This window comes from Bubalus kerabau, chromosome 5 (genome assembly GCF_029407905.1).
Source record: "Bubalus kerabau isolate K-KA32 ecotype Philippines breed swamp buffalo chromosome 5, PCC_UOA_SB_1v2, whole genome shotgun sequence".
NCBI lineage: Eukaryota > Metazoa > Chordata > Mammalia > Artiodactyla > Bovidae > Bubalus > Bubalus kerabau.
In genome coordinates, this window is record NC_073628.1 from 6,539,035 (window position 1) to 6,608,253 (window position 69,219).

Here is a 69,219-nt window from a genome sequence, read left to right on the forward strand (position 1 = left end):
TGAGGCAAAAGCATGGGGTGCTTAGCTACTTCTCTTAGCAGCCTGTGGATTGGTCCCCTCAACCCTCAAGTAGATGAGTCCTGTGTGCCTCCCACTAGCCACACTTGCTTTGCTTCAAGTAATTTTTCATAAATGTTTCCTAATCAAGTCAGTGATCCACAGAGTAGTGGAATGGGGTGCCATTGCCTTCTCCGGAAAAACCATAGCTTTGACTATACAGACTTTTGTTGGCAAAGTGATGTCTCTGCTTTTTAATATGCTATCTAAGTTTGTCATATCTTTTCTTTCAAGGAGCAAACGTCTTTTAATTTCATGGCTACAGTCATGATCTTAGTTCCAGTTTTTAGGTTCTTCTTTAAAATAGAAGAAAAGTCATGAGGGAGGATGGCAAAAATCATGTTATGTTCACCCATGTGACTCTCTGCATATCCAGATTTAGAGGTGATGGCAAAATCCTGTTGCAGATGGGAGCCTAAAAATGACCCTCCTTCCCCCTCCCTAGGACTTGATCCCACCACCCTGCTGGGAGCAAATGAGACATGAGGCCAAAGCCAGGAAGAACCACACAAATTGCGAAGATGGTGGTGGTTTCCAATATTTATTTTTCTGGTTATAAAAGTAATACATGAAGAGCACTGGATTGGGAGAGGTTTTGAATCCTGCACAGGTCACTTTCTCACAACTTGTATTTCCTCATCTGGGAATCCGGACAAGGAGCCTTGCCCACCCTGCAGAAGGCAGTGTAGATCAAATGAGATAACACAAGGGAACCACTGATAAGCTGGAAAGTGCTGACAAATGGAAGGGCTTAGTGTCACCAGCCCTGGCTGAGGTAGCACCGAGGTCCAGGCTCCTGCCCCTCTCCTGGGCCCACAGAAAGGGGGCCACTTACAGCCTTGGTTTGATCGAGTCGGGGAAGGGCCTCACAGGTGCCTTAAGCCTGGCCGGATGGGGCTTCACTGGGGCCCCTTCCAGCACTGGGCATCAGCTGTGGCCAGCTGGGTGAGGATCTTCTCCAACTCGGGCCCATCCTCTAGGAAGCGCTCAGAGAAGGATCGGATGAGGCCTGCAGCCGAGGCCTCGTACTCAAGAAGTTGTACTTCTGAGCCTGGGGAGGAGATGGAGAAAAAACAGCAGCAGGAAAAGGTTTTAATAGGGAAACAGAATCATTATCATAATCATAGAAGCAGCTAGTTGTCTTCCTGAGTTTTTACCATGTGCCAAAAATTGTGCTCAATATTTCATTATCTAACTGACTCCATAATCCTATGAGATAGGAAGCATTAAAGGGGGAGTATTCAATGAATTGCTGCATTCATTCATTCACTTAATAGAGATTTACAACAGTGCCATGTTAGGTGAAACAGACACAGTCCTTGGCTTCCAGGAGGAACTGCTTCATCTCCATCTACTGTGGGGCCCTGGTCAAGTTTCTTAACCTAAGCCCTAGTTTCCTCATCTGGAAAGTGGGGGCAAGCACAGTACATCTCTCAAGAAGCTGCGATGATTAAATATAATATAATGGGTGGAGGGCACACTCACCAAGTGCCAGCTATCATAAGCATCGCAATCTCTGAACCTACTTCCTCATCTGTCAACTGAGGCTGTTCCAAGGACACCCATCTAGCCTATGTGGTGTTCCTGAAAAATCATGGGAAGCACTTCCTTCTAACATCCCTCCACTTCTCTACCTGCTCACAGTGCCTCATTGTACTCTGTGGCTTTATGGGATGTATGCAGCTAAGAGCACAGGCTCTGAGCTCGGATGGCCCAAGTTCAAATCCTGGTCCTGCCAGCCACTCCCTGTGTGACTTCAAATATACAGCCCCTCTGTGTCTCAGTTTCCAGTGAAAAAGGGGAAACTTCCTCATTTGAGTCGTTGGGAGTTGATCCGTGGAGTTTTTACCCAGACTCTGGCACATGGAAGTCCTCAAAAGTGAGGTATTAATACAATCACCACCACCTTTGAAAATTCAACCTGTTCTTTGGGCCTCAAAGTTTACCCCCTACTTCCTCCCCAGACCCACCTTTCCGCAATTCTCTCAAAGGTAGATATGATCTTCCCTTCTCTAAGTGTTCAGACCACTGTTTGTGTCTTTTGGGCACCCATGAACACTTCCCTTGTAAGACCATTTCTCTCTCTGTCTTATTTCTAATGGGCTGAGAACAACTTGAGGTGAGGAGTCCATCCCCAACACCTGCCCAGAGCTGGACAGTCAAAGCAATGATGATCTTGTCCATGTAATGAGCACTTGCTGGGAGCCTGGTATAATCCACTCACTCACTCACTGACAGGCACTGAGCGGCTCCCGGCCCTGTGCTAGGTGCTGGGGACATGCTGTTCCTGTTGCCATGGAGAGGAGCAGACAGGAAAACGGCAGAGTGACAGCTGCCATGAAGAAGAGGAAGCTGGGTGATAGCTCAGAGGGTGTGCCTGCAGGGTGGTGAGCCAGGGGAGAGGGCTGGCAAACCCATGACACCTCTGGAGCACAGAGTGGAGTTTATATTGTTTTTTAACTAAAGTGTTTTTTATTTTAATGATTCTTATTTTTTTGGCTGCACCATGCAGCTTGCATGGGGGATTGAAACCAAGCCTCGGCAGTGGAAGCGCTAAATCCCAACCACTGGGCCACCAGGGAATTCCCTAGAATTTGGAATAAACATTTTACATGCTTTTTCCTCACCAGGAGGAGGTAATTATTTCATTTAACCCTCACAGCTTCCCATGACTAGCATAGTGAGGAGCAAATGCTCTTGATCTGACTCTTGGTTCCTCTAGTAAAAAGCTGTAAGCCTTGAGTAACTGACTCTCTGTGCCTCAGTTTCCTTACCTGTAATAATACCTATACCTTACTGGGTATTATTTAGTATTTAAAGGGTTAATCCCTGGAATACACTTAGAACTTGAAGGAAGTACTCAGGTTCTCTAGTGTCAGCGCACAATCCACACGGGCTTTATGAATGAAGACACCCAAGCTCAGAAAGGTTAAGTGAATAGGCCAAGGTTGCAGCGCAGTTCTGAAGCTCATGTTTTAACCACAGCCTGGCACCACCTCGTCTCAAGTGCCTCACATGCCAATGTCGGGAAACGTGAGGCAAGGGATGAGAAGAGAGTGAATGCAGCAGGGTGCTGGCACCCCCAGGATTGAACACAGGCCCCGGGAATGAAAGCGCTGAGTCTTAACCGCTGGGATGCCAGGGAATTCCCGAGTAGAGTTTAGGCTAAACCTCTGAAATGCTCTCTCCTCACTAGGAGGAGGTAATTATTGCATTTAACTCTCACACTTATCCATGGAGGCACAAACGCTCTTAGTACAAAATTACAAGTGCGTGGCTTTTGGAAACAGCAGCATCACTTGAGGAGGGGAGAGGGACCATGGGGCTGCTGACCTCTGCTCTGACTTGACTGCTCTCAGCCCGCTGGGTGCCTCCTCTCTGCCTCACCTGACCTCACTCCTGGGCCCCACCAGGCCTGACTCTCCAGCATGATGCCCGGCCTCCTCTGAGGCCCGGGGTGTGTCTGTTTCACTAGCCCCTGCTCTGCTGGCCGCCCTCAACCTTCTGTTGCCATCTCACAAGCAGCCTGACCCTGTGTGTGGGGGGCGGGGGGCGGGGGGGGTGGTGGCCTGTGGTGGTGGTGGATGCGAAGGTGTGGGCCTGAGGTTTGGCATGGGGAGGACTGGGCCGGGAGGGAGGGGGGAGACAGGAGCCACCTCAAGTAGCCTTTCCTGAGCTCCGGGGTCAGTTCCAGGCCTCCTTTGTGCTCCCGGAGGGCCCTCTATCACAGGGGGCCCAGGAGTCCATTACCTTCGAGGCGAGTGTTGGGTTGAACGATGAGCTTCCGGGCTTCCTTGCGGAGCAGCACCGTGTCCCTGAGGGAGAGGAAGCACTCGGGGGGCGCATCGGTGACCGCCGCATACCCCTCATACAGGGCCCGGCCTCCGGCCACGTCCCCCGTGGACTTCAGCACCTGTGGGAAGGCAGGAGTTAGTGCCTTTGGATGGACGCCCTCCGTGCATTCACGGGGCTTTGCCAAGAGCCATGGCCAGTGGCGCCCTGCCCCGGACCGCGTCTGCTGTCTCGCGGGCATGCAGATCACGTGTTAGCACTGAGCAGGGTCCATATTAAAGTGAAGCTAATGGTTCCCTTTGATTGTCTCACTTGAACTGTACACAAGGAGGATAGTAACATTATCTTCTTTTCAAAAACATTTTTTCTTAAATTTTTACCGTGACAAATGTTCAGACAATATATTCTTGAGTGACATTCGCTCAGTTGTGTCCAACTCTTTGCAACTCTGTGGACTATGGCCCGCCAGACTCCTTTGTCCATGGAATTTTCCAGGTAAGAATATTGGAGTGGGTAGCCAGTCCTTTCTCCAGGGAATCTTCCCGACCCAGGGATCGAACCCAGGTCTCCTGCACTGCCAGCAGATTCTTTACCACCTGAGCCACCAGGGAAGCCCAATATATTCTTAGTGTTCAATAAATACTTTTTCTTGGTTGCTTGGTATGTGAGATTTTATTTCCGGGACCAGAAACTGAACTCTCACTCCCTGCAGTAGGAGCTCAGAGTCAACCAGAGAAGTCCCCACCCTCTTTTTAAAATAAAACATTTCATGTAAAAAACATTTCCTTTCAAATAAAAAACATACAGTACCTACCTTATAAAGAATGACACCCACACCACCACCACCCAGCTTAACAGTTATTCACATCATCCCTCCCTGACTGCACCTCGTGGCCTCCTCCGCCTGAGGAATCAGCACTTGACTTTGTGCTTATTAGCTTCTTGTTTTCCCTGAGTTTTACGCTCAATTCATGTTACATTTTTGCCCACATCCTGTGATTTGCTTTTTATGCTTGAACTACGTCTGAGATCCACGTGTGTTTGTGAGTGCAGTATATAGTCCCGTGGCTATACTTACAAACTTACGCTTACAAACAAGCCACAGTCCTGTCTCTTCCACTGTTGCTGTATAACCTGTGATTTTTGCCCTCCGAGGCTGTTCTGGACATATTGTACGTCTCCTGGTGATCAGGGGCAGGTTTTCCCAGGAGAATCGAGGTCTGGATAATAATCCTTAAAGGATGATGCCCCCATTGTTTTCCAGACTTGTTGCACCTGTTTTCACTCCCAGAGGCAGGGGGGTGGCGGTCCATCCAGCTCGGCTCACCAGGGTGATGTTGACAGTTTTTCACGTTGCCGAGCTGGTGGGTGGAAATCTCATGTGGGTTGTGTTTTCCTGATGACTAATGAGATGGAACAACATCCCACAAGTTGGTGGGTGATTTATTTTCCTCTTCGGTTCATGAGTTTTGCCTATTTTTTTGTTAGGCTGTTTTTTCTTCACTTTTTTTGGCAAGTTCTTTATATATTTAGCTGCTAACCTTTTGTTAACTCATATGTGATAAATACCCTATCCCAGTTTAAGATGCATCTTCTCACCTTCTTTATGGTAAGTTTTGATGAAAAGTTATCATTATCAGTATTACTTATCCACATGGTGCAGCTTGTGAAATCTTAGTTCCCTGACCAGGGATTGAAACCGTGCCCCTGAGGTGGAAGTGCAGAGTCCTATCCACTGGGCCACCAGGGAATTTCTATTCTATGATATTTCTAGACACATGTTTTGCTTGTCATTCTTGGAATTTCTTGAACTTCTTTGGATTTCTGAGTTGGGTCTTTCATCAGTTCTATGAAGTGCTCAGTCATTATCTCTTCTAAAATTCCTTCTTTTCTCTCTTTCTTCTTGGATCTTCAGTTCATGTACAGTAGATCTTTTCACACTGTCCTCTGTGTCTTTTTTTTTTTTTAATGTTTATTTATTTCATGCACTGGGTCTTAGTTGTGATCTTTTATCTTTCTTGTGGCATTTTGGATCTTTATTTGTGGCATGTGAGATCTAGTTCCCCGACCAGGGATTAAACCCAGGCCCCCAGTACTGGGAGTGCAGAGTCTTAGCCACTGGACCACCAGGGAAGTCTCCCTCCTCCGTGTCTCTTAATTTCTTCTAAATTTTCTATCTTTGTGTCTCTGTGCTATATACTCTGGGCATCCCTGGTGGCTCAGATGGTAAAGAATCCACCTGAACGCAGGAGACCTACGTTCAATTCCTGGGTCGGGAAGATCCCCTAGAGAAGGGCTTGTCTACCTACTCCAGTATACTTGCCTGGAGAATCCCATGGACAGAGGAGCCTGGCAGGCTCCAGTCCATGGGGTCGCACAGAGCTGGACACGACTGAAGTGACTTAGCACACATGATGCACTCTCTGTAACTTCTCTTATCTTCAGCTGGATCTAAAATCTGTTTAAGCTGCCTATTTTTAGTTTCAGTGATTATAAAGATTAGGACTAAGAGATCTAGTTGGCTCTCTTCCAAATAACTGACATCTGTGGCTCTGATCCTTACTTATTCTGCCAATTTGCCACTGGCAAAGTAGGACTCCGACTAGGGCACCCTCTGGGTAAGCCTCCTCCTCTTAGGCCCAGGGGTAGAATGATTTTCCCTAGCTCTGCAGGAATTAAAACTGACTGGGAACTCCTGGGGGAAGGTTAGAGAGACTGTCTCACCTTTCTCCTTTTGCATAATACTTAACACCCAGCATGTGAACATAGATTCATGAAGTGGACATGTTAGCCACCAGGAGCTTCAACCAGAGAGCTGGTGACAGGGGTGTCCACGGGAGCCAGGTGGTATCATGAGTGAGTGACTAAGGCAGGTACAGGAAACAGGAAGCGGACGTGGCAGGCTGGAGACTGGAGCACGTGTAGATAGCCAAACACAGTGGCCACGGCTCAGTTCCAGGGAATTAAGTCTATCGATGGCAGGCCCTCCAAGAAGCCAGAAATACAGATTCATATCTCACCTCATCAGTTTTTACAATATGGGTGAGCCAAAGCTATGACTATTTGTAATCCCGTGGCTGAAGGCTTTCCCTGTGAAAAGCCTCCATCTTCCCTGCTGGCTAGCTCTTTGCTGTGCTCTTGGGTTTTCCTAGGGGGCTAATGAAATAAACAGCTGCACCAAAAAATGCCTCCATGTTCTGTATCTCCTGTTCTATGTTCCGTATGTTCTGTAAAGCCACCACTGTGGACACTGTCCATTCTGCTGAATGAATGATCCTGGACTAAGATCCACCTGCTTCAGTCTCTAAGACGGAATGCCCTGTGTTCAGTCACTACTAAGTCACAGTTCAATACTGGCCTAGGGTTTGGTGGATTTGATTCCTTTATCTAGTGACTTATTATTATTAATAAACTGTTTTGGAATAATTTTAGATTTACAGAAAAGCCACAAAGATAGCCCAGACAGTTCCCATGGGCTCCTGGCCCAGTTTCACCTGTTGTCAACATTGGGCAAAATGTGTACATTACTCTTAACTAAACTCTAGACTTTATTGAGAGTTCACTCATTTTCCCATGAATGTCTGTTTTCTATTCCAGAATCTAATCTGGGACATGGCACTGCCTTGGGCATCTAATATTTTTTCATTTCTAATTTTATTTTTCTTTCATGGCCAAACACGTATCTTTTAAGGAAAAATGCCTTAAATCCCTTCTGGAAATAGGTGGGAGTATAATCGTAGAGAGATATTTGCTGAATTGAAGGCTGGGCCTTTTTCAGGTTGGCAAAGCCAGCAGGACCCTGTTCTGATGGAAGGCACTGCCCAGTAAGGAGTGGGTCACCATCAGGGGTTCTCCAGCCTTGCTGAGTGTCAGGATCACCTGGAAGGTTAGTAAACATGCAGGTTTTGGGGCCTCGCACTCAGAGTTTCTGCATCAGGGGGTCTGGGGTGGGGCCTGAGAATCTGCATGTTCTGGGTGCTGCTGCTGCTGCTGCTGGTCCCTGGACCACACTTGGTGTCACACCGGGTTGGAAAACATGATTTTTATTGCTTTGCTGCTGCTGCTGCTAAGTCACTTCAGTCGTGTCCAACTCTATGTGACCCCATAGACGGCAGCCCACCAGGCTCCCCCGTCCCTGGGATTCTCCAGGCAAGAGTACTGGAGTGGGTTGCCATTTCCTTCTCCAATTCATGAAAATGAAAAGTGAAAGTGAAGTCGCTCAGTCGTGTCAGACTCTTAGCGACCCCATGGACTGCAGCCTACCAGGCTCCTCCATCCATGGGATTTTCCAGGCAAGAGTACTGGAGTAGGGTGCCATCGCCTTCTCCATTTTATTGCTCAGTTCCGTATATATGTTGCTTCATTGAATTCCTGCCAGTGAGGCAGGTGATGTATTTAACAGATGAGAAAAGTGGAGGCCAGCAAGGCAATTACACAGCTGGTTAGTCCTGGCACCAGGATCCCAAAAGGTCTCCTGACTCTAAACGTCCCAACTCGGGAGAGAAACCAGGACTGCAGTGAACACCGTCCTTCCCTCCTTCTCTCACCAAGCTCCAGGCTTCCTCCTTCTTGTCCCTCAACCCACTAAGCTCCTTCCAGTCCCAAGACCAGCCTTTATGTTCTGTTTCTTCTGCACTCAGATTTTTTCACAGTTGCCTCCTCCTTGGCACTCCCATTTCCGGCTTAAACACAACCTACTCCAAGAAGCCTTCCCTGTTACAGAGTGCGCAGACAGGCTGAGTTGGAGGGGGCCTCCGAGGCAAGAGGCCCCTGTTTACCTGGAGTCTCCGCAGGAACCTCTCCAGGGCAGGTTTGCCCACCGTCCGGATCTTGTCGCGGTCAAGGCGGACCCGGGCATCGGGGCGCCCATCGGAGCCTGTGGTGGGAGTGACAGTAACCAGTCCCTCGCCAGCCTCCAGCAAGACCCTCAGGATCACAAACCGGGCCTGCATGTGGGCCTGCCGGGGCCGAAGAGAAAGGAGTCATTTGTAGGCCCAAGGTAAGAAGTATTGAGTTGGCCAAAAAGCTCGTTGAGGTTTCTCCTTAAGATGTTACGGGAATGATCTTTTTAGCCAACCCAGTATCAAGAGTTCATTCCAAAGCCTGATGTATCATATGTGCTTGCTAACTGTCAATTTTTATTGTTGTTTTATTCTCCCCCACCCTGTGGGTCCTTTGGTGTTTAATTCCTCTCCCCTCAAATGCTTCCCTTCTCCTCTCACAAGGAAGGGCAGGCTGCCCTGGGCACGAGGAGGCCATTTCCAGGCAGGACCCAGAGCCTTGCGCCCCCTCGTCACCCACCCTGCCCTCTTCTGCTCCACACCCCGCCCTGTTGACAGCAGTTACCCCAGAGGGCCCCTTGCCACCCCGAGCCACTTTCTCCTCCACAATCCTGTTTGCAGTCAGTTTTGTGGGATCAAGAGGGCATCATAATCCCCAGTTTACAGATGACAAGACAGAGGCCCAGAGAGGTGAAGTGCTCAGGGTCACACAGCTGGTAAGAGAGAACAAGGACTAACCCAAGTCGTGTGTTCTTTCGATGACCCAATATCGCCTCCTCAAAACAGACTTAGGTGACTTTTTAAAAGATTTCTATTGCTTACCCTGTTTCTTTCTTTTTTCTTTTTTTTTAATTTTTGCTTTGAATTTCTTTTTTAAAAAAATTAATTAATCAATTACTTTGGCTGCCCCAGGTCTTCATTGAGGCATGCAGAATCTTTAGTCATGGCATGTGGGATCTAGTGCCCCAACCAGGTATTGAACCCAGGCCCTCTGAAGTGGAAGTGCAGAGTCTTAGCCACTGGAACACCAGGGAAGTCCCTGCCTACCCTGTTTCCAAAGTACATCTCATAGCCAAACAGCGTAGCCTAATGGCTCTGGAGCCAGTTAGCTTGGATTCAAATTCTGACTCTGTTACTTGCCAGCAAGTTACTTAATCTCTTTGTGCCTCTATTTCCTCATCTCTAAAATGAAGGTAATAACAGTACCTACCACCTAGGTTGACACTGGGGACAAATGGGTCAGTTCATATAAACTGGTTAGAACTAAGTGGCACAGAGTGAGTCCTATGTATCATCTATTAGTGGTCATAGTAACATCATCTCATCTGATTCTCCCTTAAATGTGGGCAAAAAGACGATTACTCCCATTTTACAGGCAGGAACACTGAGGCTTACAACAGTGATGTGACTTGCCCTCACATGTGGTAGAGTTTGGGATCAACCCAGTTCATGTGCCTCGTAGGTACAGTTGTCCCATCCCTACACCCAGAATCCTGGTCTTGGTCCCCAGGACAGACCCTTCCCTCTGAGGGGTCCCCAGCCCCTACCTGTCTCCAGCTGGAGGCCTCAGGGGTGTAGAACTCCAGAGCAAGCAGCCCAGCCCGAACCATGTTGAGCCAGTTTACGTAGACCACATCTTCTGCATCAGCCCCCTCAAAGCCAAAGATCCTGGGGGAGGGAGGGAAGAGGTGGGGGAGCAGGGTCAGAGGCTGCCTGGGCCCTGCCCTCCCTGCCAGCACCCCCCATCCACAGAGGAGCACCCCCCACCCCCCACCCCGGGTCTGTGGCTCGTACTCCAGCACTCGGGGATGGAGGCAGAGATAGAGGCCCACGCTCTCCGCTCGGCACTCTTCATAGCTGGAGGCGATGGTGCTGAACTTGCTGTCCCAGGTTTCCCCGCTCCGGTACCAGCTCTGGATCTGGGAGGGGGAGCCCAGGAAGCAGGCTTTAGGGGAGGCTGCCACTTTACCTAGGCCCCCCTCCCTGTACCCTGGAGCTCTACCCAGGCCACCCTCACCTGCTCCCCCGTCTCCGGGTTGATCACGGTCTCCTGGTCAAAATTGAATGCTCCTTTCTCATCCTGCAGGAGAAGGGTCACAAACGTAGGGCGGGTGAGGGTGGGGTACCCCGGGGCCCAGGTTAGGCCTTCAGCCTGGGATCCAAGGGGCTCAGAAAGGCAGCCGGGAAGCAGCGAGCAGACGGCAGGAGCAGCAGGTCCCTGACACGTGGTGGCCTCCACACCTGCTTTGTGACACCTCTCAGAGCCCCCAGAGGTAGAAGAACCTGAGAAACCTACCCCGCTGCACAGAGAGCGACACTATGAGCCGGGGATCGGGGAGAGGGACGTGCAGAAAGTCACGTGAAGACCCAGACCCAGTATCTCCAGACCCCAGCTGGAGATGTCCCAGTGGGTGGGCCATGAGGCCTGGCGGCTCCTCACCTTTGTGGCCCCTCTGCTGCAGAGAAGCCACAGCACGTGATTCTCATCGTCACCATCCTCTCCAGGTGCCAAGTGTCATTCGTGCACCAGCCTTTTAACCCTTTAAGTCATCTTCCTAGGAAGGTTCTATTATTATCCCACTTCACAAAGGAGGAACCTAAGGCTCGGAGACTAAGAACCCCAGAGCAGAATTAGAGCAAACAATATCTGTGCACAATGTCTCTTAACAACAACACCCATTTCCAGAGGGCCTTATGGATGCCAGGAAAATCCCAGGGCTTCACCTTTATTCCTCACAAGAGCCATACGGTAGGGGTCAGAAAACCCATTTTACAGATGGGCCAACTGAAGCTCAGGGAGGGGACCTGACTGAAGAAGACCACAGAGGGGCTATGTTTGTTGCTGCTTCCCTGGGACTTTGAAGCCAAGACAAAGCCTGATGCTCCCCCCATCAGCTGCCCTCTGGATCTTTCTGACTTCCAAGCCCAAATGATCCCCATTCAGGGAGGCAGCAGTGCCCCCAAGAGGAGCAGACCCCACCCCACCTGCCTCCAGTCCTCTCATCTGCACAGTCCACAGTGGGCTCCGCCTGGCCTGCTAACAAGGCTGTTTCTCATATTCCCTGAGTAGGTGTCGAGGGGCCTCCAGCCACTCTGGCTGGCCCACAGGAAGGGGCAGCTCCCTACTATACCTGGAAAAGTACAGGCTCCAGGGAACAGCAATGCAAAGACAGTGCTGCAGCCTCAGGACTGGGGTCGTCCAGACACCACCCCTGCCCGGCTTTTCTGCCCCTGGAGCTGCCTGGGTCATACCCTCAGGGCAGGCTTCCTGGGCCTGAGCCAAGCAAGTCCTTCTGTGTGGGAGACTCTGGGTGGCGGCCTCCGCTGGCCTGTCCTATGGATCTCACTCAATCCTGGGACATCTTGCGGGAGGGTGAGACACTGAGAGCCAAGACTGGAGCAGCTTCCCCGCCCTGGGGGGCTGATTATGGGGAAGGGGAGCCATAGGCCTAGAACTGGGGAGGGTCCCACTGGTACCAGCACTAGCCCCTTATTCTTTTTTTTTTAATTTATTTATTTGGCTGTGCTGGGTCTTAGTTTTGGCATGCAGGATCATTTAGTTGTGGGATCCTTAGCAGTAAGAAGGAGCTTTAGTTGTGGCATGTAAACTCAGTTTTGGCACATGGATCTAGTTCCCTGACCAGGGATTGAACTCGGGCCCCTGCATTGGGAGCGTGGAGTCTTAGCCACTGGACTGCTGTGGAAGCCCCTGGTCTCAAGTTCTTACCTGCATGAAGAGCTTGCCGCTGCCATGGCCCAGCAGCTCGTGCAGCCCCACCTGCACATCAAAGGAGGGTCCCTTCCAGCGGATGTACAGGTCCTGCCAAGACAAGCAGAGACCCACGCTGCCCACTGCCCCACCACGGTCACACAGCCTGCCCACAGCCCGCATGCCAGCCCGAGGGCCCATTGTGAGGCACACATCTGCTAAAAGTCTACCACCTGCCAGCCCTACTCTGGGCACTGCAGAGCCCATCTCATCCTGGCAACAACCCATGAGGAAGGGGCTTCCTCCACCACCGGCTGGGGAAACAGGCTCCAAGGACCCGAGGTCACACCGTGGGGAAGCAGCAGAGCCGGGCCTGAAGCCCCGTCCTTTTCCCTGCTCTGGCCTGTTCCGCCCTCCTGTGTCAGCTGAGGTCAGGCCAGGCCCTGCGCCGGTGCCCACCTTGTCCTCCTCCTCCAGGAAGGTGAGTTTCTCCCGCTGCGTGGCGTAGGCCACGGCCAGCACGTTCCCCAGGGACACGTTCTTAAAGCCTTCTGTCTGCCTCAGGTCATCATCTGGAGAAGGTGGGAAGGGGACCAGGGAGAAAAGGGCAAGGGCAAAGGTCAAGGGTCACAGGCAAGGAGTCTAACCAGAGGGACAGGCTGGGAATGTAAGCGGAGCAGGGTGCTGTGTGGCCAGGGCGAGTGTGTGGAGGGGGAGGGGGTGACTCTCAGTGGCGTCTCCTAGGGGGTTTGGGGAGCCCCTGTCTTGTTCAGGCGGGGATAGGGGGCAGGAAGGACCCTCCAGGCAAGCTCACAGTTGGGGATGTTGATGCCGGCAGGAATGCCGGAGCCAGCGAAGGTGAGAACGTCCAGGGAGGTGAAGTCGGGGGTGAGGAACTTGTCCTTCTCGAAGGCTGGGGGCCAGGGCAGCTCCTTCAGCAGCTGCTCCGCACTTGCCACCAGCCACTCAAACTTGGCACTCATGGCCTTGTTCACCATGGCCACGAAGCCTGTGGGGGAGAGAGTGGGCTGTGAGCAGGCAGGGTTGGGGGATCCCACACCCTCTTCCTCTCCTCTAATAGCCCTCCAGCCATTATGCAGGCATTGACTGCCTGCTGGGCGCAGTGAGCCTGTGCTGGCCACTCCGGAGAACCCGGGCCTGCGCTTTGCCTTCATGGAGACCCCTGTCTTGGGGAGAGTAGGGTACAGAGAAAAGGCTTCGCTGAGTAACACCTGAGATGGATCTTTTTAAACTTCTTAAAATTTTTTTTGGCAATGCCAGGTGGCTTGTGGGATCTTAGTTCCCTGATCAGGGGCCACAGCAGGGAAAGCATGGAGTCCTAACCCACTGGATTGCCAGGGAGTGCCCTGAGATGGATATTAAAGGGGTATATGGGGAGTACCTAGTGGGTGATGGGGAAAGGATCAAGGATCAGATGCCCAGTGGAAGGGACTATGTGAGCGAAAAAAGATGCTCTTCTTTTTGGGGGACTGTGAGCTGTTCTGCATGGCTAGAGCGCCTGGCTTGCGTGGTGGTGAGTGAGGCTGCTGCACTGGAGGGCTGGGGCTGATCCTTTCAGATTTAATACAGTTAAGAGTTCCTGGCTCAAAGCAGTATTTTCAAGATTGCACTCTACAGAACACATTTTCTATGAGAGCCTTCAAAAAGAAAGACCTCCCTGGTCAAAGAAGTTTGGGCAACACTATATACTCTATCTCCAACTTCTTAAAGGCTCTCAATGCACATTTGCATATTAAAGGTACTGAGGAGTCCTGCAAGCAGAGACTCTTTGCTGCTCCATACTGAATCTTTCTTCTTCTTTTTTTTTGGCTGTAGCATGCAGGATCTTAGCTCCCTGAATCTTTCTTCTTCTTTATGTTTTTTGGCTGTAGTATGCAGGACCTTAATTCCCTAACTAGGGATCAAACCCATGTCCCCGACAATGGAAGCATAGAGTCTGAACTACTGGACCGCCAGGGAAGTCCCTGAATAATTCCTGCTAACTCTGCATAGACTACACCCTGGAAAAGCCTGACCTAGACTAAGGAAGGGGACAACCTTGGCTAAGGGATGGGCTTGGCAAAGGCTCCCTATCTGGATTCACTCTGTCTGATGAAACCACCACACCAGGGCAAGAAGAAAGGATGATTAAAATAGCAAAGCACAAAAAGCAACCTAAATGCCCAACAACTGGGGATTATTAAAAAATCAGGGGACAGCTATGTGATGGCACGCCCTGCAGTTGGCAGACATGGAGTACAATATCAAATGTTATGGGAAATTATTTATGATATATTATGAACACTGTACACCCATTTACAGGAATGTGGTAGGTCTATATATACTGATAGGAAAAGATATCCGAGATGCACGACTAAGTGAAAAAAGCAAGTGACAGAATATACAGAATATAATCTCATTTACCTAGATGACTTAAAAGGAACATGTGTGTGTGTGTGAATACTTAGATAAAGGTCTAGAAGGACCTGTACTCAACTGTGAACTCTGGTGACCTTTGGAGGGGAGCGATATAGGAGAGGTAGTGAAAGAAGGATTTCACATTTTACCCTACACACGACGGTACTTTTCCAATTACTTACAAGTGTGGATTTTTAAATTATACACATACATTTCTAAGCATCGCTCTCTATAAAAACAAAAGACAAAAAGTACATTCCAAACTTTAATCTTGGGGTGGGTGCAGTCACAGTTGACTGTTTTTGGTGTGTGTTTTCATAATTTTTGACCATGAACATGGCTTACTTTTCTACTAGTCATGATGAGTTATGTACAAAGGGGAAACCTCCGAGACTGAGGCTGCTGCGACTTGGGCTTGGGCACAGGGGCCGAGGCAGCCTGCCACCTGCCCTGGGATGAAAGCAGCCAAGTTCACAGTCACAGTGTTAATCTGCTCTCATCGACCCAGCACCACTGACATGCCTGGCACTGTGCTGAGCTGTGTGCATGTAATACCTCACTTTCCATGACACCTGAAAAGGAGCGATGGAGGCTCAGAGGTGGGGTTAAGTGACAAAGCTGGAGCCTGGGCCTGGACCAGACACAGGGGGCAGCACGGCAAAGTGACTCAGAGCCGAGGTGCCTGGGGTGGGTCACCCCCCCAACTCTGCCTCAGTTCCCACATCTGTGAAGTGAGGAGGGAAATTCTCACAGGACGATGGTTACCAAAATGAGTGAAGATAGGTAGGTGTCCAGTCCATGGCAAATCATCGATGGCTGTTTTTATGAGTCTCTACTATGGGAGAGTCATCAGGGGGAAGGGGGAAGGCTTTCATCTTGACCTCCCACCTCCCAGAAGTTACCTTCAAACTCTCCACGGGAACCAAAGGGGTCTCGGTAGCTCTCGATGAACCCGATGTAACTGGGGGAGAGAAGGGCTGAGATGGAGGAGGGGCGGGCAGGGAGGCAGGGCGGGGTGGAACAGAGGCTGGCGCCTCACCTCTCCACGATGGGGCCTTTGTCCTGGATCCAGAAGCGAGAGCCCTTCTTGTGGGCCTCAATGGAGCCCTGGGTGAAGCTTTCTATGTACTGGGCCAGCATCTGTTCCTGGTGGCTGTTGGCTGCATACGCCTGGGGGTGAGCAGGGGCTGGTCAGCCTCAGGCCGCCCCCCTATCCTGGTACCCGCCTTTGCTGCCCAGAGGGGCAGGGAGTGGCACACCTCAGCCCCGAGCGCCCCCTACCTTGGCTTTCTCCAGGTGCTCCACCACCTTCTGGAGGATGGGGGCATAGTCCCCGCGGGTCACCCGAAAATGGCTTCCCTGGAAATCGTAGCTCTTCAGCTTGGAAGTAATTTCGGAGTCCAGGTTAGGCTCTGAGGGAAGAAGGATCATCGCTCAGGGGAAAGGTGAGTGTGAGACATCCCAGCAGGCTTCTCACTGTGACATTCGTTTACTCTAACATCCTCGATGGCTCCCCACTGCTCACAGAAAATATAAACTTTTATCTTCAAAAATATATATATTTGGGGGACTTCCCTGATGGTCCAGTGGCTAACACTCTGCACTCCCAACACAGGGGGCCAGGGTTCTATTCCTGGTCAGGGAACTAGATCCCATGTGCCGCAACTAAGGGTTCGCATGCTACAACTAAAGATCTTACATGCTCAACGAAGATGAAAGATCCTGAGTGCCACAAATAAGACCTCACGCAATCAAATAAATATTTTAAATATATATATATTCTGTAACATGAAATATTTTAAGTGATTTATATGTGTTAACTCAATGAAATCTCACATCAACTCTGTGGGCAGAGGGAAATTATCATCTCTTTTCTACAGATGGGGAAACTAAGGCACCAAGAAGTTAAGTCAGTTTTTGAAGGTCACACAGCAGCAAGTAGCAGAGTCGGATTCAAACCCAGGGTGGCAAATTGTATTTAAAAAGCTAGCCCCACCCTAGATATAATCACGAGGGTCCTTATAAGAAGGAGACAAGAGGGTGAAGGGAAGTAGGAGATGTGATGAGAGAAGAAAGGCAGGGGCAAGACGTGAGGAAGGGGCCATGGGCCGAGGGATGCAGGCAGCTTCTAGAAGCTGAAAGAGGCAGGGAAGAAGATTTCCCCAGAAGAGACTCCAGTTAGGACCTCCAGAACTATAAGAGAATAAATCTGCGGGGTTTTTTAATATTTCACTTTATTTTTATTTTGGCTGCACTCCGTCTTCATTGCAGAATGCAGTCTTAGTAGCCCTGCAGCATGTGGGATCTTAGTTCCCCGAGCAGGAATCAAACCCATGTCCCCTGCATTGGAAGGCGGATTCTTCACCACTGGACCACCAAGGAAGTCCCTAAATTTGAGTTTTTCATGCTGCTACATTTGTGGCTATTGGTTAGAGAAGCAATGGCATATTAATACTGTTGTATCTTGCCTGTTATCTTTGATCCATATAACACGCTTCTACATTATATTTTAAAATATATATATTTATTTACATATATATGGTCATGTATTTCCTATCTCCTGATGTGAGATATGCTTCCAGATTGTATTTTTAAATATATATATATATGGCCATATATGGCCACAGTATTTCCTATCTCCCGATGTGACCTCTCTCATGAGAATGTGGGGGCTTTATTCCCTCCTCTTGAAGAGGGGCAGGCATGCTGGTGAGTACAGCAGAAGTGACAGTGTGGCTGCCGAGGGCCAGGTCGTAGAAGGCGACAGAGCTTCTGCCTGGCTCTCTCGGGATGTTCACTCTGGAGCACGGCTGCCATGAACAGTATGAAGATGCCGCGTGAAGCGTTTCGGTTGACAGCCCTGGTCAAGTCGATCTACATACATGCTGAACCCTAAACTTCCCCACCACCTCGCTTTGGCTCTTGCTGTTCCCTCCACCAGGAGTGCCGTCCCCGACCCGGCCTCATTTGCCTGGCATCTGAGCATCTACCAAGGCCGGGCCGCTGGGGAGACACCGGTGAATGAAACACAAAGGTCCTCCTCTCAAGGAGCTTGCAGTCAACAGAAAAATAACCGGGAAATTACTGGGTGTGCTGAGGGGCAAAGAGGCTATGAGAAGACAGGGAAGGGTCCTGGGAAGGTGAGGTCCAAGCCTGGCCTCCAGGACGAGTGGGTGCTCGTCAGGTGAACACCTGGAGGGGAAGGAGACATTCTGGGGGGAACAGGGAACAGACTGTGCAAAGGCCTGGAGTGGGTAGGTAAGAACATGGGGTTTTCAGGAAACTGAAAGTTGCTGAGCATGGCTGTGGCCCAGAGTCTAAGTAGGAGGCTGGGGGCTAGGAGGTGGGAGGTGGTTGGGGAAGGGAGGGCCAGATTACATAGGTCCTCATAGAGGAGAAGGCAATGGCACCCCACTCCAGTACTCTTGCCTGGAAAATCCCATGGATGGAGGAGCCTGGTAGGCTGCAGTCCATGGGGTTGCTAAGAGTCGGACATGACTGAGTGACTTCACTTTCACTTTTCACTTTCATGCATTGGAGAAGGAAATGGCAACCCACTCCAGTGTTCTTGCCTGGAGAATCCCAGGGACGGCAGAGCCTGGGGGGCTGCTGTCTATGGGGTCGCACAGAGTCGGACACAACTGAAGTGACTTAGCAGTAGCAGTAGCAGTCATAGAGGCCTGGATGCTTGTCTCAACACTGCATCTATATCCCCCTCACCTGGTAACAGACTCCAGTTTTCCTCTGGGACCTACCCCCCACAACCACCCTGAGTCCAGGCAGTGGGAGGAGCTGATCTTATCACCTGACTGTGAGGTAGGCTTGGAACCAGGTCTAGACAATCAGAGACCAGTCCTTTAACCACAAGGATTGGTTCATATAAATGGGAGACCCAAAACAGAGAAACTTGAGCCACTTCCAGACCTTCAGACACTACTTCTGGGAGAAAAGGGCCCTCTTTTTACTGAACGGCCAGGCTAGTGGTTATCAGGCTCTGTGGGAGCAGCCTGCTGTGGATGAAGTCAAAGGGAGTTGAGCCAAGAGACAGAAAAATTTCTGAGAATGCTATCTGAGCAACTGGATCCAGCTGTGCCTGAAGCCCTTCTATTCTGGGCTTCTTAATTACTCAAACCTATAAAGTCCCTTTTTGCTTGAGGCAAATAGGTTTCTTCACTTATAACCAAGAAATTCCGAATGATGGAGCCCTTAGAAGTGAATCTCGGCTTTACCCTGAAGGTACTACTTTGAGAGATATTTAGGGAGCAGGGTTTAGCAATGAGAGGATAACAGGCAGGAAGGCCAGGGGTCTCCAAATGGAGGAAATAAGCTGCAAGTGTCAGACATTTTTTCTCTCTCTCTTAAGCGGCAGAAGGAAACAAACCACGAGGGTTAGATTTTTTTCCTCTTCTCTGTACAGATTTAAAAAGAGGTTTCTCTTAAAATTCTGTGTTACCACAAGGACACCTGGTTCCACCTGAACCTAACTTTTCTCAAACCTAGAGCTAACCAATGCATTTTTCTTATGGAAATGTTTGTCTTAAGCTATGTTAATGTGCTATATATTTACCCTAGACTCTGTCTTCAAGTCGGTTCCACCTAAAGGCTCAGAACTGACTTGACAAACCAGTATGTTATACTCATACATTGTTCTCCTAATCTATGTTAATGAAACTATGTATTTGCTTGGAAATCTGCCTTTCTTCAAGATTCATGTCAATCATGTTATGGCCCAGGACAACTCACCTTGAGCCAATGTTATCTCAAAATGCATGTTGTGGGTAAGGGGCCTGGTGCCAGTCTCTGAGTTTTGAGACATTTCCTTTCTCTAATTAGCAGACTTCTATTAGCTATATAACATCCAGCTAAAGATTAGCAGGGGGGCACTCTTTTTGCCTGCTTCTGATGTCTATGTAGAGGCTTTCTCTATCTGTCTTATACTTTAATAAAACTTGATTACACAAAAGCTCTGAGCGATCAAGCCTTGTCTCTGGCCCCAGATTGAATTCCTCGCCTCTGGAGGCCAAGAATCCCGGCATCTTTCACGGCTCAGCAACAACCTTTCAGCAAGTTCACCACCCCCACCTTTCTATATTCTCCCCAACCTCCAGGATACTTTTTCCATTAAGCCTTCATTGATGTGCAGTTTGGATTTCTTCTCTAGGCCATCATGAGACATATGGTCCAGCCTCTATTTCCATTGTTTACATGAATTGTTATCTTCTGCACCACTGCCTGGAGGATGGGGACCACAGCCAACACTCAGCTCCTATCAGAGACTTGCTGCAGTGATGTTCACCAGTGAAATAGGGCCCTTCCTCTGCCCTTGGGTCTCCCCTAGCTTTACATCACCACCAGCTCCAGGGCTAGGGGTGCTCACCATATGCTGAGCACGGCACAGGGCTCGGCACCCAATAAGCCTCCATCAACATCCACCATAGCTAGAATGACTGTTGTTACTCCCTGTGGCTATTGTAGGCAGCTAACCCCTGTCCTGGGTTCCTGCCCCATCCACGCTGGTCCAGGAACACTAAATAGGGAAAAGAAGGGGGTTGTGAGCTCACCTGTGCCTAGCACGGAAGCCAACCGTACCTCGTAGCTCGGCTTCCCGTCCTGGCCAACCTCCTTGAAGAGCCGTGTGTTGTAGGCACTGAGGTTCTGGAAGAGAAAGGGCAGGGTTTGGGGGAGAGTAAATCCAGAGTGGGCGGTGGGGTGGGAGCGAGGGAGTGTGGGCACACCCGGGGGAGAAGACACAGAGGCAAAGCAGGCTGGGCCTCGGGGGGACCAGCCGGAGTCTTCTGAGAGGGAAGGGAGCAGAGTGGGCGGGCCAGGGCAGACTCCTGCTCGGCTCAGTACACTGAGTACTCAGTACACAGCACTTTTACTAAGTGCTGCGCCAGACAGTGGGCTTCCCAGGTGGCTTGGTGGTAAAGAATCTACCTGCCAACGCAAGAGACACAGGAGATGCAGCTTTGACCTCTAGGTTGGGAAGATCCCCTGGAGGAGGAAATGGCAACCCACTCCAGTATTCTTGCCTGGAAAATTCCATGGACAGAGGAGCCTGGCAGGCTATAGTCCACGAGGTCACAAAGAGTCGGACCTGTCTGAGCACGCACATATGCACATAAGATCACACCTGCCAGACACTTCATGACCTCAGCTAACTTGGGCTATAGGAGGCAGACCTCAAGCCACAGATAAGGGATATCACTGAGTGGCTGAGCTGGGAGGTGAAACTGACACATGGATACCAGAGCTCTGTTGAAGCAGGTCTGATATTCTGTGTCCTCCTTCCCTGAGGCTGTCACAAGGCCCTTCAGCCTGGGGTGGGGTGGGGTGCGGGCAGCTCCATCAGGCCACTCATGCTGACCCTTAGGTAAGGGTTCCTCAGTCTTCTCCACCTCAAGGACCCCCAGTGCCTGTGCCTCTGGGCTCAAGACCCGGGAGTGGCCGCCAGTGCCAAGGGGACCCCAACAAGCCACTACCCCGAGCTGCCCATCCCCCAAACCTGTGAGTCCAGAAAATCTTGGGCTAGTTTGGCATCTTCCATGGTACAGTTCCCAGAGAAATAGGTGGTGATGCCCTGTTGGGGAAGGGGCAGAATGGAAATAGGAGTTGTTGCTGAGGTTGGAGCTGCAGGGTCAGCTGGTAAACTCCTTCCTGGCCACCCTTTCCAGCCTCAGACTTCCTGCACCTCCTCTTAGCAGCCTCCGACGTCCCTCTCCATCTCTTTCCAGGGGAAGAATATTGGAACACAAACAACACACAGGGCCATCCCCAGCCTTCCTACAGCTCTGCGCCAGCCTCTCACAGATCCACCCTAAGGTTCACTGCATCCCTCACCCCAAGCGACTCCTAAGCAGCATCCAGATGTGGGAAGCTTGGATCCCCTCCTTTCCACACCACCCGCCCCCCGCCCCCAGCTCCCTCCATCTCTCAGCTCATCTCTCCTTCCCTCCTCCTGGCACACAACATCCCAGCATGTCAGAACTGGGAGGGCGTTCAGAAAGCATTCCATCCAACCCACTTACTGAGGACGACGCTGAGACCCGCCGTGGACAGCAGCTTGGCCTCAGGCATGATGGACAGCCCGCTGTCTCCCCATTGGTTGCCCCTTCCTCCAGGCCAGGTGCCCCTCAATGATGCCCTCCACCCACTAGTGTGGCTGGGGCCTTACCTCTTTCCCCAGCCCGAGGTGTCGAAGCCTCGATTCCAGCGAGAACATGAGCTCCCCACAGATCTGCCAGAGGCCCCTAACTTCTTCCGGGTGCTGCTGAGCGGCCTCACTCCCCAGGATCACACGTTCCAGCTTCTCCTGCAGGGGAAGGGAGGTCCTTGGCCTGGCCAAGGCCACACCACCCAACCTGCCTCCTGGAGCCCCCCAGCCACCCCCAAGCTCTTCTCCCATAGCCTAAGACCTTCTGGCTCAGAGGGTGGTCAACAGACTGGCAGCATCGACCTTGCCGGAGAAAGGCAGAATCTCATACCTGCCTGCTCAAGCTGGCTGGGTCAGAGGCTGTATTTCAATAAGATCGTCAGGCCAGTCATGTGCAGAGTAGGGACTGAGAGCCCTGGTGTAAGATCTGGGTCTGCCCCAGAAGGGCCCGAGCCCTGTGGTCCAGAGAAGGACTCCCTGCGTCCACTCTCCTCCACTGTCCCCGGGGGTGACCAACAGCCCCATCTCTGCAGCACCGAACGGTGCTCAGAACCCTTCCACAGCCTCCCTTCATTTGTCCCTCAGGTCAGCATGGTCGGGAGGTCGCTGCAGCACCCGGGAGGGTGGCTGACCCAAGGCTGTGCGGCATGGTGGTGACAAGGTCAAAGCCCGACTCCCGCGGGGGCTCCATCTGCTGCTTTCCCCACTCCACTCCACCAGCCCCAAACTGCCCACCTTCCCCAGCCCTCCTCAGCTCACCTTGGGCAGGTTGGGAACAAACTTGGTGTCGCCAAAGGACTTGTAGTTGCCCATGTTGGAGTAGACGCCCGCGGCGTAGACCAGGAACGCCTGGAGGAAGGGAGTGTCAGAGGAAACGCAGCCTCCCTACCCCATGGAGGGGCCCTCCTGGGATGTTAACACCCCAGAGGAAGCTGTGTGGGTGAGGTGGGGAGATCTAGGGGGCAGGACCCACATCCCAGGAGGTGCCAGTCTGGGGTGCTTTCACGGCCCAATCTTCATACACCCACAGTCCAGCCAAACAGGTCTTCTCAACAGCTTCCGAATATTGATACATCCAAGCCCTCATCCACCTTGTTCCCTTCATATCAGCACCCTCTCAGCCACCTGCATCTCATCTGACTTTGAAGGCCCAGCGCAGACACCACCTCCTGTAGGAAGCCTGTCCTTAGCCCCCATCTGATAGGCAGCTGGTGCTAGAGGCATCAAAATGTTAGGGATGGAGGGGCCTTGGTTGACGACTCTATGGCTTTTGCAGGCTCCAAATCTACTCTCCCTTCCTCTGGTAATATGGCCTCAGCTTCCTTTTGGGATGGGTCAAAATCTCCCTTCCCCAACTCCAGGTAGGCACAGGCCCAAGCTGGCCAGCCAGAGCCTGACCAGGAAGTTTCCCAGCGGTTGAAGAGCTACTGTTTCATACCAGGGATCATCAAGTCCAAAGCCCCTAGAGCTCCCCTACTAAGGTCACAAAAGAAAGCAAAGCTGAGCGATGAAGACTGCATCGCAATGGTATCCCTGAGTCTCTGAATCCAGCCACGACTGAAGCCTCTCTAGCCCTGGACTTTTCAATTATGTGAGCCCATAATTCTCTTTTTTAAAAATAGACTTTATTCTATAGAGTAGTTTTAGGTTCACAGCAAAACTGAGTGGAAAGTAGAGATTACCCCAAAGCGCTCCCACACCCCGCCACCCCACCGCCAGGCACAGTCTCCACCTCGTTAATATTCTTCACGAGTCTGGTACATTTCTTACAATCGAGGAATGTACCTTGGCAGCTCATCACCCAAAGATCATAGTTTACATTAGGGACCACTCTTGGCATTTTCTATGGGTTTGGATAGATGTATAAAGACACATATCTGCCATTACACATGATACACTACTCTGTAGTATACGGGGCAGTTTCAGTGTCTGAAAAATCCTCTGTGCTCTATATCCCCTCCCAGCACCTGCCAACTACCCATCTTCTTACTAGCTGCATAGTTTTGCCTTTTCCACATAGCTGGAATCATACAGTATGTACCCTTTTCATGGTGGTTTCTTTCACCCAGTAATATCCATTTAACTTTCTCCGTGTCTTTTCATGGCTTAATCGCTCACTTCTTTTTAGCACTAATGTTCCATTGTCTGATATACCATGGTTTGTTTACTGAGTCAGCTACCAAAGGGCATCTTTATCAGATATATCTTTTGCAAACATTTTCTCCCATTCATGACTTATCTTTTCATTCTCTTGACAGTGTCTTACACAGAGCAGAAAACTTTACTTTTAGGGACTTCTTTGGAGGTCCAGTGGTTAAAACTCTGTGCTTCCAATGCAGAGGGCGTGGGTTCAATCCCTGGTCGAGGAACTAAGATCCCACATGCCACATACCATGGCCAAGAAAAAGAAAAACTAAATTTTAATAAGTTCAGCTTATCAATTATTTCTATCATGGATCATGCTTGGTGTTATAACTAAAAAGTCAACTGCATACCCAAGGTCATCTAAATTTTCTATGTTATTTTCTGGGAGTTTTAGTTTTGTATTTAAGACTGTGATTCATTTTGAGTTAATTTTTGTGAAGGATATAAAATCTGTGTCTAGATTTTTTTTTTTTTACCATGTGGATGTCTAGTTATTCTAGCACCATCTATTGGAAAGACTATATTTGTTTCATTATATTACCTTTGTTCTTTGTCAAAGATTTGTACTAAATTTGTGGGGGTCTGTTTCTAGACTCTCTATTCTATTGCACTGATCTATTGTCTATTATTTTGCCAACAGAAGACTGTCCTGATTACTGTAGCTTAATAGTAAGTCTTTTTTTTTTTTTTTAATAGTAAGTCTTGAACTAGAGCAGCATCAGTCCTTCAACTTTGTTCTTCTCCTTCATTATTGTATTAACTATTCTGAGTCTTTTGCCTCTCTGTATTAACTTTAGAATAAGTTTGTTGGTATCCACAAAACAACTTGCTGGGATTTCGACTGGGATTGCACTGAATTTATAGATACAGTTGGGAAGAAGTGATATCTTGACAATATTGAATCTTTCTATCCATGAACATGGAGTATCTCTCCATTTATTTAGTTCTTCTTTGATATTTTTCATCAGAGTTTTATAGTTTTCTGCATATACATCTTCTACATATTGTTAGATTTATCACTATTTCAACTTTTTTGGGTGCTATTGTAAATGGAATTGTGTCTTAATTTCAAATTCTACATTTTCATTGCTGGAATACAGGAAAGCAATTGACTTTCATGTACTAACTTTGCATCCTGCAACCTTGCTATAATCACTTATGTGTTCTAGGAGTTTTTGTTGATTCTTTCAGATTTTCCACTTAAACAATCATGTCATCTGTGAACAAAGACAGTATTATGTCTTCCTTTACAATATGTATACCTGTAATTTCTTTTTCTTGTCTTATTGCATTAGGTAGAATTTCCAGTACAACATTGAAAAGTAGTGGTGAGAGGGGAGATCCTTGCTTTATTCCTGATGTTAGTGGGGAAGTTTTTCACCATTAAATATGATATTAACTCTAAGTTTTCTAGTTACAGTTTTTTTTTTTAAATCATGAATGGGTGTTAGAATTTGTCAAGTGCCAAATGCTTCTTCTTCTGCATCTATTGATATGATTGTGTGATTTTTCTTCTTTAGCCTATTGATGTGATGATTTACATTTATTGATTTTTGAATGTTGAACCAGATTGGCACAGCTGGGATAAATCCCACTTGGTCATGGTGCATAATTCTTTTTATACACTGTTGGATTCAATTTACTATTTTGTTGAGGATTTTTGCATCTATGGTCTTGAGGCATATTAATCTGTAGTTTTCTTTCATTGTAATCTTTGATTTTGGTGTTAGGGTAATACTGGCCTCACAGATGAGTTAGAAAGTATTCCCTCTGCTTTTCTCTTCTGAAAGATTGTAGAGAGTTGGTATAATGTCACCCTTAAATGTTTAGTAGTGAACTTATCTTGGCTGGATGTTTTCTGTTTTGGAAGGTTGTTTATTAATTACTGATTCTATTTCTTTGATACAGGCTTTGCAGATTATCTACTTCTTCTTGTGTGAATTTTAGCAGACTATCTTCCAAGGAATTGGAACCATTTCATATAGGTTATCAAATTTGTGCATATGAGCTTTTTTAGAGTATTCTTTGATTATCCTTTGAAGGATATTGCCCATGAATATTCACTGCCCATGAATTTGTAGTGATCAGATCAGATCAGATCAGATCAGTCGCTCAGTCGTGTCCGACTCTTTGCAACCCCATGAATGGCAGCACACCAGGCCTCCATGTCCATCACCAACTCCCAGAGTTCACTGAGACTCACGTCCATCGAGTCAGTGATGCCATCCAGCCATCTCATCCTCTGTTGTCCCCTTCTCCTCCTGCCCCCAATCCCTCCCAGCATCAGAGTCTTTTCCAATGAGTCAACTCTTTGCATGAGGTGGCCAAAGTACTGGAGTTTCAGCTTTAGTATCATTCCTTCCAAAGAAATCCCAGGGCTGATCTCCTTCAGAATGCACTGGTTGGATCTCCTTGCAGTCCAAGGGACTCTCAGGAGTCTTCTCCAACACCACAGTTCAAAAGCATCAATTCTTCGGCACTCAGCCTTCTTCACAGTCCAACTCTCACATCCATACATGACCACAGGAAAAACCATAGCCTTGACTAGACGGACCTTTGTTGGCAAAGTAATGTCTCTGTTTTTGAATATGCTATCTAGGTTGGTCATAACTTTCCTTTTTCTTTTTTCCTTCTTTCATTCCTGATACTAGTAGTTTGTGACCTCTCACCTTTTATCTTACTCTAGCTAGAGGTTTCGGAGAAGGCAATGGCAACCCACTCCAGTACTCTTGCCTGGCAAATCCCATGGACAGAGGAGCCTGGTAGGCTGCAGTCCATGGGGTCGCTAGGAGTCGGACACGACTGAGCGACTTCATTTTCACTTTTCACTTTCATGCATTGGAGAAGAAAATGGCAACTCACTCCAGTGTTCTTGCCTGGAGAATCCCAGGGACGGGGGAGCCCGGTGGGCTGCCGTCTATGGGGTCGCCCAGAGTCGGATACAACTGAAGCGACTTAGCAGCAGCAGCAGCAGCTAGAGGTTTATTGATTGCTATGATCTAAATGGTTGTGTCCCTTCAAAATCAGTATGCTGAAACCTAACCTCCAAGGTGATGGCTATTAAGAGAGGGAGCCTTTGGGAGGAGATTAGATCATGGATGACAGTATAGCCCTCCTCATTGAGATTAATGCGCTTACTAAGTAGACCCCAGATAGCTAGCTCATATGATCCACCATGTGAAAACACAGAGAGAAGGCAGAAATCTGCAGTCCAGAAGAGGAGTGTCACCAGAGCCCGACCATGCTGGCACCTCTCGTCCATTCTTCTTCTACCTTGGTGGTTGTAACTTAGCCTTGTATACAATTTCATTTTCTCTTCTTTCTTAGCATATCAATTGCACTTCTTTTTTTACTTTTTTTAGTGGTTGACTTTGCAATAGACATTTACAACTAATCCAAGTCCATTTCATGGGCAGTTTGAGTACTTTATAATAACAAAATAATCCTAATTCTTGCCTTCCCTCCCTCATATCACTGCTGTCATTCATTTCACTTGTACATAAGCATACATAGTTGGATATATTGCTGGTATTATTATTTTGGATAAATGTATCTCTTAGATCAGTTAAGAATAAGAAAAATGGAAGTTTTTATTTTACCTTCACTTATTCCTTCACCACGGCTTTTCCTTTCTTTTTTAACGTACATCTGAGTTTCTGACCTATATCATTTCCCTTCTCTCTAGAGAACTTCTTTTAACATTTCCTGCAAAACAGATCTATTGGCAACACATTCCCTCAATTTTTGTTTGTCTGAGAAAGTCTTTATTTCCACTACACTTTAAAGGATAATTTCACAGGGCATACAATTCTAGATTGGTGGCTTTTTATCTCAACACTATAAATATTTCAGTCTACTCTTCTTGCTTGCAAGATTTCTGAAAGATTAGATGTAATTCTTATCTTTGTTCCTCTGTAGATATTTTTTTCCATCTAGGTTCTTTCTTTCTCTTTGATTTTCTGTAGTTTAAACATGATATGCCTACATGGAGGTTTTGTTTCTTTTTTGTTTTGCATTTAGTATCCTATTCAGTGTTCTCTGTACTTCCTGGATCTGTGGTTTGGTATCTGACATTACTTTGGGGAAATTCTCAGTCATTACTATTTCAGATATTTCTTCTGTTTTTTTTTTTTCTTCTTCTGGTTTTATCACTATATATATGTTATATTCCTTATAGTTGTCCCGTGGTTCTTGGATATGCTATTCTGTTTTCTTCAGTCTTTTTTCACTTTGCTTTTCAACTTTGGAGGTCTCTATTGAGATACCCTTAAGCTCAGAGATTCTTTCCTCTGCTGTGTCATCTACTAATAAGCCCATCAAAAGTGCCCTTCCTTTCTGGTAATATTTTTTGACCTTTAGCATTTTTTTAGACTCTTTCTCAGACTCTTTTCCATTATAGGATATTATAAGATACTGAGTGTCATTTCCTGTGCTATATACTATGTCGTTGTTATTTACCTAGTTTATATATAGTACTGTATATATGTTAATCCCAAACTGCCCATCTGTTCTTACATGCTGTCTACTTTATCCATTAGAGCCCTTAGAATATTAGTCATAGTTGTTTTAACTCCTGGTCTGATGAGTCCAACATCCCTGCCGTATCTGAGTCTGGTGCTGATACTTGCTCTGTCTCTTCAAGCTGTGTTTTCTGCCTTAAAGAATGTTTTGTAATTTTTTTCTTGATAGCCAGACATGATGTGCTGGGTAAAAGGAACTGTCATAAATAGGCCTTTAGTAGTGGGATGGTAAGGAATGGTGGCAGGGGAAGTGTTCTAGAGTCCCATGATTTTAGTGAGCCTTTGCTGCTGGACTTTGAACTTGACATGTTCTTCTCAGCCCCATATTCCCACTCCTTTTAGATGGGACCGGATGGTCAGAGCTGTCTAGAGTTGTGTGTTTCCCTTCTTCCAGATCAGTTAGGCTCCAATAAATCCCTAACAGGTTTGGTTCTGGTTAAATAGTTTCTCCTGAGGGCAGATCATGTTAAGAATTACAGAATGCTCTAGCATATTTTGAAAATGGCTCCTTCTCACCTCCCCCTGCCTGAAGCAAGAGGGATTTTTTCCTCTGAAATTCACTGTGAGAACCAGGTGAAGCTCCTGAAGGTAAAACCCCCCAAAGTGTGGGGGCCCCCTTATGTCCAGTTCCCCCTGGAGTTTTCAACTCTCAGAATTGTCCACACTGAGCCTTTAGCAATTCATCAATTACAGTTCCAATTTTCCTACCCCAGCACTGTTCCATGGAGGTTTCTGTTCATGAGTTTTGCTCTGATAAGTTGTGACTCTCTGTACCTGCCTGTCTGTTTCTCCAATTTTGGGGGTGGCAGTTTGCTCTGGAACCTCACTTCTCTTAAGGATCTAAGAAGAGTTGTTGGTTTTTCAATTTCTTCAGCTTTTTACTCATAATAGAGATGGGCAACATCTAAGTTCCCAACATGCCAGACCAGAAACTGGGAGTCATGATTTTTTTTTCCTCTCATTTAAGCCAATTTGAGGTGGGTTTCTGCTACTTCCAAACAAAACAATCCCACTGCAAATAGTGAATACTTGGGCAGCACTTTTTCATTAACTTTCCCAGCTATTCTCTCTTTTAATGAGGAAATCAAGGCCTAGAGATGGGATGTGATTACTCAAAGTTCAAACAAAAAGTAGAAGAAACAGCCTGGGCCTCAGCACAGAGATAAGCAATCTAATCCCTTTATTTTACATATAGAAAAACTGTATCCTCATACATTCTTGGAGAAGCTTTTTCAGAAAATGATTTAACAACACTAGTCAACTGTCAATGTACAGAGCCTTTGACCCAGCAATTCTGCTTCTAAAAATAGATCCTAGTCACACACATGCTTAAGGATGCTTATTTGTCTTGTTTGTAAGAATCACAAACACCCTAAATGTCCATCAATATACAAAGGCTTAAACTGATTACATTGTACAAAGCTATGGAATGCTTCACAGTCAATAAAAGAAAACGAAGTGGATTTCTATGTACCCCATGGAAGTTCTCCAAGATATAGTGTTCAGTGAAAAAAAGCAGAACTCGTAAGAATCTATAGAATGTGATCTCATACGTGAAAGAGAAAATAAGCAACTAACACTTGTGCATTTCTACTTGTACAGGTATGCAGTGTAGGCAGAGGACTGAAAAGGCTATACACCCCACCATCTTTGGTGGCTACCTCTGGGCTAGGCATTGAGAAAAAATGATCTTCGTGTTTTATTGTGTGCCTTTCTGCAATGCTGTAAAGCATTAAGAATGCATTCATGTATTCCTTGGCCAACAGACCCACAGACAAGATAAAAACAAGATGACAGGCAGAACATTCTGCCCAGGGGCATGCAACATGGTAGAGGAAGATCTGGTCCAGAACTCAGACCTCCAGATTCCTACACTGGACTCATTCTTCTACCGTCTCCGAACCTCCACAGCTGTTTCCTCTACTCCACAGCTCTCGTGATCATCATAACAGCCATCATTTATCTCATCAGGGGGCCACAACCCTAAGAGGTACAGACGACCCTCAGGCATATTTTGTAGATGAGAAGACTGAGACTCCATGAGGGGATGTCCCTGTGTTTAAAATCTTTGATCTAATTCAGAGAGAGACAGAGAGTCCATTGGACCCCTGCTTCCTGGCCCCTCACACCCAGAATGCAGGTTGGCCTGGGAAAACTAACCTGATATTCCTCCTCAGTAAGGCCTTCGGCCAGGGCATGCTGGCGCAGCTGGTCGGGATCCTGGGCACGGAAGAGGCGGCTGAGCAGGGCATAGATGTAGGGGGCCTCAGGGGAGGTCTGCAGCAGCACTGCCAGGCCTCCGTACCAGGCGGCCCGTGACAGGTAGTGGGCATAGAGACGCTCTGTGGACGACAGCAGGCGGAAGGCCTCACGGCAGTCCAGGCTTGACACGCCGATGTCATTGGGGAGAATGTACTGGGTGTCCGCCATGGGCCCTGCTGAGAACCATCACCGTGATCACAGGCATCATTTATCCCACACCAACGGCATGTACATCTGAGTCTGCATGCTCACGGTCTGAATGAGGAAGGGAATACCATTGCATCCATGCACCAGATATGCCAAGTGAGACTCAGAGATGGTTAGGTGACTCACCCCAGAAGATTACACAATATTCTGGCAGGCAATATTCAGCCTGTGGCCTCCCAAACTTAAAGACTGAATCCAACTACCTACTATTACAGATTGGAGAAGGCAATGGCACCCCACTCCAGTACTCTTGCCTGGAGAATCCCATGGATGGAGGAGCCTGGTGGGCTGCAGTCCATGGGGTCACTACGAGTTGGACACGACTGAGCGACTTCACTTTCACTTTTCACTTTCACTTTTCACTTTCATGCATTGGAGAAGGCAATGGCACCCCACTCCAGTACTCTTGCCTGGAGAATCCCAGGGACGGGGGAGCCCGGTGGGCTGCTGTCTATGGGGTCACACAGAGTTGGACACGACTGAAGCAACTTGGCAGCAGCAGCAATATTACAGATGGAGAGACCAGGGACAGGGAGGCGGGGTGTTTTGCCTAACAACACAAGGGAGGGGTCAAAAGCGAGCTTCCGCATCTCTGGGCTCCCAGGCCCCTCTCCGTGGTCACCTCTCTGATCTCCTAGCCTTCCCTTCAGAATTATCCTGCATGTTCTTCGATTCTATCCACCACTGTGTTCACAAGGACAGAGTCCCAGCTGGAAGACCCAGGTTCCAAGACTGGCTCACCCCAGACTCCAAATGTCAAGTCAGTTTTACTTTTCTACCTCTAGAAGACAGCCTCTGATAATAACCCCAACCTCACTGGGTGGCTATGCAAATTAGATGAGGTCACAAGGTCAGCCTGATCGACAGAAGGTACGTACAGCAGTACAAGATTTTCCCTGTACTCTTCAGTTCTCACTGCTGGCAGGATCTGTCCCACTCTTATCCCCCTGCCCTCTCCCTGTGCTCAGCCAGGGGACCCTCCCTAGCTGCAGAAGCTCAGAGCGGAGAGAAAACTCATTTTACAGATAGGGAGAATGAGGCTTAGAGACGCCAAGCAGCTTATCGATAGTCTTGCTGCCTGGTTAGGACCGGGGTGTCTCCCAACCCAGAGTATTCACAACGCCCTTTCTTACTCTGAAAGAGTTTCCTACCACCCCCGCCACTCCCGAAGCTGCTCCCAAAGGGCACAAGCCCCTGGGTTCCGAAAGGGACGTTAACCCTTTGCTGTCCGGAGCGATCCTTGGCTTCGGGGCCGCGATGAATTTGGAATGGGGGGCAGAAAAGGAATGATCTTGAGCTCGGCCCAGACGCGCCCTGTCCCCCGAGGATAACACATGGTGACCCCAAAACCCGGTCGCCGCGCCTCACCTGCAGCAGCTGCTCCGATCGCACACTCACTTCCTGCTTCCGGCTCCCCCATTCATTGGGGCTCCGCCAACTCCGCCTCCACCAGCCAATTGCCGAGCCTCGGGGCCCGGACGGGCATCGCCTCCAGCCAATAGAAGCTCTGAGCCGGCAAGCCGGCTCCCCGCCCCCCAGGCGCTACGGGGTGGAGAGCGGAATGGCCCCTGCGGCCTTGGCCTTTTGTCCGCAGGCGGTACACGCGCTGGGGTCAGAAACCTCCGTGTTCAGCCTGGCCCAGGCCTAGTCCAAACAGACGGCGCAGAGAAGGTACCCCGAAACCAGGCGGGGCAGCGTGGCTGTTACGAACGGAGCACCGGCGACAACCCCCGCACAGTCCTGACCCCCGCTCTCCTTTGGAGTTTTTCTGAGTACCCCGACTTCAGTTTTGGGTATAGGAACCCAGGACCATGGGTAGTGACGAGACTGCAAAGCCCTCCGTTTAGGGAGTCGAGGCCACAGTCCAGCGGGCTCCAGCCGGGGCTGAGATGGTCCCACCGTGCGGGTCGGGGGCGGGGTTGGGGGGGGGTGGTGGAGGGGAGACGGGGGGGGGGGGGGGGGGAGGGGCGTGGAGAAACGCCCGCCAAGTGCTGCCTTGTACCCTGTCGGATTCGCCATGGGCCTGGCTAGGGCAGCAGTTAAATATCTTCGCGTCTCAGTTTCTTCTGAACAAGGGGCGAGGGGCCTGGCAGTTTCGGGGTGCTTGCCAGGTGCCGGATGGATGAGAAGGCCGACCACAACCCCAGAAGGCTGCCCAGGGCAGAGCCGAGGCTGCATGTCTGGAGAAACTCACAAGAGGATGGGATGGGTGGGGGAATGACATGTGAAAGTGCCTAGCACCTGGCCTGGGCCAAGTGGGGAACATTTTGAGGGTCCCATATCAGAAATGGAGCAGAGCCAGGCCATCTAAGGTTGAGGCGGGCCTCCACTGCCTGGTAGCTGTGTGTCCTTCGATGAGTCTCTTTACCTCTGTGAGTCTTGACTTCCTCAGTCAGAAAACCGGGCTAAAAATGCGTCTTTCCTGGAGGGAAGTTGTAAGCTTGAGGGAAGTGTTGACGCCCCTGAGTGCTGTGCAGAGAAGTGTGGAGGAGAGGGTCTACCCTGAAATCCATACACCCTCCTTGCCAGTTTTTGCCACACCTGTGTCTAGGCCCAGAGCAGCTGTGTCCACCACCCACACCAGTTTCTCATTCACAAAAGGTGCCCAAGGCCCTGTTTGGCACAACAGTGCTGTTGGCACTGATGGTGATTATCATGACAGGGAGGAACTCAATAAATTGGTCTATGTACCTAGAAAATAGCCCCTCTTCTTCCCTGTGCCCCAATTTTTATTGTCTTTAAAACAGGTGTAAAGTCTTCCCTGACACTCGGGAGAGGTTGACATGTACACGGATGAAGGAGGAAGTGCCGTCCATCACCACCAGTGGGCAGCTCAGGCCAAGGAAAGATCCCAGTACTCCTGGGAAACCCCCAGCCAAGCTGCATTTTCATCAAGACAGCTAATAAGAGCACTTCCTGAAGTTCTATGCTAGCAGCTTGACATGGAGGATCTCATTTAATTCCTGCAAAAAAACCTGAGTTAGGATATAATTTAATCTAGAGTACATATGGGGAAATGGAGGCTGATGGATTCACTGACTTCCCTAAGGCCACCCAGGAAGTCCTCTGGTGTCCCTGAACCGGGGTCTAGCCTTCCACCACATTGTCCCCTCCACCTGCTCAACACATGCGTGTGTGCACATGCACACACACACACACACACACACACACAGAATTACATGCAACAGTCCACTCACTGGAGTCATAGCCACCCCTAGCCTTGGCTCTTTCCCATGGGGATAAAGAAGGGGTGGGTGAGGAAGTAGTATTAAGTACATCCTATGCTACAGGTGCCCTTCATACATTCACAACCACCTGGTAATGGCGGTACAGTTATTCCATTTAACAGTTAAAGAGACTGAGGCTCCAAGAATTAGAAAGGGGCAGAGCCGTCTGGCCCCTCCACCAACACTCTTGAGTTCTCCCTCTTATGGCACCTGTGCCTTTTGCTTGTCTCTCCTTCTAGAGTCTGAGATTCCCTGATAGAAATGGCATGCAAGTGTTCCCCTGTCTGGTTCCCAACAGAGAACAGAGAGCTGGGAAGAGTTGGATTCCTACTGCTGTGTGTGTGTGTGTGTGTAGGAGTTGCAATGCTCCCATGTCCACCCCAGCATCCTTATTGGGGCTCCCCCGCTGTGGCGGTGTGAAGCAAGAATCTGATCGCATCCTCATCTCACCACCAGCAAATGCACTCTGTCCTCTCAACAGCCCCAGGTCTGATATCTGTGGCTCCAACCAGCTGTGTGGAAGGGGGCAGTTCCCTCCCCTTGGAATATCTAAGGCTCTGCCTTCTATTAGGGATTATGTCCAGGTCGAGTTGGTACTCAGAGGCTCTTTTTCAGAATTTTATATTTCCAGAACCTCTATCTACCTAATCTTTCCAGCTTGCTTGTCCCAGGAAAGGTCTGGGGCAACCCCAGTAGCACCCTGAGCTTGCCTGGGCTCTCAGGAGGAGGTGAGAATGGGCCAGGATGAATAGGGATCCAGTTCAGATTTGGTCTCCATGGCAACAAAGGCCCACCAGATGCCAGCCCAACATTCCCACCCTTCATTCGTTTCTCCTCCCTCCATACCCAGCTCATTGGTCATCAAGCGTTTTCCCTGCCACACCTTGGCCCACGCTGTTCCCCTTACCTGGGCTGCCCTCCCAACTCTTCCCACCCCATCCAAGGAGAGCTGCCCAGTGGCATGGAGGAGAGGGCAGGCTCTGAGGCCAGGCAGGCAGCTGTGGATTAGAATCTGACTTGACCACTTTCTAAATTGTGTGACTTGGACCATGTTCTTTAATCTCCCTGTAAACAGAAATGGTAACACCTCCTTCCCTGGGTTACTGTGAGAATTAAATAAAACCTCTGAGAAGCAGAGCCTGGTGACTGGGGAGTGCTCAATGAACGTAGTTATTATTACCATTAGCGCAGTGCGGGGCACGCAGTGGGCATTCGGTTGATAGTAGCCCTTGTGTCACAGCCAACACTCTGGACCACGAGTCCTCTCCCTCTCCTCGACCCCTGACTGTCCAGAAATGAGGATGCAAACCTCCATCCAGCATCTTCCCTGTCAGCACGGCCCCAGCCTCTTGTCCCAGCCTCTTTCTGCCCCCTGCAGCCCATGCTTCAGCCACTCTGAACCCCTCACCCAGTTCCCTGCATACCTACACCTGAGCCTGCCCTGAGCCCCCTTTCTGCCTAGAGCACCCCCTTTCCTGTAGGGATTCCCAGCAGGCCACCAAAGCAGAGCCCTTAAGCCCCTCCAGTGAAGCCTGTCTCACTTTTCTAGCCACCCGTGAGACCAGCTTCACAACTCCTGATGACTCTCTGATCCTAGCACACAGGAAGCCATGCTGTCATTCAATAATTGGTCTGTCGTTCAGTTACTGCGAACTCTATCAGGCAGGGAACCAAGTCTGTGTCCCCAGATAACACTTGGCAAGGAGTCTAGTCCCCAGTGGGTATCCGCAGATGTCGGTCCCAGCCTGCCGCCCACCTGGCACTCACTCGGGGGCTGGAGGCACTGCACGCATGCGGGACACGCAGATTCGTGAGGGCAGCTGAGCAGCAGATTTATAGGGGAACCCAGGGCAGCAGCGGCGGGGTGATTATCTAGAACTGGGTTGGCAGGCTCAGGGCACAGCCAGCCTAAGCTAGGGGTCAGGGACCCGTGGCCCCTTCATTCCCCCAGCGGCACAGTGTAGGCGGCATGATGTGGGATGCCCCTATAAGGGCCGGGGCATAGGGCTGGGCCTTCCTCCATCAGCCCAGGACAGAGCTGGTGCTGAGAGCCTCATCATTCTGTCTGGGGTGGGGGTCCAGGGATCCCCTCTGGAGCCCAAGTTAGGAGGGGAAGGGCACCGCCCACCCAACGCGTCCATCTGGCGTGGCGATGAGCCGGCAGGTAGAGTCTCACATGCAGAGCTCCCTGGAGGTGGGGGACCCAGGCGGGCAGGCAGGCGCGGCAGCAAGGGGCCCCGGGGAGCCTAGTCCAGCGGCCCCTGGAAGATGAGGCGGACGCAGCCATGCTCGCCGGTGAGCCAGGCCCCACAAAAGGGGCAGGCGGCGTGGAACGCGTGGGTGCCATGGGGCAGTGGCGTCTGAGCCCAGTAGCGGGCAGTCTTCTCAGAGCAGACGTGGCCGCAGGGTGCAAAGGCGTGGCTGGGCGGCCCGGGGTCCAGGCAGAGGCCGGCCTCCTGGCCGAGCCACAGGGGCACGTAGGGCCCCACGAGGCGGCAGAGGGGACACTCGCGCTCCTGGGGGCCCCGCTCTCGCCGGCAGCCCCAGCCGTGGTAGCCGTGGACATGGCCACAGCGGACGTACACCCAGGGCTGCTGCTTGTCAGGTGCCGTGCGGCCGCGCGCCGGGCTGGGGAAGGCCAGGGTGCTGAGGCCCACGGGACACTGGGGCCGCGCCGCGTTCGCCTCCTGCCGCTGGGCCTCCAGCTGCTTCAGTGTGGGCGCCCGCAGCAGCCCGGCTGGCGTGCGCCACAGCAGCGTGGCCCCGCACAGGTCGATGAGGGAGCCGTCCTGCAACACGTTGGACTCGTTTTCCACCTGCAGGGGCAGCAGAGGGGCCTTCGTGCCCAAGGGGCTCCTGAACCCCCAGCCATCCGGCCGCCATCACCCCAGTCAAGCCACCCATCCATTCCCCTGAACCTCCCTGGAGGGGGCACCCTGGACCCCCGTGGGGCTAGCTGGGTCAGAAGAGGGGATGGGCTGGGGCAGAGGAGGGGTAAGGGCTGAGGCAGAGGACCAGAGGAGACTGAGAAGCCCCATGGGCCCGCAGGAAAAGTGGTCCTGGGTAAGCACCATCCCCCCAAAACCAAAACCCAAAAAACTAGCAGGGACTTTCAGTGGTTAGGGCTCTGCACTTCCACTGCTGCAGGGGTAGGTTCAATCCTTGATTCTTCTAAGTCTTCTAAGATTTGATCTTATCTTGCAAGCCAGGCAGCAAGGCCAAAAAAAAAAAAAAAAAAAATCCCAGGCAGGCACCATGCCTTATTCTCATTGAAACCTGCGCCTTGGTCACTTCATCTGTCAAATCAGAAAGACAGGACTCTGGATTGGGTCTTCCCTGGTGGTCCAGTGGTTAAGACTCTGTGCTTCCCCTGAAGAGTGTTCAAGCCCTGATCGGGGAACTAAGATCCCACATGCCACATACTGGCCAAAAACAAGGCCTGGACCAAAATGGAAGTTTTCTAAAACATTTTCTCAAGCTTATCTTCCCTGATGGCAGAATCTCCTGTGTTAAAACACCAGCTTAGTCCAAAGCCTAAGGGCTGAGGTTAAAAGCAAGGACTCTAGCGCTAGATAGTCTGGGCATGAATTCTGGCCTCAGTGTTTACTAACTCTGTGTCTCTGGTCAAGTAACTTATCCTCTCCGTGTCTTAATTTCCTTGTCCTCAAGATGGGTTTTACTTCCCTGTGTAGCAAGTGGTTCTCGTGAATCAGTGTGAGAACTTGGAACAGTGACTGGGACATAGTAGGTGCTCAGTAGTGGGTACCAGTGAGAGGCTCACAAGCCTAATTTTACAAAATAACGTTTCCCCAGATCTCCCAGTGGAACTGAGGCCCTGGGAAGATAAACCATGCTTTTCCTCGAGATTCAGCATCTCCTTGCCCCATGTGTTCACACCTAGGAAAACCTCTATGTGGCCCCTTTGAGGATCGTGGCCATGTGACATTGGGCAAGCCCCATCTCTCTCTAGGACTCTCCCAGCTCCCAACATTAGGTTCCCCATCACCTGTGTTAGCACTACTCCAAGGCCCTTTCCTGCTGGGAAAGAATAAAGCTAAACTTGCCTGAACGTGACAGACACGTTAAAAACCACCAACACTTCAGGCTATAAACCGCTCACACACAGGCCAGTGTCACCCTCGTAAGAGGCTGGGAGTTTCAGCTGCTGACATCCTCAGAAGCGTGTGGAGCTGTACCACGTTCTGTGCGTGCTGCTTCACATCACCCCGTGGGCCTCTGGCAGCATGTGGGCTACACCTGGAGATGCTTGTCTGGTCCCCTCTGTGGGGCAAATGGCACGTGCCCCTACATGGAGCCTGTTGGGGGCTGCCCTGTGCAGCAGGACTGGAGATCACCTCCTGGCTTGGGCAGGGGGCAGGGCAGATCGGGAGGGCCCCAGGAAGGATGAGGGGATGGGGAGGAGGGTGGACAGGCCACCTACCAGCTTCCCCCGCTGCTGTGCCGAGCGGCTGTCCCTCAGAGTATACACATTCCCACAGACCGAGATCTCCCGCCAGACACCCGGGGCTGAGTCCTCAGAGAAGCCGCCTGCTGGGTGCATCACCAGGACCCCGTTGGTGGTTAAGCCGTCCATCAGCCCGTCGGGGGTCCGCCATTTGGCTGCCCGCTCCTGGGACCACACGTGGGATCAGATCACATCCCTGAGTGGCCCCCAGCAGGCCTTGAGCCGGGAGTGCTGCCCCTCTACCCTGGAGCCCAGAGGTGACCCGGAGAGGACTGGATTTGGCACTGTATGACCTTGGGCATCACCTGGCCTCTCTGAGCCTCACTTTGCTCATCTGTTAAGTAGGGTGCTAATCCCCTCATAGGTTGTGGTTATGATTACTGCAGGCTGGTCCATCACCCCTGGAGGCTGCCCCTCCCCAGCCTACCCCTGGGCTCACTCTCAGATGCAGCACTGGTCCCTGCCTCGGGGAGCTCACTCACTCCAAGGAAGATGTTGCTGGAGGCATCAAAGCCAGCGGCATAGATTCGGGCAGTATAGGGTGGCCGGCGGTCACAGAGGATGCGGCAGGCGTAGCGGGAGATGGTGCTCTGGGCAGAGGGGCCCTCGGCAGCCCCTCCCCCAGGGGACGTGTCTGTCACCACGAAGTCAATCATGTTCTCCGTGGAGCGGCCAATCTGTGAGGGAGGGGAGGGCAAGCACAGGAATGGTGTGTGCAAAGGTCAGTGCCAAGGGCTTCCCACCCCAGGGCTCCCGGAAGCTATTCTGTGGGCAGGGTGACCAAACGACAGGGAGATAACGCCACCCCAGTTCCCCAGGCGTCCACATCCAATCACTGTGGTTTGGGTTTCTCTTTCTCTGTCTCCCCCACAGTTCTGGGAACTGCCCCCACTCAATTAAAAACTAGCTGATCTGCAGGACTTCCCTGGTGGTCCAGTGGCTAAGTGGTCCAGTCCTCCATGCTCCCCAGTGCAAGAGGCCTGGGTTTGATCCCTGGTCAGGGAATTTGATCCCTCATGCTGCAACTAAGACCTGGCACATCCAAATAAATAATTAACTGAAAAAAACTAGTTGATTTGCAGATAGAACAGTGAAAGGGTAACTGACACCCATAGTCTGGGAAGGCTCAAATAGTAGTAGAAAACAGTGAATTTGAAGTAAATATTTACTATATATCATGTTAAGCAGTTCGTGTGCAGATCTCAGTTAACCTTCCCAATGAAGGTGGGACTGTAATTAGCCCCACTTTACAGATGAGGAAACCAAGGCCCAGAGAGGTTAAGGGACTCTTGCCAAAGTCGTCCAGCTACTAAGACGTCCAGCTGCTAAACTAGGAGCAGAGGCCAAGCAGCAGGACTCTCACACCACACTCTGAACCCCTAAACTGTATGTCTCCCATAGCCTGGGAGTCCAGGCTTGGGTGTGAACCTTGATCCAGCCACTGACTTGCTGTGTGAGTGGGAAGTCAACAGCCCTCCCTCAGGTATCCTGCTTCCTCATCTGAAGAGTGGTCCGTTGCACTGAGGACTCCAAAGCACCTGCCCCCCGGCCTTTGGTCCGCCAGCCTCCCCCTGGGACACCCGCAGAGCTGAGCATCCAGGCCTGGTGGCCAGTGGCCAGGAGGCTTGTGGGGGCACCTGAGCCTACCTGGAACATATCTGTGTCACCGTCGTGTGTGTACTCGACTATGACCGAGTGGCTCCGGGACAGTGTGTAGGAGATGCTGTGCTGGCCACGGTTGCTCAGTGCCTGGGGACAGAAAGGAGAAGTCATTTCTCTGGGGATATAGCCAGGAGAAGCATGCGCTTCTGTGACAGAAGCTGGAGCCTGACATGCAGCAGCCACTTCCAGGGAAGGGGTGGTTCCACCGCTTACAGAGGGCAAACTCTGCAGCCAGCCCTTTACACAGGTTATCTTATTTGATCCCCGTGTGCACGGTCATCGCTCAGTCATGTCCTACTCTTCGTGACCCCATGAACCGTAGACCACCAGGCTCCTCTGTTCATGGGATTTCCCAGGCAAGAATGCTGGAGTAGGTTGCCATTTCCTTTTCCAGGGGATCTTCCCAACCCAGGGATGGAACCTGCCTCTTCTGTGTCTCCTGCATTGCTGGCAGATTCTTTACCACTGAGCCATTGGAAAAGCCCCTATTTATCCCTACAGCTTCCCAAAGGAGGCATGGTTATCATTCCCATTTTACTGTTGAAGGAACTGCATCTCAGAGAAGAGAAGGAAACTGGTCAGATGTCAAATGACTGGAAACAGCAGAGCCCAAATTACAACCCCAAACCTCCGAAGCCAAAGGCTTTGCCTTTGTCATTACGGTGTGATTGTCATGTCCCCTCCCGGAGCCTTGGCCGCCTCAAATGATGTTGACCACTTCCCTCCCAAGGGATGGGATCTAGTGGTCCAGGAAATACTTTGCAAGCTATGACATACTGCGAGGAGTCTCCCACCAGCCCCATGCTCAGGTTTCCCAGGGTCGTGAGTGAAGACACATGGCTTCCCCTGCTCTGGTGGGGCCGTGGGCAGGTAGGACTGGGAAGACTGGCACCGGGTCTGCTAGGACAAGCTGCTTGCCTTGGAGACGAGCGGCGTTGAGATGTGGTGAATGACATCTGGCTTCACTCCGTTGGCGTGTGGCCGGCGACTCAGCGCCAGGCGGCTTCGGCGGCGGCCCTTGTCCCCACTTGCCAGACACCCATTGTAGCTGTGAATGAGGGGGTTAAGAAGAGAAGGTTGCAGGCAGAGAGTGACAGCAGGTGAGTCCCTGAGAGAATAGGAGGAACCACCAACTTCTGGGCAGATCCTGCCTTAATAAACAAGCTCTAGAACTACCAGCTAGAAGACCCTACTCTATCAAATTGGTGCCTTGGAGAAGTGAAGTGGGGGGTGGGGGGTGGTCAGAAGATCTTCAAAAGAGTTTTCATTCAATTAACCAGTGTTTTCTGGACTCCTGGACCATGCCTGGTCAGGCACTCGGTGCTGGGGTGGTACAGATGACATACCTCAGGCCAGTTCTGTGCCCTAAGTTGTTTGAGGAACCTGGATGCCACCTGCCCTGACCCAGACACAAGCCAAGTGTGCCCCAGGCCTAGAGATAGGAGAAAGGAATTCTGATCCCAGGAGCAGGTTTCGAAGAGATGGGACACCTATACCAGGCCTTGAAGAACTAGAAAGGAGTCGCCTTTAGCAAACTGTCATTTATTAGATCACAAGTACTACTTGGAAACCAGAAAGGAAGAAAAAAAAAAATAGACCCACAAAGCCACTATCTCTACACATCCATACACATCAAATTTCTTCCTTTCCAGCCTTGTCCAGATTGTAGAAGGCAAAGATGGGGTGAGTCATAACCTTGATCGCTGCCATGAATTGCAGCCTCCTGTGTTCCTGGTACTTCACATTATTAATTACCTAATGGAATCTGTGTAATGTCCTGCCAGGCAAGTGTCTTTCTATCTTTCTTTTCATTTTATGAATGAGGCAAATTGAGGCTCAGGGAGGTAAAATGACTTGCCTGAGGTCCCAGGCTAGGAAGTGGGAAAAGTCTAGATTTGACCTCTCATCTGTCTGACTCCAGGCTCTTTTGCAGAAGATTCTCGGTAAGGAGGGCTTATCCTGAGCAAAGGCCCTGTGGCAGGCAGGGTTTGAGCGATGACTTGGGTAGGAGAGTGCAGTCGGGGAAAATGAACTTGGTGGGAGGGCCCTGAACTCCAGGAAGAGCATTCTGAACTTTAGTCCATAAGCACTGGGGAGCCACAGCAGGTTTGGCAGCAGGAAGTGAAAAGGATGAATAGCTGCCAAATATAGCCAAGGACCACTTGAATCAGAATCTTCTCTGGACCCACAGAGGGAGATTCTGATTCTGTGGGTTTGGGATGAGCTTGTCAGTGGGTAATTTTTCAATGTGCTCTCTGGGTGGCTCTGATGTCCAGCCGGCGTGGGGCTTCACTGCTCCGTGGAGAACAGATGGCTCTCAAGAGGGCCTGTCGCCTTAGGTCTGAGCTCTCCCTCATCAGTGGCCTCATTCCCAGCTGTGATTCCAGCTCTTCCTTTGGGACATGAAGCAGTTGCTTTCTTTGGGGGCGGGGGGAGCGGGCAGTGCCACGTGACTTGTACAATCTTAGTTCTCCAACCAGGGATCAAACCCTGGGTCCTCGGCAGTGAAATCGTGGAGTCCTAACCACTGGACCGCCAGGGACTTCCTAAGTGGCTGCTTTTCTAATGCAAGCACCCCTGAGAGGGGCATCACTTTTGTGCTTGTAAGCTCTCCCCACATATGGGGGGTAGGGCAGGTCAGGACACGCCTGAGGGTTCAGACGGACCTGACTTAAATCTGGGCTCTTCTGCTTATCAGATAACCTCTGTGCATGCTAAGTCACTTCAGTCATGTTCGACTCTGTGTGACCCTGTGGACTGCAGCTTGCCAGGTGCCTCTGTCCCTGGGATTCTCCAGGCAAGAATACTGAGTGGGTTGCCATGCCCTCCTCCAGGGGATCTTCCTGACCCAGGGATCGAACCCGCATCTCTTAGTGTCTCCCGCATTGGCAGGCTGGTTCTTTACCACTAGTGCCACCTGGGAAGCCCTATAACCTCTGTAAAATGGGGCTAATTTTCTCAGGATCTACCTCACAGGTTCATTATGAGAGCTAAATGAGATAAAGCATTTTAAGATGCTTGGCACAGTTTGGCATATATTTAACAAGCCCTTGATAAATGTTATCTATGACTACTATTACCAAAAAATAAAAATAAAAGCACATGGCATGTACATGTCAACAAACAGTGGCCATTATTATTTCTAAATAGTCATCACAGTGATAACATAGTTTATCTGATACTCTCTTCAGGGCAGAGAGAGAGGCCAAAAGGAGGTACAGAAGGGAGGAAGGAGAGGGATCTGTGCGTGGGGCAAGCATCCTGGTCAGGCGAAGACCAGGAACGGATAAGGTATATTCAGCTACCAGCTCACTTTGCTTCCTCTCTCCTGGCCTCAGTTTCCTCATCTGTAGCACGAGGGTCAGCTGTCACTTAGTGAAAGTACATTAAACCTAGAGTAAGAAAGACCTGGGTCCAAATCCCAGCCCTGCCACTTACCAGCTGTGTGCCCTTGGGCCAGCCACTTCCCCTCTCTGAGCCTTGGTTTCCTCACCTCCTTCCTCACAGCATCTTTGTGAAGATTGAAATGAAATAATGTCCATGAAAGGGCTTGGCACAGGCCTGCCTCCCAGAATACTTGGTGCAGGCCAGGCACTGTGCTACGTGCTTTACAGAAATCATCTCAGTCGTTCCTTCCAACAGCCCTCTGAGGTATTATTATTATCATCATCTCTACTGGTAAGTGGGGAAATGGAGGCACCAGGAAGTTAAGCAACTTACAGAGGCAGGATTTGAACCAAGCACTTTTGCTGGAGGACCAGAGTTCATCCCAGACTACACACATGAGGTGTTTTATAAAAGGCAGCTGGTGCTACTTTCTTCCGTTCAGAAACTTAGGTGGGCAGGGTTGTCTCCGTAATTTATGAAAAATGGGAAGATAAAATAACAATTGTGAATTGAGGTGGGCTTGGTCAACTTTGTCTCTCAGCTGGGAAGGTGAGGAGGGACGAACAGCAGAAGGCTGTAAATGGGGAGAGCTGGGACCCTTGGTCTGGCTGTCCTGTGGGGTGCCTGGTGCCCCGCCCCCTCGGACCAGGGAGGCTCACCCCAGAACGATGAGTTCGCCATACTTGATGGGCTCCTCCCCTGGCTGTGCATCTTCACTGGGAGAAGAGAGCACGCAAGAGCCCTGGTTCCCTGGGTGCTGGAGGTCTGAGGTTCGGGGAGACCCCACTTCAGGGTTTCCTTCCAGCACCATTCTGGGCAGAGTGGGAGAAGAGAAAAAGAGCTTTGCAGCCTCCCACCCCAACCCCCCTTAATGCCAGCTCAAGCCTGCTGCAGGCCACCTAGGCTAAGACCAGAGTGACCTTTCACCCACTCTGTTGCTATGGCAACCACTTCACCTCTGCCTCCCCTAAACTGTCAGCGTTGCTGGGATACCAGGGAAGGGAGATGGATGGGGTGGAACCAAGAGGGAGGAGCTGCCCAATCAGAGGGTCAGAATATTTGGCAGAGCCAGAGGGATGGCTCAACTTGGGGTGGCCAGAAGCTTCTTTTTGGCAGGACTTCTATCTGGGATGTGCTTGGAAGAAAAGCACCCCAGGAGTTGGGGGCCCCTACTGCTCATCTTACATTCAGTTCCTGGGTTTGGCTGTCAGCCCCAGGACCTCTGAGGAACCCTTCTGTCAGGTTTTTGGAATCTACCTATCCATCTTAATCTTTCTGCCCCTTTGCTGGTCTAGGCCTCTATCTGTCTGTCTGTTTTCTCAATGACTCTCTGTCCCCGCCGCTGTCCTTTTCGCCACCTCTCTACCCACCCTCCTCCCCACCTCCGCCTGTCTGGCCACCTCTACCTCTCCATTCACCTGCCTCAGTCTCCCCATCTTGTCCTCACCCTGCGGACCCCTCCCGGGTGCGCCCCTCTCCCTCCCTCAGGTGTCAGTCTGCAGTCCCCGGGCCGCTCAGGTCTCTGGAGGCCTGTGGGGGCGGCGCTCCCCCTCCCGCTTGGGCTGCAGCAGAGCCCGTCTCCGCAGGAAGCCTGTTTGGAAAACATCCCCGCGCAGGAGGGACTGCGCCGGGGCAGGCCGGCGCCCCGCGCCCAGGGCGGGCACAATGACAGCCCAGCGACATACGCAGACACAGCCGGCGGCCCCTCCACACAAACACGCGCGCGCACGCACACAGTCCCACACAACCGGAGCCCCGCGAGCGGTGCCCGGACGGGCGCAGAGCCCACCCTAGACCCGCGACAGCAGGCGCGATCGCGCAAACAGCCACAGGCGCCCGCCCTCGGACCGAGTATCCCCCGCCACCCTGACACTCAAACACGCCCCCAGCGTCTGTTGGGGCCCGCCCGGCGAAGCCCCCGCCCCCTCCGCCTCGGCGGGCTCACCTGGCCGCGCTCTGGCCCCCGCTTGGCGCTGCTCCCTCTGCTCTTCGCCCCTGCTCGGCCCAGGGGCCGCTGCGGCGGGATGGGCCCAGCCGGCGGCGGCTCCGAGCTGCCTTGTCACGGGGACACCCGGGGCCGGGGAGGGGTACGAGCGCAAACAGTCACGCTCCGCCCCCTGTCCCTATGCCCCGCCCCACGGAAGCCCCGCCCCTCGAGACTCCGCCTCTTGCGGCGAAGCTCTGCCCCAGTCGGCGGAGCCCCGCCCTTTCTCAGGAGACCACGCCCCTTATCGAGCCCCGCCGGCTGGTCCCTTGGAAGCCACGCCCACCACTCTGCTTTAGGAACGCTCTCTCCCAACTTCGCGTCAGCTGGGACTCTCAGGTAAGTCTTTGAGACCCCCTTCTCCAGTTCGGGTTCCCCAGACCCCGCCCTTGTTTCTGGACACTCCCGGGTTCTCCTTGAGACCCTGGCGCCCCCTGCCTCATCGCAGTCTAGCACCTTGCCTCCCTGGGCTGGAGGCCCTTTACCGCAACTTAGGCCAGGGACTCTGCACCTCCCGCCTTCCAGATGGGGAAACTGCGGAATTAGAGGAGAGAGGCAGGGGCGGGAAGGAGAGAGAGAATGGAAATACTAGAGGAGACAGAGGTACGGGTGTGCATCAGCGGGGATGCAGAGGAAAGCCGCTGCGTTTGATCTGTCTTCCAGCCCAGCTGGACTACTTTCTGGGCGACTGCTCTCTGGCTCTGGGCTCCCTCCGGTGACCAGGAATGCCTCCCTCCCGCCCGCCAGCTGGCGCACACCGCCGGAGGTGCCGCAAACGAGATGGAGACCCCTCCGGGTCTGGGATTGCAAGAGATTTCATCTATTAGTCTGTGGCAGGTGCTATGGGCTGTGCTTTGAACAAAATAAACCCTTTGGTTCTTGGGAGACAGACACTATAACCACCCATTTTGCAGATGAGAAGACAGAGATTTGGGAATCTGATTTGGTCATGGTTATTTTCCCTGAAAGGGATCAAAAGTGGATTTCAGCTGTGTGACTCCAGTCTGGACTCATGGCTTCTATATACCTTGTTGCTATGACTTGGGACCACAGGATGGCAAGAGGGCACTCAGAGGTACAGAGCAGGAGAGACCCAGAAATGCATCAGGTAAGATCCCTACAGCTCATTATCTCTTGGCCTGTTTGGAACTGTACTGTTAGGGAAATTAAAATGGAGGAAGTCTTGCTCAGGCTTCAGAAGTAGGAGAGCAGGCCTCTGACTGATACCATGCAGGGCCTTAGGGGCTTCTGGGCACAAGGCCTTTGTGCCTCCCATTTCTTTGATTATAGGGAACAGCATTTATTCAGCCTCCGTGACCTTTCCTGAGTTCCAATGGCAGATTCAAGCAATTGTTGGTTAGGGAAGGGAGGGGATGTGAGACCAAGGAGAAACAAGCAATCAATAGCAGCCTTGGGGCAGGTTTCCCCATCAAAGGATACGAACAACAATATCTTTGAGCTATTCTGCAGATACTGAAACCCTGAGAAGTTATGGTATGCTCCCTACAAACGAGTAGACCATAGACCATTTAAACCTGAAGGTTAATAAAGTTGATGCCTACTTACATCACCACCAACCCATCAGAAGAATGTCCATGAGCTGATCACACCCTCTTTTACTGTAAAACTTGTCACTTGGTTTGGAGGACGGAGCCTGCTCTGTCCCCCTTTGCCTGGCAAAGCAATAAAGCTATCCTTTTCTAGTTCACCCAAAACTCTCTTTCTGAGATTTGATTCTGCACTGGTGTTCACAGAAGCTGAGCTTTCAGCATCATGACCTGCTTCTTACCTGCTTAGACACTGCCTAGATTCTGTGCCTGCCTGCAAACAGTGGAAGTCAAGTGAGCTTTAGATAAGAAAGGGAATGGGTCTTGGAATTTTTAAAGCCTCTGGAGGTCTGGCCAACACCCCTCAGGGTCTAATGAAATCCTGTGATTGGTGAAACAAACAGCCTTGTTAAAGTGAAACCAGAGCTTCATTTCTGTGCACAAACTGATGATGATGTTACTTTGTGGCCTGGGATGATAAGCAGGAGCCTCCAAACTGCAGTTTGAAGTCTCACCTGTGGAGTGGACACACCGCCCTGGATCCTTTCTCAACTGGGACTCCAGATTACTGTTAACAAGCAACTTCCCAGTGCTATTGAAGTCTGGGTGTAGGTTGTTGGCCCAGTTTGGTGATGTATATACTATTGCTTCTCTTCATTGTTTCTATTTCTTTTAATTGACTGTATATTGAAATTAAGTAAAATAATCCTCTGTTAAATATTGAAATTGTTTATTAGTGTGTAATAAGTGGTTTCTTTTGTGAAAAAAAAAAAAAAAATCCCTCAAACCTAAAACTAAAGTAAAACTTTGAGCAAAACAATAACCAAGAGTTAGGGGAAGCGCAGAGGGTGGACCTTTAATTTGCATCTTTAGAGTGCATGTTTTATTGAAGAAATCAAGGAAAGCTGCACAGAGGAGGCATTCTTTGACCCCCACATCGAGAAAAACAAGTGAAAGTTGGCCCACACACTGTGGGGGAGCACACTTCCTCTCCCTCTCGCAACTTGTTGTTTATGAAGCTGCCAATCTTCAAGACTCCTCCTGGGTCTTACCACATCCACACACCCCACTAACTCCTCCATCTAAAAATAGTCCAAGATACCAACTGCTTTGCCAACTGTTCTCGGGCTCCAGCAGCCAGATGAAATGAGAAAGCAGCCGACAGCACACCCTTTGAGGACAAAAGCACCCACTAATCAAAGAGAAAGTCCCTGAGCAGGCTGGACCGCTGGGCTCCTGGCAGCAGGTCGTACAAATCCTGCACCACAGGATTGCTCCCATCCCTGCTTCCCTACCTGCATACCAGGTATGCGTATCTGCAATAGGCCATGGGGACACTGGGACAGTCTTACTCCCCTTTGCACTCCCAGCTTCCAGGACATTGCCTGCCAAAGCAGGCCCTCTGTGAACATATACTGAATTATGATACAGCCAGGTCACAGAGCCAGACGGGTGTGGAACTGAGGTTTGACCAGATCTCCAGTGCTACCACCTGACACCAGATGGCAGGAAGGGCTAAGAGAGGTTCAAAGGCTTTGTCCCAAGAGGCAGAGATTTCTCCTGTGGTCAAGCACTGGGCTGGGAGTTGTATGGTGGGCACAGCCAGACCAGGAGGGACCTCTGGAATCATCAGGATGGGCCTGAATGCAGCATTGCATTTTCCAGGATGGGGAGAGGAAGGGTGAGTTGGAACACCACCAGCAGACATAGATTCTCCAGTCCCAGCCTTGGCTTCTGGCTCTAAGTCCCAGGCTCTGGCACTAAGAACTCCAGCTTCTTAATCTCTCTATGCCTCACTTCCTGTATTTATAAAATGGAAATAAACATAGTACCTACCTGAAGGGGGATAAAAATTGACAGTATTAAAAAAAAAATTGACAGTATTGTTTTGAAAATCTTTCCAGCCCCTCCCTTCTCTCTTCAATCTAGATCTTGACCCTACTGCTTTTTTTAAAGGGGACAAAGAAAAGAGAAAAATGCAGCCTGTATTTTTTCTTAAAAAAAAGTTTTGTTTGGCTCCGCCAGGTCTTAGTTTTAGCAGGCAACTAAAATGGCTTAAGGAATCTAGTTCCCTAACCAGGGATTGAACCTAGGACCCCTGCATTGAGAGCACAGAGTCTTAGCCACCAAACCATCAGGGAAGTCCTCTGTATTTCTTCAACTCTTGGGTTCAAGTGCCCAGAGACAGGCATAGTTTTGAAGAATATTTGTGCATCTAGTGAAGAAAGCATGTTGAAAATAAATAAACAAGCCAACCAACAACAAACTCTTTCTGGCCTGAAAGATTTGGAGAGAAGATAAGGAAGAGCTACAATGCTGGACTCTGCCTCGGAGGTCTCATTGTAGGTAAGAGGGTGGTGCTAGAAAAAGATAGACCCCTCAGATAGACTTAGGCATCCAAACCCTATTCCTTCACTGTCCAGATTTGATTGCATCAGTTTATGGAACAATTTATGTTCTAGGACATTGTTGAAAACAGTAGAGAACTAGCTGTCAGTGAGTGGAGTTTAATAGGTGGCTGTGGTCAGGGAAGGTGTCAGTCCAGGAGAGCCTAACCCAAATCACTGTCTTTCCAGGTGACTGTAGGTGGAGGCTGCACTCCCTGAGGACCAAGGACAGAGGCTTTAAACTCAGGCAGAGGGAAGGGGGGCGGGGGGGAAGGATTCACCAAAGTAATCCACACAGGGACTTCCCTGGTAGTCCAGTGGCTAGGACTCCACACTCCTAATGCAAGGGGCTGGGTCTGATCCCTGGTCAGGGAACTAGATCCCACATCTAAGCCACAACTAAGACCTAGTACAGGCAAATAAATAAGTATTTTAAAAAATAATCCACTCAGTCACCAAGCAAGCAAATAACAATAGCAAGCCGCTGGGGTGGGGCAAGTGCCAAGTTGCCACAATGTAGCATTTAAAATCTTCAGTTTCCATCAAGAAATTGTAAATCATGCAAAGAAACAGGAATGGATGACACAGACAAGGAAAAAAAAACAGGCAGATATTGTCAGGATGTGGGGAAATTGACACCCTTGCACACTGACAGTAGGAGGGTAAAATGGTGTGCTGCTAAATCGTTTCAGTCGTGTCCGACTCTGTTCGACCCCAGAGACGGCAGCCCACCAGGCTTCCCCATCCCTGGGATTCTCCAGGCAAGAACACTGGAGTGGGTTGCCATTTCCTTCTCCAATGCATGAAAGTAAAAAGTGAAAGTGAAGTCGCTCAGTAGTGTCCGACTCCTAGTGACCCCATGGATTGCAGCCTACCAGGCTCCTCCATCCATGGGATTTTCCAGGCAAGAGTTACTGGAGTGGGGTGCCATTGCCTTAGCCCCTAGGAAAACAGTCCAGCACTGCTTCCAACAGTTAAACGTTGTTGCCATGTGACCCTGCAATTCCACTTCTAGGGAAAGACCCAAGAGAAATTAAAACACATGTCTACACAAATGTCTATGGCAGCATTATTTATAATAGCCAAAATGTGGACAACTCAAATGTTCAATTGTTGAATGGATAAACAAAATATTTATCTACACAGTGGAATATTATTCAGCCATAAAAAGGAACAGAGTACAGATATATGCTACAACCTTGAAAATAATATGCTAAGTGAAAGAAGTCAGTCACAAATGACCACATCTTGTATGATTTCATTTATAAGAAATATCCGAATAGAAGAATATACAGAGGCAGAAAGTGGATTTGTGGTTGCTTAGCTAGGGAGGGATGGCAGAATAGTGATAGCTAAAGTGCATGAGTTTCTCTTTGAGGTAATGAAAATGTTCCAAAATTGCTGTGGTGATGGTTACATATATCTGCGAATATACCAAAACCACTAACTGCACATTTTAATGGGTGAATTTATGATACGTGAATTATTATATCTCAATATATGCTTTGTGCTCAGCCATATCTGACTCTTTGAGACCCCTGGACTGTAGCCTGCCAGACTCCTCCATTCATGGGATTTTTCAGGCAATAATACTGGAGCGGGTTGCCATTTCCTCCTCCAGGGGATCTTCCTGACCCAGGAATTGAATCTGCATCTCCTGCATCTCAGGTATTGACAGGCAGATTCTTTACCACTGAGCCACTGGGGATGCCCCATATCTCAATACAGCTTTTCCTTAAAAAGAACCAGCTAGAACGAAACAAACAAATATGACATTGAGCAAAAGAAACTAAGTATCAGAATTCATACTCTATAATTGTATTGATGTAAATCTTAACAGTAGTTCAAACCAAGCCATATCAGTTCAGGATGCTTATTTTGGTGGCAAAACTAAAGAAAGGTGAGGAAGTTAAGGGCATGAAAAGTAGGCAGGGGTTTTAACCTGGAAGGACCATAGTGGGAGCTCTGGGGCGCTGTCCAGGGTGCTGTTTGGTTTCTTGACTGAGTAGCACTCACCCAAGTGCTTGCTTTATATTGCTTATTAAGCTGTACATTTATATTGTATGAACTTTTGGTGTGTTTATCATATTTTACAATAAAAGCGTTTCAAATAAGATGAGCTGGTTCGATCAAACCTCCACACTCTGCAATGTGAATGGGTCAGGAGTAGTTCTAGCTGAAAGGTCAGGATGTGGAGGAGACTGGTGAGGCTGTGGCCAGAATCAGTGAAGAGGAGCCCAGGGAGCTGAGAAAGCTAGTGACAGCGAGTGCACAGAGAGAAGCAAAAACCAGGAGAGAGGCTAAGAAGGGCCCCTAGAACTAAAAGTCTTGATAGCTTGATTTAATCATTTACCCACTGATCAACAGTGTTATTAAGTACTTGCTTTCCATCACTTGCTTTGAAGCTGCTTCTCCCTAATCCCCAGGGGTGCATCACCAGCCATCATTTTTGTTTCTGTGACATCATTCCCTGGCCACAGCTAAAGGGAGAGAGGGTGCCAACCTGACCCAGGCTGGGCCAGTCCCATCTTGTTTGTTGGGAATTTGGAGCAGAGATTCAGAGACAGCCTTTCTCTGTTGTAGAGTTGAAGAATCACGGAAAACTGGTTTTGCTATGCCAAAGCTTCACCCTCAGCGGGAAGTTACCCAAGTCTCAAGAAACACTGCCGGATAATTGGTAACAGCTTTGCCACTGGATATAAGAACTTCCTCTTCCATCCTAGGTTGTGAAAATTTTACTTATACATGTGTGTGTGCTTGGTCACTCAGTCATGTCCACCTCGGCGACTCCATGGGTGCAGACACATGTTTCAGATTCTTCTGGTCAGAAATACCTGCTTCTGACTGAATCAGATGCTATTTCCTAAAGAGGCGGATGTGGTGGAGACAGTGGCTAGGTCCAGTTTCAGAAGTAGCAATGGAAGTAGCTCCAACTGCAGAGTCTGCAGCCCTGTGTCCGTGGCGCCAGTGGTGAAGATGCTGTGCACAACGGGGGCAGTTCAGTCTTTTCAGGACAGTTCTGCGGCATGATTTTCGGTGTGTTCCTACTTGCCTGGCTACAGCGCCTAGTTCCCTGCACAGCCTGGAGACTGTGAGTTACTCAATATCCTTCATAAGTTTTCTTTCTGCTTAGAGTGTCCAGAATTGGCTTCTGTGCTTGAAATTAAGAACCCTGGGTATGTGTGGTGGGGGTGGGTGTGGGAGGGAGGCTCCAGAGGGAGGGGATATATGTATGTATATAGCTGATTCACATTGTTGTATAGCAGAAACTGACGCAATATTGTAAAGCAATTATCCTCTAATTTAAAAAAGTAAATAAATTTTTAAAAAATATATAAATAAGAAAAAAAGAACTCTGACCTACATCACTAGAAACCTGAATGCAGTCCTTCCTGAGTAGCCCAGAGGGAATTATCTCTCCCCATTTCTTGTCTCTTTACCTCTCTGTATGTTGACATCACTCCTCCCTGCAGACCAACATATGTGGCCTGAGGTAGGAAGTGGCTACGCTGCATCTCCCAAGTTTTGATATCCTCTCCTGTCAAGAAGCCAGTCCAGACTGAGAATGGAATTTCTTTTTCTTTTTTTTGGCTACAACATGCAGGATCTTAGTTCCCTGATCAGGGATTGAACCCCTGTCCCCGGCAGTAAAAGCATGCAGTTCTAACTACTGGACTTCCAGGGAATTCCCCAGGATTTCTAACTTTTAATAAAAGATTACAGGGGGAGAAACTTTGACCCAGCTTGGGGGAGATGTTTTCACCTAGCTGGTCAAGTACAAATAGGCAGGATCATGTCATATAAAAATGGTTGCTGTGAGACAGGAAGCGGGCAGAGCACAACAGTTAAAAGAATGACAACCACTGAGGACACAGCATAAACTGGTTAGAACCAAGTAGGTCCAAGATGGCAGATGAGTTGATTTCCACTAGACCTTGAGCATCAGTAGAGTCTTATTGTAACACATGAGAATACTAAATGACACGCGCGCAGGTGCCATGACAGTCCCAAGGTTGACCATAAAAGGACAAAAAGTGGGTAGTGACCCAATTCCTAGAACTCTCTGCCCCTTCTCCAGAAAAGTTGGAATAATCCTCCCTCTCATTAGCCTATGAAATCACCCAGCCCATAAAATCTAAAGTGTGTTAGTCGCTCAGTTGTGTCCAACTCTTTGTGACCCCATGGTCTGTCCATGGAATTCTCTAGGCAAGAATATTTGGAGAAGGGATGCCATTCCCTTCTCCAAGGGATCTCCCTGACTCAAGGATCAAACCAAGGTCTAACCACTCCCATATTTCAGGTCTCTGGCCTTCTGAGATGGCCACACACTCTATTTCTCCCAGGACTGATCTCACTTTCTGAGATGGGCCATATTCTGTGTATGGAATGTATATGTCTCTAAATAAACTTGCTGTCCCCTTGCTAAGACTCATTCTTGAGTTCTTTCCCATGCAAAGCCAAGAGCCCACATTTGGTGGCCCATCTCAGGGACTTGTCTGAGACCTGGGATGTGACCATCCTCTCATGCCCCACCTTTTTCCTGCAATAGCTGGCTCCAACCCCATGTGAAACGGAAGCAGAAGGGGCAGGGCACAATATTTGAAAGAATGACATAGCCTGAGGACATAACATAAACTGATCAGAATCAAACGGGTCCAAGATGGCAGACAAGTCACCTCTGACTAGACCTCAATCCTCAGAATATGCTCATTGTAACACAATAGCAGCAACAACCGCACACCAGCCAGCTAAATGAGACACCCACAGGTGCCACGACAGTTCCAAGGCCAACCATCAAGGACCAAAAAGTGGGTGGTAGCCCAATTCCTGGAAACTTCTGCCCCTTTCCCACAATAGTTGGAATAATCCTCCCACTCATTAGCCTATGAAATTGTTGTTGTTCATTCACTAAATCGTGTCCGATTCTTTGTGACCCCACGGACTGCAGCACACTTGGCTTCCCTGTCCCCGGCTGATAAAAACTAACCATGCCACATTTCAAGGCTGCACTCAGCCTCTGTGATGGCCCACAGTCTATCTGTGGAGTGTGTTTCTCTCTAAATAAATCTGCTTCTTACCTATCACTTTGTCTCTTACTGAGTTCTTTCTGAGATGAGACTACAAGAATCCAAGTTTCAGTAGGTCCTGAAACCAGATGTGTGACCTTAGTTGGAAGACAGTGGGTTTTAGCTGGGTTCAAGTTCTGGCCACATGCGTTAGTCCCAAAGTGGGTTTTGGTTGGGTTTGAGTCTTAGCACGTGCATTCAAGTCCCAGCCTTGAGGTGAATGGTTTCACATGCATTGGGGCAGGGGTGCATTTTCAGAGAATGGATTGGACCTAAATGTGTGCACTATAGACAGCAGTTAGGTGTGGTGAAGTGGGGAGGGGAGGGGCAAAGGGCCAGGAGGGTGGTTTCAGCTTAAGGTCTATCAACCCTTAGGAAGCAAAACTGAAAAATTAGAATTTTACCTTCTGGGTGATGGGGAGCTACTGAGAGGCTTCTGATGATGGAAGTGTTCCACATCTGAGGCAGGACATTGTTATGTACAGAAAAATTGAAATAAGAAAAAAATCAAAAAAAAGAAAAAATCATCTTCAAATGTACTATCCACAACCACTGTTTCTGTTTGGGTGTATTTCCCTTCTACTCTTTCTTCTAAGTGTACACACATGCATAAACACACAAGCACAATTGTAATTACACCCTATATACACAATATGGCATTTCCTTTGAGTAATTAACATTATATCATGTGTATTTCCATGTACTTAAATATTCCTCCTCAATAGTATTTTAATGGCTAGGAGAGTTAGGGACGGCCTCTTTGAGGAGGTAGCATTGGAGTTGAGGTCAGAAGGATAAAAAAGCCAGTCTGGGGAAAAGCCTTCCAAGGAGAAGTAATAGTGTGTGTGAAGCCCTGAGTCAGGAGTAGGCTTGGTAAGTTTGAGGATGAGTATAAAGTAAATTTCTTCCTGAGTTTCTTCTTGGCCGTTGTTGTTTAGTCGATTGGTCGTGTCTGACTCTTTGTGACTCCATGGACTGCAGCACGCCAGGCTTCCCTGTCCTTCGCCATCTCCCAGAGTTTTCTCAAACTCATGTCCATTGAGTCAAGGACACTACCTATCCATCTCATCCTCTGTCATCCTCTTCTCCTCCTGCCCTCAATCTTTCCCATCATCAAGGTCTTTTCCAGTGAGCAGGCTCTTTGTATCAGGTGGCCAAAGTATTGGCGCTTCAGCTTTAGCATCAGTCCTTCCAACAAATATTCAGGGCTGATTTCCTTTAGGATTGACTGGTTTGATCTCCTTGCAATCCAAGGGACTCTCAAGAGTCTTCTCTAGCACCACAGTTTGAAAGCATCAGTTCTTCCGTGTTCAGCCCTCTTTGGGCTTCCCTGGTGGTTCAGACGGTAAAGAATCTGCCTGCAATGCGGGAGACCTGGGTTCGACCTATAGGGAGACCTATAGGTTGGAAAGATCCCCTGGAGAGGGGCATGGCAACCCATTCCCCTATTCTTGCCTGGAGAATCCTAGGTTGGGAAAATCCTCTGGAGGAGGGCATGGCAGCCCCCTCCAGTATTCTGGCCTGGAGAATCCCCATGGGCAAAGGAGGCTGGTGAGCTACAGTCCGTGGGGTCACCAACAGTCGAACATGACTAAGCAGCTAAGCACACAACACACAGCCTTCTCTATGGTCCAACTCGCACATCCGTACACGACTGCTGGAAAACCACAGCTTCGACTATACGGATCTTGGTCAGCAAAGGATTGCCTTTGTTTTTTAATACACTATCTAGGTTTGTCATAGCTTTCCTTCCAAGGAGCAAGTGTCTTTTAATTTCGTGGCTGTAGTCACTGTCCGCAGTGATTTTGGAGCCAAAGAAAATAAAATCTGTCACTGCTCCTACTTTCCCCCCTTCTATTTGCCACGAAGTGATGGGACTGGATGACATGATCTTAGTTTTTTCAATGTTGAATTTTAAGCCAGCTTTTCACTCCTCTTTTCACCCTCATCAAGAGGCTCTTTAGTTTCTCTTCACTTTCCACCATTAGAGTGGCATTTTCTGCATATCTGAGGTTGTTGATATTTATCCCTGCAATCTTGATTCCAGTTTGTGATGCATCCAGCCTGGCATTTCACGTGATGTACTCTGCATAGAGGGCTTCTCAGGTGTCACTAGTGGTAAAGAACCCATCTACCAATACAAGAGATGTTAAGAGATGTGGATTCGATTCCTGGGTCAGGAAGATCTCCTGGAGGAGGGCAGAGCAACCCACTCCAGTACTCTTGCCTGGAGAATCCCATGGACAAAGGAGTCCAGCAGGCTACAGTCCATAGGGTCGGAAAGAGTTAGACATGACTGAAGTGACTTAGCACACACATTCTGCACAGAAGTTAAATAACCAGGGCGACAGTATACAGCCTTGACATACTCCTTTCTCGTTTTTGAACCAGTCCATAGTTCCATGTCCAGTTCTAACTGTTGCTTCTTGACTGCATACAGGTTTCACAGGAGGAGGTGAAGTGGTCTGGTATTCCTTTCTTTTTAGGAATTTTCCAGTTTGTTGCGATCCATACAGTCAAAGGCTTTAGTGTAGTCAGTGAAGCAGAAGTAGATGTTTCTCTGAAATTCTCTTGCTTTTTCTGTGATCCAGTGGATCTCTTGTTCCTCCGCCTTTACTAAATCCAGCTTCTACATCTGAAAGTTCATGTACTACTGAAGTCTAGCTTGGAGGATTTTAAACATAACCTTACTAGCTGAGTGCAGTTGTTCAGTAGTCTGAACATTCTTTGGCACTGCCCTTCTTTAGGATTGGAATGAAAACTGACCTTTTCCAGTCCTGTGGCCAATGCTGAGTTTTCAAAATTTGCTGACATATTGAGTGCACTTTAACAGCATCATCTTTTAGCATTTTAAATAACTCAGCTGGAATTCCATCACCTCCAGTAGCTTTGTTTTCAGTAATGCTTCCTAAGCCCTACGTGACTTCTCACTCTCATGACTGGCTGCAGGTGAGTGATCACACCATCATGGTTATCCAGGTCATTAGGACTTTTTTGGTATAGTTCTTATGTTTATTCTTGCAGATTCTTCTTAATCTCTTCTGCTTCTGTTAGGTCCTTACCATTTCTGCCCTTTCCCTTGTGGCTCAGCTGGTAAAGAATCCGCCCGCAATGTGGGAGACCTGGGTTCGATCCCTGGGTTGGGAAAATCCCCTGGAGAAGGGAAAGGCTACCCACTCCAGTATTCTGGCCTGGAGAATTCCACGGACTGTATAGTCCATGGGGTCACAAAGAGTCGGACACAACTGAATGACTTTCACTTTGCACTTTGCATGAAATATTCCTTTGATATCTCCAGTTTTCTTGAAGTGATCGCTAGTCTTTTCCATTCTATTGCTTTTCTCTATTTGCATTATTCTCATAAGAAGGCTTTCTTATATCTCCTTGCTATTCTTTGGAACTCTGCGTTCGGTTGGGTGTATCTTTCCCTTTCTCCCTTGCTTTTTGCTTCTCTTCTTTTCTCAGCTGTTTGTAAAGCCTCCTCAGACAAACACTTGGACTTCTTGCCTTTCTTTTTCTTTGGGATGGGTTTGGTCACTGAATCCTGTGCAATGTTACAAACCTCTGCCCACAATTCTATAGGCACTCTGTCTACCAGATCTAATCCCTGGAATCTATTCATCAACTCCACTTTTCCAATCAAATCATAAGGGATTTGATTTAGGTCATACCTGAATGGCCTAGTGGTTTTCCCTACTTCAATCTACGCCTGAATTTTGCAATAAGGAGTTCAAGATCTGAACCATAGTCAGGTCCAGGTCTTGTTTTTGCTGACTGTATAAAATGTCTCTATCTTCAGCTGCAAAGAAATTAACCAAGATCATTCTGTTGTTTTTGAGACTGCACCCAAGTACTGCATTTTGGACTCTTGCTGACTGTGAGAACTACTCCATTTTTTCTAAGGGATTCTTGCCCACAGTAGTAGATATGATGGTCGTCTGACTTAAATTAGCCCATGCCTGTCCATTTCAGTTCGCTGATTCCTAAAATGTTGATGTCCACTCTTGCCGTCTCCTGTTTGACCACTTCCAATTTACCTTGATTCATGGACCTAACATTCCAGATTCCTATGCAATATTGTTCTTTACAGCATCAGACTTTTCTTTCACTGCCAGACACATCCACAACTGAGCATTTTTTCCTCTTTGGTCCAGCCACTTCATTCTTTCTGGAGGATTTCTCTGCTCTTCCCCAGTAGCATACTGGACACCTTCCGACCTGGGAAGCTCACGTTCTGGTGTCATATCTTTTCCTCCATTCATAATGTTTATGGGGTTCTTGTGGCCAGAATACTGGAGTGGTTTGCCATTCCTTCTCCCAGTGAACCACATCTTGTCAGAACTCTCCACTGTAACCCATCCATCCCGGGTGGCCATGCATGGTATGGCTCATAGCTTCACTGAGTTACACAAGCCCCTTCATCACGACAAGGCTGTGATCTATCTATGAAGGGGCATTTCTTCTTTACTCACACTCAGTCCATTCTAACCCCCTGGCAGAAACTTAAATTTAATTTAATTTAATTGGGTGTTAAATTTAGTTAAGTTGGGTATCCCACAATTTACCTCCATTCTATCTACCTTAAGATAGTGAGACCCCACAAGTTTAGGTTCCCACAGGACTGGGTCTTTGTTGTGACAAGCAGGCTCTCTAGGTGCTGCATTGGGCTTAGTTGCTGCATAGCATGTGGGAATCTTAGTTCCCAGACCAAGGATTGTCCCTTGCATTGGAAGGTGGATTTTTAACCACTGGACCACCAGGGAAGTCCCAAGCTTGCCCCCAATTTATTATTATTTTTTTAATAATTTTATTTATTTTTAAAAAATACTTTTATTTATTTATTTTGATTGTGCTGGGTCTTCGTTGCTGTGAGAGCTTTTCTCTGGTTGCAGCAAGCAGCGGAGACTACTCTCTAGTCGTGGAGTAGGATTCTCCTGTTGCAGAGCACAGACTCTAGGGCACACGGGCTTCTGTAGGGCTCAGGAGTTGTGGCTTCCAGGCTCCAGAGCACAAGCTTAGTAATTGCGGCACACAGGCTTCGTTGCTCCAAGGCATGTGTGGTCTTCCCGGATCAGGGATCAAACTCCTGCATTGGCAGATGAATTCTTTCCCACTGAGCCACCAGGGAAGCCCCTGCCCCCAATTTAGATGCCAACTGCAAGTCCAGGTTTTCACCTGTGCTTCTGACCAACCAAGCAACCAGTGAGAAGTTGGAAGTTCCCATGACCCACTCCTTGCATTTCATCATTTGCAAAAATGGCTCACAGAACTCAGGAAAACAGTTTACTTTTATGATTGCCAGCTTATTACAAAGACTACTTCAAAGGGTACAAATGAACAGCCAGAGGAAGAGGTTGTACAGGGCTAGGCATAAGGATGCGGCAAGGAGTTTCCAGGCACGAGACCCTCCCAGCAGCTTCACATGTTCACCAACCAGGAAATTCTCAGAACCCTGGCCTTTTGGGTTTTTATGAAGGCTTCATTAAATAGGTGGGGCTTCCCAGGTGGCTAAGTAGTAAAGAATCCGATCCTCCTGCTGATTCAGGAAATGCAGGAGACACAAGTTAGATCCCTGGGTCAGGAAGATTCCCTGGAGGAGGAAATGGCAACCCACTCCAGTACTTTTGCCTGAAAAATCCCATGGCCAGAGGAGCCTGGTGGGCTACAGTTCATGGCAGAACAAAAAGTTGGACACGACTGAGAAAATGAGCACGAAAATGAGCAGTAAGTAGGCATGATTGATGAAATCATTGACCATCAGTGACTCAGTCAACACTTTATCCCATTTTTCCTCCCCAGAGGTCAGAGGTCAGGGGGATGGTCTGAAAGTTCCAGTCCTCTAGTTATGTGGTTGATTTCCCTGGCAACCAGAACCCACAGGCTTTTAGGAACAACGCTTCATTAACATAAAGTCTCCAGTTGTTGAAAGGGGCTTGTTATGAATAACAGAAAAGTCTCCTTTCACCTTTTTGGCTCTTGTCACTTAGGAAATTCCAAGGGTTTTAGGAGCTATGTGCCAGAGACAGGGACAAAAGACCAACCTAGATTCCATATCACAGAATCAACCAATCTGGAGTTGAAAATATATATTTTTTTAATTTCAGAAGCTTCCCTGGTGGCTCAGTTGTAAAGAATCTGCCTGCCAATGCAGGAGACACAGATCCAATCGCTGATCTGGAAAGATCCACAACTAAGATCCCCTTAGTTGTCACAGAGCAACTAAGCCCATGCTCCACAACTATTGAGCCTGTGCTCTAGAGCCCCTCGAGGCGCAACTACTGAGCCCAAGCACCACAAGTACTGAAGCCCGCATGCCCTAGAGCCCATACTCTGAAGTGAGAGAAGCCCCTGCCATGGGAAGTCTGGACACCGAAACCAGAAGTAGCTCCCACTTGCTGTAACTAGAGAAAAGTCCACACAGCAATGAAGACCCAGCACAGCCATTCATTCATTCATTCATGCATTATTTTTTAATTCCAAAAAGTTTGGGGACTCCCCTGGTAGTCCAGTGGTTAAGACTACACGCTCCCAGTGCAGAGGGCACGTGTTCAATCCCTGGTCGGGGCACTAACATCCTGCATGCCAATGGCTCGGCCTAGTGACTCTGCCACATTCTAGCCTAGTGACTCAACCTCTCCGTGTTTCAGTTTCCTCATGTACGAAGTGGGCATAATATCAGCGCCTATACCTCATAGAGGGCTACCCAGGTGGTGCTAGTGATAAAGAACCTACCTGCCAATGCAGGAGACATAGCGGCACGGGTTCAATCCCTGTGTTGGGAAGACTCCCTGGAGGAGGGCATAGCAACCCACTCCAGTGTTCTTGCCTGGAGAATCCCAAGGACAGAGGAGCCTGGTGGGCTACTGTCCGTGGGGTCACAAAGAGTAGGACATGATTGAAGCAACTTAGTACGCATGCATACATACCTCATAGGACTGAAATGAGATTTAAATGAGATACTCTTTGTAAAGACAGACGCAGTTCATACTACACAAGTATTTGTTGACTAAGATAAAATGGCAATCCACTCCAGTACTATTGCCTGGAAAATCCCATGGACAGAGGAGCCAGGTAGGCTACAGTCCATGGGGTCACAAAGAGTCGGACACGACTGAGCGATTTCACTCATACTTATCTTCTATATATCTCTTAAAATGATCTACCATTCTCTCTCCACCATTATACTATCTTGACCTAATGGGTCTTGCTCCATCCAATCCCTGACATCCTCCAATCCATCTGCACGCCCAAACCAGGGTCACCTTTTCAAAATGTGAATATAATGCAAATATTGGATTGGCCAAAAAATTCATTTGGGTTTCACCATAAGATCATATGGAAAATCTGAATGAAATTTTTGGCCAACCCAATATTTACCACTTCAATGGCTTCCTAGGGCTTCCCTGGTGGCTCAGTGGTAAAGAATTGCCTGCCAAGCAGGAGACATGGGTTTGATCCCTGGGTCAGGAAGATCCCCTAGAGAAGGAAATGGCAACCCAATCCAGTATTCTGGACTGGGACATCCCACGGACTGAGGAGCCTGGAAGGCTACTGTGGGGTCGCAAACGTAGCAACTACACAATAGCAGCAGCAGCTTCAGTGGCTCCCTACTGCAAGGCTGCCCTCCTTAGTAGGCTGACAAGGTCCAGGAGATCTGGTCCCCACTCACCTGTGCAGGCTTGCCTTGGCCACTGAACATTCTGGGCAACCATATATGCAAAGGTAGACTAGGAAGTTGTTTCCTTATAATCTGTAAGAGGTGGAATGATCACAATTGTCCTTTCATTGACAAGAAGTGGAAATTTCACCCACTGGTACCCAGTTTGTGCCAGGCCACATTCTTGGTTTCCTGAGGACCTACCATGCCCATTTGCTTCCTGATTCCTTCATTCAGGAAGGTTTACTTCTTTATTTGTAAATGAATTTGTGAATATCAGCTGGCTGATGTGAAGCATCCAGAGATAAAGGCTACCTAGCTTGGCTTGCTCTGGGAAAGGCTGTCTTTTTCCCCCCCAGTTTATTAATCTTTTAGTTCTTCCAAAATTGAATATATCAAGTCCTATGGGCTTCCCTGGTGGCTCAGTGGTAAAGAATCCACCTGCAATGCAGTGATAGCTTACGGTGAACGGTGTCAGATTTGTGATCTCCGAAGAAGATTTAGCTTTGGGATCAGGGACCAGGCTTGAGCACTCAAGAGCTTTTGTATAGCAGAGTTTTATTAAAGTATGAAAAGGACAGAGAAATCTTCTGACACAGACATCAGAAGGGGGACAGAGAGTGCCCCCATCCCTAGTCTTAGCGGGGGAATTATATACTTTTTAATTGGTTTTTACAATAAATCAAAAGAATGTCTCAAGGTTGTAAAGATCTTATTAGACCCACTCCCATAATATACATTTTAAGATAACAGGATTAGAGAACAGCATGGAGATTCCTTAAAAAACTGGAACTAGAACTACCATACGACCCAGCAATCCCACTGCTGGGCATACACACTGAGGAAACCAGAATTGAAAGAGACATGTGTATCACAATGTTCATCGCAGCACTGTTTATAATAGCCAGGACATGGAAGCAACCTAGGTGTCCATCAGCAGATGAATGGATAAGAAAGCTATGGTACATATACACAATGGAGTATTACTCAGCCATTAAAAAGAATACATTTGAATCAGTTCTAATGAGGTGGATGAAACTGGAGCCAATTATACAGAGTGAAGTAAGCCAGAAAGAAAAGCACCAATACAGTATACTAATGCATATATATGGAATTGAGAAAGATGGTAACAATAACCCTGTCTGGGAGACAGCAAAAGAGACATAGATATATAGAACCGTCTTTTGGACTCTGTGGGAGAGGGAGGCGGGGGGATGACTTGGGAGAATGGCATTGAAACATGTATAATATCATGTAAGAAACGAATCGCCAGTCCAGGTTCAATGCAGGATATAGGAAGCTTGGGGCTGGTGCATTGGGATGACCCAGAGGGATGGTATGGGGAGGGACGTGGGAGGGGGGTTCAGGATGGGGAACACGTGTACACCCGTGGCGGATGCATGTTGATGTATGGAAAAACCAATACAATATTGTAAAGTAATTAGCCTCTAATTAAAATAAATAAATTTAATTAAAAAAACGATAACAGAATTAGTCAGAAGGTTTTCAGGAAGGAGAAACATGTCCTCAAGCAGGATAATTATTGTTATATAATCCTTACTAAGTTAATGTACAAAAAAACCTTTGCCCTTTCCTTCTCCTTGAGAATTCCAGACCCCTAACTCCTCCTTGAGAGCCCCAGACCCCTTTCTCCTCCTTTGGGACCCCAGACTTTTTATCAACCTGCCTAGGAATTGACTCTCTCAGCAGGAGATGCAGGTTTGATCCCTGGGTAGGGAAGATCCCCTGGAGAAGGAAATGGCAACCCACTCTAGTATTCAGGTCTGGAGAATCTTCTGGACAGAAGAGCCTGGAAGCTACAGTCCATGGGATCACAAATAGTCGGACAGGACTGAGGGACTAAACAACAATGATTGTTAAGGCGAAAATAACAAACAAGCAAACAAAATCCGAGGCCCCGCCCCCATTTCTCTTAAAGTCACAGAACACAGAAGGAACCACAGTGGAATAAGTGGGTGCAGAAAGCCAGGAGAGAGAGGATGGCAAGATAAACTCCCCAAATACTTAGAAAGCTATTCAACAGAAACTGTGATTAAATACAAGCCAGTGTGAGACAAGTGAAATTAAGGAGCAGCAGAGATGAGAGGCTGTTTTGTATATACAGCTTGTTTTCCTCTTCTTTTTTCTCATCAGGGTATTCTAGGCCCAAGGCATGAAGTGCAGACCAGGCCCTCTTCAATGTGCTTTACTTGAATTAACTAATTTCCTGTGAGGGAGGTATATATTTAGCCCCATGTTACTCCTAAAGACAGGAAGCACAGGGAAGTTAATTACTGTGCTCCACGTTTTATGGCAAGTAAATCAAAAGAGCCTTCTTGGGTCCAGAGTCTTGATAAGGCTAATGAGGCCGAGTGTTATAAAGAACTTGACAGATATCAGAGGCAGGAACAATCACACTTAATTAGAGGGAGTCCAGCATGAATTCAGAATTTAAAATAGATGTGTCTCACAGTTTACCATGTGGTTTTACATGGATTATCTCATTTCAGTAGAGGAGGCAGTACAGAGCTGTGGTGAACAGCACAAGGTCTAGAATCAGATAATCCTGATAATTGTTTCCCAGCCTTGTCACATACCAGTTATATGTTCTGGGACCTCTTTTAGTGCCTCAATTTCTCATTTGTAAAGATTTTTACCATCTGAGACACCAGGGAAGTCCCCATTTGTAGAGTATAATAAAACAATGTCTCATGCCATTGTGAGGATTAAATAAGATAATAATACCCTTAAAGCAGTTAACAGGCTTTCCAGGTATCTCAGGGGTAAAAATCTGCCTGCCAATGTAGGAGCTACAGAAGATACAGGTTCGAGCCCTGGGTGGGGAAGATGCCCTGGAGGAGGAAATGGCAACCCACTCCAGTATTCTTGGCTGGAAAATACCCTGGACAGAGGAACCCCATGGGCTACGGTCCATGGGGTTGCAAAGAGTCAGACACGACTGAGGACGTAGTAAGTAGTGACCTAAAGCAGTTAACATCATGCCTGGCACATAGCAAATGCTAAAAAAAAAAAAAAAGAAAGAAAGAAAGAAAAAGAATAAGATGATGTGATGGCTTATTTTACTGGACACAGGTGATGTATCGAATGTGTTCTGGCCTCTTAAGCCTCACAACAGCTTTCTGAAGGTTTTGTCCTTATTGTACAGTGAAGTGCACCTGCTGACTAGGTGTACTAAAGCACTTTGCTCATTCAATCCTCACAACAATCCCAGGTGTAGGTGCTACATATTATAATCTCCATCGTACAGAGGGGGATACTGAGCATACGTTAAATAACTTGATCAAGTTCACAGCCAGCAAGAGAAGCAAGCAGGCGATTTGTTTCCAAGGTCCGTGCTCTTAACCATATTCCCTTTCAGCAACAAGTGAGGAAATCAGGCTCAGAAAGTGAAGACATTTCCTAAGGACGACTCCAGGCTATTTTAAAACCCAGGGATTATCACCAAATCCAGCAGAGGGCGCCCCAAAACACCGCAATCTGTGGGATTGGCATACTAGGTCAAAACTACCATACCCACAATGCAGTGCGGGCATTAAGGTCCCCTTCCCAGCTTGGCCGTCTGAGGTCTTGCCTGTGTGCTCTCCAGGAGGAATATGTGTATCTGAGCCATTCGAGTCCTTCCCCAGTCTTAAGATAATACGTTAAAAAGTTTTTTTCCGCTTCATCTCATCCTTGTCTTACCAGCTGGAGGGCGGAAGGATTGAGTCAACGCTGCTATTTGTCAGCTTTATTTGTCTTACCCTAACGTGAGGACCCTTGACTTTTAACCCAATATGGCGGCGCCCAGAGCCCCGCTCTTGGTGTAGATCTGAGGTTAACTAAGCCCGGGAACTCCTCATTATGTCGAAGCTAAGCCGGGCCACTCGGGCTCTCAGGAAGCCCGAAGCCGAAGGCGTGATCCGGACCATCTTGCGGGCAGGCCAGGCCATGCCCGGGCCCCCTCTAGGCCCCATCCTGGGTCAGGTGCAGCCGCGGCAGAAACCAGGCGGGGGAGGCGCGGGAGGGTTGGATCTAGTACGCGGGTGAAGGGTGCGGACTGGGCCAGGGCGGCCTCGTTTCAAACCTCGGCTCTGCTGCCCACACACTTTATGGCCTTGGGTTAGTTATACAACCTCTTCGAGACTCAGCCTCCTCCGTCCTTCGTCAGCGGGCTGTTGAAAGGACAGAGAGGTATGGAGCACACGAATCATCTGGCACATAAAATGGTAGTTGAATGTGGGTAGAGAGAAAAGGATGGGTAGCCTTAGAGACGTGAAGACGGAGGAGAGAAGGGATGGAGCCTGCTGGGTGGAAGGAACCCGGCCCTTCCTCCCCACGCTTACCTCTTTGCCTCCCTCACAGCGAGGCGTCTCCATCAACCAGTTTTGTAAGGAGTTCAACGAGAAGACCAAGGACATCAAAGAAGGCATTCCTCTGCCTACCAAGATTTTTGTGAAGGTGCGGAGTCGGGACTCTGATCCCCAATTTCCTTATTCTCCCCAAGGCCTGCAGCTGGTCACTTGGGGTTGCTACTTGGCTCCCCGCTTGGGGCAAATCTCTTTAAAAAAATATATATATATTTTTGTTTACTTGGTTGCACCGGGTCGTAGTTGAGGCCATTTTTGGCTGTGCTGGGTCTTGGTTGCTGCCTGCAGGCTGTCTCCAGTTGCGGTGCTCGGGTTTCTGTTGTTGTGGAGCACAGGCTCAGTAGTTGTGCACAAGCGTAGGTTGGCACGTGGGACCTTCCCTGACCAGGGATCTTACCCGTGTCCCCTGCATTGACAATCAGATTCTTAAGCACTGGACACCACCAAGGAAGTCCAGAATCACTTCTCGATGCCGGGCCCCCCTTTCCCCTTTTACACAGTGGAGACTAGACCATATCTTTCCTGAGTGCGCCCTACCGTGTTGCAGATTTTTTTTTGTCCCTCCAACTTTCCAGGGCTTCCAGAGCAGAGTTGGACCTGGAATAGAGGTGACAGGGACATTTGTTAGAAGTTTATTTTTCCTGTGGTTTTATGGTCAGTTAAAGGGGCACCATAGGAAGGTGAGCTGAGGTGGGCAGGAAGTTAGCAGCTCCTTGGGCTGGGGCAGCAGGGCTTGGGACAGGTAGGAGGATTCTCATAACTCTTTTTTTCCCTTAAGCCTGACCGAACATTTGAAATAAAAATTGGCCAACCCACTGTTTCCTACTTCCTGAAGGCTGCCGCTGGGATTGAGAAGGGGGCCCGGAACACAGGTAAGGGTCAGGGTGGGCATCTGGGTTTCTGGGGGCTCTGGAAGGAAGCAGTGACAAGGGCTGCTTGTGCTTTGCTCCCAGGGAAAGAGGTGGCCGGCCTGGTGACACTGAAGCACGTGTATGAGATCGCCCGCGTCAAAGCTCAGGATGACGCCTTTGCCCTCCAAGATGTGCCCCTGTCCTCTGTTGTCCGCTCCATCATTGGCTCTGCCCGTTCCCTGGGTATTCGTGTGGTGAAGGAGTGAGTATCTGGGGGAAGCTCAGTGTGAGAGAAGGGCCTGGAAAGTTCTTGACTCTGGGACAAAGCTGAGGTCCCACTGAGTGGGAGAGTCAGCGTCTGTGTTAAAGGATCTTAGATTCTCATTCATTCATTTGGAATATAATTGTTATGCACCCAATGTGTATTAGACTGTTCTGGACCCTGGATACAGTCTGGAAGGAGGTAGCTATGCTTGGCCTTGCTTTTAAGGAGCTCCCAGTCCAGAGATGGAGGCAGATCCATAATGGAGCATTATACTGCTGGATGGTCAGCCCTGATCAAAGAAACCACAAGTGTCTTGAGAACAGGGAGTAAGGTTCCTGACTTTGCCTGTGTGTCAGTGAAGGCTTCGCAGAGCAGTTGACATCCAAGCAGAGCCCTGGGAAAGGAGGTCAGGGACTAGGGACAAACATTCCAAGAAGTGGAAAAATCCCTGTGAAGAATGTCAGGTAAAGAGTGAAGCAGAGAAGTTCAGTGTGATCTGGGTGCATCACACTAGAGACAGAGTGGGACATAGTAGGAGGCGAGGCAAAAGGATCTAGTTGGTTCTCAAATCCAGACCTGATCCTGAGGCCAACAGAGTGCTCCTCATGGGGCTTCGGAGACCTCAGGAAGGTGAGATGTTGGGTGGGAGAGCGTGTGGCCCAGATGACAGCAGGGGTAGCACTCAGCCCTCCCCTGGCCTCTTGCTGCTGGTTTCACACCCCATGCGAAGGCTGATGGTTGGTTATTTCCCAAGAGGACCGGGGGTAAGCATGGAGCAGGGGTGGGATTTACTTTGCTCCGATCTTTACTTGTTGTGGGAATACAGCAGTGAATGAATCTGATCCCTGCTCTGAGAGACGTACATGTACCACCTGATGACTTCTTTGTACAAAATGTTTTTGGGCTCAGAGAGCGGGCAGGTTAATCTGGATTGGGGTTTAGCTGTTCTAATCCTCCAAGGATAAGGAGGGATTTAAGAAAATAGTAGAAGGTAGAGGTGATGGCAGAGTGGCACTCCTGGCAGAGAAGAGAGATGAGCAAAGGTGTGGGGGCTGGGAGGGTCTTCCCTATAGTTCAGACGGTAAAGAATCTGCCTGCAATTCAGGAGACCTGGGTTTGGAAGATGCCCTGGAGAAGGCAGTGGCAACCCACTCCAGTATTCTTGCCTGCAGAATCCCATGGACAGAGAAGCCTGGTGGGCTCCAGTCCATGGGGTCACAGAGAGTCAGACATGACTAAGCGACTAACACACACCTATGGGGCTGGGACGTCCAGGAGCGGGGAGGGGCTCTGAGACAGTGACGTGGGTG

General features: G+C 49.2%; 3 protein-coding genes and 1 long non-coding RNA gene across 10 annotated transcripts in view; 2 read left to right on the forward strand and 2 right to left on the reverse strand.

The window, feature by feature from the left end:
* Nucleotides 1-582: 582 nt before the first annotated feature.
* On the reverse strand, nt 583-32,477 carry DPP3 (dipeptidyl peptidase 3). 3 transcript variants are annotated; one of them, XM_055580739.1, is made up of 18 exons: nt 32,413-32,477; nt 30,736-31,010; nt 22,670-22,759; nt 21,932-22,069; nt 21,263-21,337; nt 20,319-20,412; nt 16,039-16,169; nt 15,797-15,927; nt 15,660-15,718; nt 13,154-13,348; nt 12,799-12,911; nt 12,358-12,450; nt 10,648-10,710; nt 10,425-10,549; nt 10,178-10,298; nt 8,628-8,807; nt 3,808-3,970; nt 583-1,108 (listed from the first exon to the last, which is right to left on the reverse strand). In XM_055580739.1, exons 1-18 carry the CDS (start codon nt 32,462-32,464, stop codon nt 957-959), a joined length of 2,250 nt encoding a protein of 749 aa, XP_055436714.1. In that variant the 5' UTR covers nt 32,465-32,477; the 3' UTR covers nt 583-956. The 3 variants fall into 3 exon arrangements, with proteins under 3 accessions (XP_055436714.1, XP_055436715.1, XP_055436716.1); XM_055580740.1 differs by having other exon boundaries at nt 30,736-31,092; nt 32,413-32,466; XM_055580741.1 differs by having other exon boundaries at nt 30,736-31,013; nt 32,413-32,429.
* Nucleotides 32,478-34,385: 1,908 nt separating this feature from the next.
* On the reverse strand, nt 34,386-45,853 carry PELI3 (pellino E3 ubiquitin protein ligase family member 3). Of its 2 annotated transcripts, XM_055580742.1 has the most exons (8): nt 45,731-45,853; nt 44,445-44,597; nt 43,837-43,908; nt 41,317-41,446; nt 40,384-40,485; nt 39,219-39,413; nt 38,713-38,901; nt 34,386-37,087 (listed from the first exon to the last, which is right to left on the reverse strand). In XM_055580742.1, exons 2-8 carry the CDS (start codon nt 44,594-44,596, stop codon nt 36,518-36,520), a joined length of 1,410 nt encoding a protein of 469 aa, XP_055436717.1. In that variant the 5' UTR covers nt 44,597; nt 45,731-45,853; the 3' UTR covers nt 34,386-36,517. The 2 variants fall into 2 exon arrangements, with proteins under 2 accessions (XP_055436717.1, XP_055436719.1); XM_055580744.1 differs by lacking the exon at nt 43,837-43,908.
* Nucleotides 45,854-45,999: 146 nt separating this feature from the next.
* Nucleotides 46,000-48,036, forward strand: LOC129653580 (uncharacterized). 3 transcript variants are annotated; one of them, XR_008715168.1, is made up of 3 exons: nt 46,000-46,108; nt 46,739-46,877; nt 47,721-48,036. It is a non-coding gene; the product is annotated as an uncharacterized LOC129653580 (long non-coding RNA). The 3 variants fall into 3 exon arrangements; XR_008715169.1 differs by having other exon boundaries at nt 46,003-46,108; nt 46,433-46,877; nt 47,524-48,036; XR_008715170.1 differs by having other exon boundaries at nt 46,033-46,108; nt 46,684-46,877.
* Nucleotides 48,037-66,189: 18,153 nt separating this feature from the next.
* MRPL11 (mitochondrial ribosomal protein L11) overlaps nt 66,190-69,219 on the forward strand; it is a 3,359-nt gene continuing 329 nt past the window's right edge. Inside the window, exons 1-4 of one of the 2 annotated variants that reach the window (XM_055583317.1) lie at nt 66,190-66,410; nt 66,789-66,884; nt 67,572-67,665; nt 67,747-67,906. In XM_055583317.1, the coding sequence (XP_055439292.1) occupies nt 66,288-66,410; nt 66,789-66,884; nt 67,572-67,665; nt 67,747-67,906 (473 nt within the window). In that variant the 5' untranslated portion in view covers nt 66,190-66,287. Of the gene's footprint in view, nt 66,411-66,445; nt 66,653-66,788; nt 66,885-67,571; nt 67,666-67,746; nt 67,907-69,219 lie in introns of those variants that run through there. The other variant, XM_055583318.1, reaches the window with a different exon arrangement.

Coding starts and splice junctions, on each gene's coding strand:
- PELI3 (XM_055580742.1), bottom strand. CDS start 44,596: ATGGTGCTGGAAGGAAACCCTGAAGTGGGGTCTCCCCGAACCTCAGAC. Junction 41,447..43,836: donor GGCCCAAGGGCACACAGCTG/GTAAGTGGCAGG, acceptor CCTCATTCACAG/CTACAATGGGTGTCTGGCAA. Junction 37,088..38,712: donor CACAGCAGCGGGGGAAGCTG/GTAGGTGGCCTG, acceptor CTGCCCCTGCAG/GTGGAAAACGAGTCCAACGT.
- DPP3 (XM_055580739.1), bottom strand. CDS start 32,464: ATGGGGGAGCCGGAAGCAGGAAGTGAGTGTGCGATCGGAGCAGCTGCT. Junction 16,170..20,318: donor GGCTTCCGTGCTAGGCACAG/GTGAGCTCACAA, acceptor TTCTTCCCTCAG/AGCCTAACCTGGACTCCGAA. Junction 8,808..10,177: donor AGGCCTCCAGCTGGAGACAG/GTAGGGGCTGGG, acceptor CGGCCCCGGCAG/GCCCACATGCAGGCCCGGTT.